The sequence below is a fragment of the Cololabis saira genome, chromosome 3, assembly GCF_033807715.1.
Source record: "Cololabis saira isolate AMF1-May2022 chromosome 3, fColSai1.1, whole genome shotgun sequence".
Taxonomy (NCBI): domain Eukaryota; kingdom Metazoa; phylum Chordata; class Actinopteri; order Beloniformes; family Belonidae; genus Cololabis; species Cololabis saira.
The window spans coordinates 8,213,025-8,285,113 of NC_084589.1; the positions used below are offsets into that span (position 1 = coordinate 8,213,025).

General features: G+C 42.0%; 2 protein-coding genes across 3 annotated transcripts; both read right to left on the reverse strand.

Moving 5' to 3' along the window:
- Nucleotides 1-5,000: 5,000 nt before the first annotated feature.
- On the reverse strand, nucleotides 5,001-37,002 carry LOC133440854 (palmitoyltransferase ZDHHC3-like). Of its 2 annotated transcripts, none has more exons than XM_061718182.1 (7): nucleotides 36,954-37,002; nucleotides 31,574-31,989; nucleotides 31,340-31,464; nucleotides 27,365-27,461; nucleotides 26,521-26,602; nucleotides 23,587-23,717; nucleotides 5,001-5,468 (listed from the first exon to the last, which is right to left on the reverse strand). In XM_061718182.1, exons 2-7 carry the CDS (start codon nucleotides 31,913-31,915, stop codon nucleotides 5,262-5,264), a joined length of 984 nt encoding a protein of 327 aa, XP_061574166.1. In that variant the 5' UTR covers nucleotides 31,916-31,989; nucleotides 36,954-37,002; the 3' UTR covers nucleotides 5,001-5,261. The 2 variants fall into 2 exon arrangements, with proteins under 2 accessions (XP_061574166.1, XP_061574167.1); XM_061718183.1 differs by lacking the exon at nucleotides 5,001-5,468 and adding an exon at nucleotides 18,803-19,477.
- A 14,276-nt stretch (nucleotides 37,003-51,278) lies between these two features.
- On the reverse strand, nucleotides 51,279-53,015 carry LOC133440577 (tripartite motif-containing protein 16-like). The gene has a single exon (XM_061717893.1). It carries the CDS (start codon nucleotides 53,013-53,015, stop codon nucleotides 51,363-51,365), a length of 1,653 nt encoding a protein of 550 aa, XP_061573877.1. The 3' UTR covers nucleotides 51,279-51,362.
- Nucleotides 53,016-72,089: the final 19,074 nt, after the last annotated feature.

Consider the following 72,089-nt stretch of genomic DNA (forward strand, 5'->3'; position numbering starts at 1 on the left):
GCTCCCTTAGAGATGAGTTTCCTCCGCAGGGTGGCTGGACGCTCCCTTAGAGATAGGGTGAGGAGTTCGGTCACCCGGGAGGAGCTCGGAGTCGAGCCGCTACTCCTCCACATTGAGAGGAGTCAGCTGAGGTGGCTTGGGCATCTGTACCGGATGCCTCCTGGACGCCTCCCTAGGGAGGTGTTCCAGGCATGTCCCACCGGGAGGAGACCCCGGGGAAGACCCAGGACACGCTGGAGAGACTATGTCTCTCGGCTGGCCTGGGAACGCCTCGGACTCCCCCCGGAAGAGATGGAGGAAGTGTCTGGGGTGAGGGAAGTCTGGGCATCCCTGCTGAGGCTGCTGCCCCCGCGACCCGGTAACAGATAAAGCGGGAGAAGATGAGTGAGTGAGTGAGTGTTTACTGAAGCGTACTCCTAAATTAAATACTTACCGGCTGTACTCTACTGCCCTTACTTTTTAATAACTTGTGCTTTTTATTATTTTACCTCTTTTCTTATCATTTTATTTGTTATTTAAGCATACTCTTAAATTAAATACTTATGATTTTTGAAAACCGCACAAAGTTACACTAGTGATGGATAAGCCCTGAATGCAGGCATTGTAACGTAGAATTGTCAAATTGGTTTAATTCACCGTACGAATTGTTAATTTACTTTTGTAATACTGTATTTGACCCGGTCTTTGTACGTTTTGACCGTATAGAAACGTAATTCTTGCCATTGTAAGAATGAGATGTACCTGCTGTACTCTACTGCCCTTACTTTTTAACAACTTGTGCTTTTTATTATTTTACCTCTTTTCTTATCATTTTATTTTTTACTTACTCTTTAATTATGTCTTGCCGCTTTTGATGTTGATGTAAAGCACTTTGAATTACCTTGTGTTGAATTGTGCTATAAAAATAAACTTGCCTTAAGGGTTTCTAAGATTTGCAATCATCTATTGTTGTTGATGTTTGACGGGAATCCGGTTTGTATTCATGAAACAAACACAAAAACTATTGCTGTTGTTGAGAAAGAGACTGAAATGACCCACTTCTCAACCCAGGAGAGGGAAAAGCAGCAGTTTCTGGATGCTTGTTTTCTTTGTTAAAAACACCAGCAAACCAATTAGATCACAGGTTACTGATGAAGTGGCGCCGTCATCCATTCCTCATGATACAAAACACCAAGACTACTAAAATAACATTTTATTGTGTAATTTTTCCTTTGTTAAGAACAGTAGTTTAAAAAAAAGTACAGATGGGAAAAAATATATATATAAACGTAAAAATACAAAGAAGAACAGAAGCCAAACAAGGAGGCGGTTTGTTAAACGGTTGGTCCTGCTGCTCCCAGCAGCTCCACCGGTTCAGAGTTAATCACCACCAGGTCCTGCACACGTACACGGTCCCTTGGTACGATGTCATAAAAGTGACTACTTGGTTATGGTCGGGGGAATGAGACATCACAAACTACACTAACGGAGGAGGATAAGGCACTGGGTGAGTTGAAGAGCCAGGTGTTGGTGTCGTCCTGGAGAAAGCTGACGGAACATATGGCACTTTTCCACCAGCACCTACTCAGTCTGACTCGCCTCCACTCGGTTTGGTTCTTTTCCACTAGGGGTCTAACGTGCCGAGTAGATACTTTTTCTGTAACTATTCTGCTGAGGTTCTAAGTGGCTGAGTCGGCTGTATCTGACATCATCACACTACAGGCCACCCATTGGTCGGGGGGTTGGAGTCAGACGTCTGAGTCAGGAGGAGGAAATCAGAGAAAGAGACTCTGACGGCTTCTTGTTCATTCTTTTCGAAGACCAATGGCATTGTTTTAAATTTATATCAAATGCCACAGAAAAAGCTGCAGATATATCAACTCATCCATGTTCTCCGTCTTTAGCGCCTTTACTTCTTCGTTTGTGTCACACAATCAAATACGTCGCAGCAGCTTCGCTCCAACCTCCTACTTCTCATCTGCGTATTGAAAATGAGGGCAAGGCGAGTCGAGTCGGGATGAGTAGGTATTAGTGGAAAAGTGCCAATAGTGGCACTTTTCTACTAGTACCTACTTGGCTCTACTCAACTCTGCCTGGTTTCTTTTCCATAACAATTCAGCACCTGGAGCAGAAGTAGGTTGGAGTGAAGCTGCTGTGACGTATTTTTTATTGTGTGATCCAAACGAGGAAGACAACAACACTAAAGATGTAGAACCTGGAGGAGATGATAGATGTGCTGCTGGGTCTGTAACTTGTGTTTGATATCAAGTTAAAAAATGAGAGTGAGAGAAGCTTCAAGTGGCGACGCTTTTTAATTTTTTTTGTTTGTTTGTCGCTGCGCTGCTGAAAAGTCAGTTGGAGCCGTGAGCAGCTATGAAGAGACAGAGCTCCTGGTAGATCTGGTCGTTCCTTATCGCCCGTCTAGATCCCTTTTTAATTCTCTCCTCAGCACCAGGTTTATGAACAGGGCTGCACATAATTATTTTGGTCTGGTGCTCAGAGGAGCCCCTGGATATGTGACTTGGGCCTCCAAAAACGCGGTGACCCGTCTCGCCGGATCGATAAAAGAGGGATGCAGGAATAAGTTATAGGCAAAACGATATTTATTCACGTATAAAGATGAATTAACAAATTATGGTGCGTGTTAGTCTGTAGAGTCAGTATAAGTAAGTTACAGTTTTTATCGGCCAGATTGGGATGCTCATGGCATATTTTGCACCTAGGGTTGCCAACTTTCAGAAATAGAAATAAAGGACGCCCCGATTTCAGCAACGCAGGAGCCAAAAAAAGCCCCAAAACTTCTAAACTGCATAGAAATGTGTTAATTTTATATGAAAAAACAAAATGCTTTGATTTAAAGTTTAAAGTGCTTTAATAGCATTGAACTTGCATGACTGTACAGACAGCCAACCATATAGCAGCTGAAATAGCCTCCTATGCTCTGTATGTCCACATCAGCCAAGGTGTAGAATATTGCTTCAGGTGAAGAATATGGTGTAAAAGTTAACTTATTTCAATAATTCAACTAGAATATGGTGTAAAAGTTAATTTATTTCAATAATTCAACTAGAATATGGTGTAAAAGTTAACTTATTTCAATAATTCAACTAGAATATGGTGTAAAAGTTAACTTATTTCAATAATTCAACTAGAATATGGTGTAAAAGTTAACTTATTTCAATAATTAATCTAGAATTTGGTGTAAAAGTTAATTTATTTCAATAATTCAACTAGAATATGGTGTAAAAGTTAACTTATTTCAATAATTCAACTAGAATATGGTGTAAAAGTTAACTTATTTCAATAATTCAACTAGAATATGGTGTAAAAGTTAACTTATTTCAATAATTCAACTAGAATATGGTGTAAAAGTTAATTTATTTCAATAATTCAACTAGCATATGGTGTTAAAGTTAATCTATTTCAATAATTCAACTTAAAAGGTGAAACTAATATATTACCTAGTCTTATTACATGCAAAGCAAGATATGTTGAACCTTTATTTGTTATAATTTTGATGATGGAATTGTTTATTGATTTCATAAAATATTCTCTAATGTATTTTTTATTTGGGGTTTTCATAAACTGTGAGCCATAATCAGAGAGCAGCGTCTTGCTGGCGCAGGAAACTGCTGCACGCAGTGACGGACACTGGCTGATTTATGGTTCCGCTTTGCACCAACGCAGAGCTTACGGGGTAGGATACGCGGGAGAGCAAACGTACGGTGCGCGTCGCCGCGTAACATCATGCAGCCACTTCTCGGCGAACACACGTTTTCTGTTCGATTCGGGTAGTGGTTCAGTTTGGCATCTCTTTGTAGTTGGTGGTGGTGGAACGCCAAAATAATTACTTAATGGCGCTTGCTTCTTGGACATTTGGACGAGACGTGTCGGGGTTTGTTCAGTAAAGCTGATCCTTACCTCTCTTCCTCCCCACCCACCGCCGCAACGAGCATGGAGGGGGAGTAAGGACGCGCTGTGATTGGCCAGTACCAACTTTGAGTGGCAGTTCTGGGGAAAAGCTCTCGCAATAGATTTTTTAATATTAGTATTTTGGTCTGGCCACAACCAATAATATGAGCCCCAGCTGTTGGTACGCAAAAGCGCTTCGCAGCACAAGATTGACAGCGCACTGTGGATTTTGACGGCGCATGCGCTCTGGCGGCCCAATTATGTGCAGCCTTGTTTATGACAATTTGCACCTCAGAGTTGGATCATGAAACAGACTTTTGCTGCCATTGCTGGTTGAATAAAATGAACAAGAATCCGTCAGAGTCTCTTTCTCTGATTTCCTCCTCCTGACTCAGACGTCTGACTCCAACCCCCAATCTTTTGGAAAAGAACCAAACCGAGTGGAAGCGAGTCAGGGTGAGTAGGTACTAGTGGAAAAGCGCCACTAGAGCCGCCATGTCATCTGCATTGTTCTGGTTGGGACTTCAGTAGGAGACTGAACAGCTGCCGGGTTCAGAGGCCGACACACGTGTTGTTGCCGTCTGGAAGACAGTGACCTGGACGGCTGCTGAACCAACCCTTCAGGTGGATGGGATCTCCGCTGTGGTGTCTACCCCCATTAACCGGGGTTCAGGGGTCACTGCTCTCCACGCACATTTACATTCCCTCATTGGATGTTCATGAAAACTACAGAAGAGTAATAGGGCCATGCAGGAGAAAAAATATTTGAGAGGGGAAGATTTGCTTTTATTGTGCACTTGGAGAAAAAAGTCGAAATGTCAAGAAAAAAGTCGAAATGTCGAGATTAATGTTGAAATACAATTTCGAGAAAAAAGTCCAAATTTCGTGAATAAAGTCAAAATTTCGTGAGTAAAGTCGAAATTTCGTGAGTAAAGTCGAAATTTCGAGAAAAAAATAGAAATGTCGAGAATAATGTTGAAATACAATTTTGTGAATAATGTTGAAATTTCGTGAATAAAGTCAAAATTTAGTGAATAAATATCATTTGGAAAATAAAGTTGAAATACATTTTGACTTTTTCAAAATTGTACTTCAACATTAATCTCGACATTTTGACTTTTTTCTTGAAGTGCATAATAAAAAAAAAATCTTCCTCCTCTCCAATATTATTTGTATTTTTCTCCTGCCTGGCCCTAATACTCTTCCGTAGAAAACAAAGACACTAAAGTTTGGTTAATATCGGCAGATCCTGTAGACGGAGGAAAGATACCACGAGCTCTTCGGTGGTTTCCGGTCAGTGATCGTGACCTGACGGAGATCCTGAAGGAGACCCGGGTCCGGACCCTGACCCTGGTCCAGACCCGGACCGGTCAGTCCAGCGGGATGGTGATGACGTCCTCCTCCACGATGTCCCCCTGCGGGACGGGGACGTGGTCCGGGGGGCCGCGCCTGCAGCTCAGGCCGGAGAAGGGGCTGCACCAGGACAGGGAGAGGGGCCCGCCGAACGCCGTCCTCATGGCCTCCCAGCAGGGAACCTTCCCCCACTTCCCCGTCTCTCCCTTCAGCCGCTCGATGCCCTGTGGAGGACAGGACAGTCAGGTTCTGAGGGGGACGGAGGGGACGGGGGTCATGCACTAGCTACTGCACCAAAGCAACGTCACGGCACTGATGAGCACCAACACGGCAGCAGCAGGAAGCAGCTTCACCTGGCAGCTACGTCACACTACACACCTCTCTGAAGACACGGAGAAGCCCCAACATGGAACAGGAAGGAGGGGTTGGATGTTTGGATGTTTGGAGCAGCTGTTCACACTGGCCTGAGATAAACTTTAATGATTCTTTTAGTAGCTGGGAGGGAATTCATGAAAACCGTGCACCTGGGGACAAGTTTTTGATATTTGGCATAGTTATGGACATAAGGTTTTCAAAAACCACCGCAAACAAATTGGGAAAATGGTCCCCTAGTGGCCGATTTGCAGAAAAATCAAAATGCATCAATAAGCAATAAGGTGATAGAGGCAGCATTTTAGGTGTTGAGTGAGTTTAAATATGCACAGCTGATGTTTTTTGTGTGTTATTTTAATAAAATCCTATTCTTTCACTGTGACTGTGACTCTTAAACCTGAATGAAGGCCACTGTTCTCACCCAATGAGATTGACACTACAGCGATAGTGACCTGTCCAATACAGAAAATTGCATTCCTTGGGGGTGCAAATATGGGTCTACAGCCCTATACAATATTTTTATGTGACTTAATTCTAGAGATATGGAGGCAAAAAATTACCTTGAAAATTAAATTTGACCTTCAACATGACCTTGAAATCGGAAATGTATCTCAGAATTGAATTCCTAGCACCAAAAAAGTAGAGAAAGTGACAATATACAACAATCTAGGACTAAGAGAAGCTGAGATATGACCTTTGGTTTTTTGGCGGGAGCCATTTTGAATTTTCTGCAAACCGGCCACTAGGGGGACGTCTCAATTTGTTTGCGGTGGTTTTTGAAAACCTTATGTCCATAACTAACACCATGCCAAATATCAAAATCTTGTCACCAAGTGCACAATCTTTATGATTCTTGACATATTCCCTCCCAGCTATAGTAAAAAACTAAATTAGTGAAAAATGTAATTGAGTTTTCCTTCGACTGTCTGGCCCCAGCAGCTGGAGTCTGACGGCTCGGCTGGACTCGGGCTAGTCCCAGGACCGGACCTGGTTGTGGACCAGTCACCTCATGGCCAGTACGGACAGGAGATCGTTGTTTCATCAGTTTAAAACGTTATCAATTTGGGTTTGCAGTAGGGGTGTAACAATATATCGTGCCACGAAATTTGGTGATACAGAAACGTCACGATACGTGTCGTGGAGGTGACAAACTGTAGCTGATATTGGGTTATTAATATTAATCTATTCTGTTTACTAGTAACATCCTATTGGTGCAGCGGGATCGCGTGACGACCTTGACCCGCGGACCAAAATCTGACTACGCTCAGAAGAAACTAGTGCCGTTCTGCGGTCCCGATCACGGGACTCTTGGGGGGTTTTGAGATCCGGACTTTTACTTCTAAGGTGAGCATGAATAAATCTGAACTTTTACTTCTAAGGTGAGCATGAATAAATGTTTTTTATGATGTAAAGATTGTGTCGTCCCCAAAGGTGTGAGGGATGAAATGATAACGGGGTTCACCTTACGGCCTCAGGCTGGAGCAGGTGAAGCTCTTAGCTCTGGCACAAGATCAATAACAGTCATGTTGCATTTGGAGTTTGGGACTTTTCATAGTTTATTTATTTACTTTTATTTATTTATTTAATTTTAGTTGTTAAATTTCTGGAAAAGAAAAAAGTCAAATCATACATGAGAGAAACTATTCAGTTTGTGGCAAAATATTTGTACTTGTATGAAACTGAAGATGCTTAATGCAAACCTGACATTTACTTTTAGTTCAGTTTGTGGAAAATGGTTGGCCTGGCTTTCTCTTTAAAACTTAAACAGTTATAAAGCATTACAAACTGTAACAATAGGGCAAACGCACAGCATTGTTTTGTATTTTGTGTCTTTCAAATAAAAGACAATTTTTTCCTGTCCTCATTCAAGGTTGTTAAAAAAATACTGCTATAATATAATATCGTATCGTTATCGTGACCTCAATATCGTGTATCGTACCGTACCGTGAGATTAGTGTATCGTTACACCCCTAGTTTGCAGTGAAACATTCCATTTATTTATGAACATGAAACTGTGACATGCATTTCAGGTAAAGGGAGGTTGCATGCATGCATGCATGACACTGCACGCAGCTCACTCATCCATTCATTCACAATGTTTGGTTGACTCAGACTTTGGAGCAAAAGAAGTGAGACGCGTCGGGTCTCTGGCTGAAACCTGCATGCTGGGGACGCGTGAAGCCGGACGGGACGGCTAGCGGGGGGCTAGCGGGGGCTAGCGGGGGCTCTGTCGCAGGCTTACCTCTGTCCAGATTACAATGAGTCGCCTGCCTAGGAAAGCTTTTGGCAGAGTGAGTTATCAACCAAAGCAGAATGCATGAGTGTGGAGAGGACACTGCATAGGAAAGAGGCAGATTACAGACAACCAGGAGAATAGAATAGAAGACAAGGATGGAGGGACAGTAGAGGACATGAGGTCATGTGAACAGAGCTGCATTCAGGGAGAGTTCTACACCGTTGACGATCATCAGGCTCGAGTCAGAAGTACGGAAGAGTGTTAGGGCCATGCAGGAGAAAAAATATTTGAGAGATTTTTTTTTTTATTGTGCAAAAAAGTCGAAATGTTGAGAAAAAAAGTCCAAATATGAAGAAAAAAGTTGAAATGTCGAGAATAATGTTGAAGTACAATTTCGAGAAAAAAATCGAGAAAAAAGTCAAAATGTCGACTTTATTCTTGAAATTGTATTTCAACATTAATCTCGACATTTCAACTTTTTTCTCGAAGTGCACTATAAAAAAAAATCTTCCCCTCTTGTCGAAATGTCGAGAAAAAAGTCCAAAATGTCGAGAATAATGTTGAAATACAATTTTGAGAAAAAAGTCGAAATGTCAACATTAATGTTGAAATACAATTTCATGAAAAAAGTCACAATTTCATGAATAACGTTGAAATATTGAGAAAAAAGGCGAAATTTCGACGTAATTCATGAAATTTTGACTTTATTCTTGAAATTGTATTTCAACATTAATCTTGACATTTTGACTTTTTTCTCAAAATTGTATTTCAAATTAATCTCGACATTTTGATTTTTCTCTCGACATTTAGACTTTTTTCTCGAAATTGTACTTCAACATTATTCTCGACATTTCAACTTTTTTCTCCATATTTCGACTTTTTTCTCGACATTTCGACTTTTTTGCACAATAAAAAAATATCTTCTCCTCAAATCTTCTTTCTCCTGCATGGCCCTAATACTCTTCCATACAGAAAGGAGTGAAAGCAGCCCCAGAAAAAAAGGCAACAACAGTTTGGCTTTGCAGCTGAGAAGTTTTTATTCTCTGCATGTGCTGAAATATCTGCTGAACTTTTAAAAAGAATTCAAATTTCTGTAAAAATAAAAAGAAATAAATAACAATACTGAAAAGAAGGTCCACTGTCACGCGCACCAGCAACAACAATAAACCTGCAGCATTTTCACAAACATGGTTAAACCAACTGTGGCCATGCATTCAGAGAACAAAGGATATGTACAATATCATGTAAACAAAGTTAGAAGAACAAAATGCACATTTGGAGCAGAGCAGGTCACACAGAAGAAGTTCTTCAAGAATAAAAATCAAAGTGCAACTTTTCCCTCTTCGTACTTGTGTAAATATGAACGTTGTACGCTTCACTAAATGCTTTGAATTCGTGAGGAAACGTTTCAAACCGAGCTCCCGGCAGGATTTCATATCAAGTAGTCACCGCTGGCCTGATCCTGGCCCGGTCCTAGCCCGCGCTCTCAACGTGACAGCAGCCTCAGGGCTCAGAGCTACGGAAGAGTGTTAGGGCCAGGCAGGACAAAAATGAAATATTTCAGACGAGGAAGATTTCTTTTTCATTATGCACTTCGAGAAAAAAGTCGAAATGTCCAGAAAAAAGTCAAAATGTCGAGACTAATGTTGAAGTAAAATTTTGAGAAAAAAGTCGAAATGTCGAGACTAATGTTGAAGTACAGTTTTGAGAAAAAGGTTGAAATGTCGAAAAAAAGTCGAAATGTCGAAAAAAAGTCGAAATGTCGAGATTAATGTTGAAGTACAATTTCGAGAAAAAAGTCGAAATGTCGAGAAAAAAGTCGAAATGTCGAGACTAATGTTGAAGTACAATTTTGAGAAAAAGGTCGAAATGTCGAAAAAAAAGTAGAAATGTCGGAAAAAAGTCGAAATGTCGAGATTAATGTTGAAGTACAATTTCGAGAAAAAAGTCGAAATGTCGAGAAAAAAGTCGAAATGTCGAGAAAAAGTCGAAATGTCGAGATTAATGTTGAAGTACAATTTCGAGAAAAAAGTTGAAATGTTGAGAAAAAAGTCAAAATTTCGTGAATGTTGAAATGTTGAGAAAAAAGGCGAAACTTTGACTTTATTCACGAAATTTCGACTTTATTCTTGAAATTGTATTGCAACATTAATCTCGAAATTTCGACTTTTTTCTCAACATTTCGACTTTTTTCTCGAAGTGCACAATAAAAATAAATCTTCCTCTCTCCAATATTTTCAGCCGTAATACTCGTTCGTACAGAGCCGACGGGCCGAGGCCTTCCTTCCCGCACTGGAGCGCGGCGTCGCAATGCGCTCCTTCTGCCGCTCACAGGGGCTCAAGTTCACCGATGGCCTTTACTCTCAGCTGAATAATTTAGAAAAAGGTTTATGACGAGCCGGCTGAATCGGTTCTGATGGGAATTTAAATGTTTGTGTTCTCCCAGAGGCGTTGGAGCTGCTGAACAGAGAGGAACGCTCGGACGACACGCAGCCGTCACACTAAAGCAGGGAGTGCTGGTATTAAGGTAGAAATGCCGTAAAATCAAATGCAGATATATAGGAAAAACAACAGGATTCATATCTGCAGTGCAAAGATGAATATATATATATATATATATATATATATATATATATATATATATATATATATATATATATATAAAATGTAATCCAAAATGTACAATTGGAAGGAAAAAGAAGTTGGTGTAAATAAAAGACTTTGACAACCACATGCGGTCAAAGCTCCTCTGAACCAAACTTACGTCTCAACACTTCAAACAAAGTCTCCCAAGAAATACGCAACAGAAATGTTAGGACAGTATGGATTTATAATTAGTTTACAGATTTATTCAAATTATTCATTGCAGAAGGTATAAACCTCAAATTTTGGTGTTTTCTGTCATCCTCTCATGTCGTTAGCCCATGTGCAGTTCAGAAGAAACATGTAAATAAAATCTTTTTTTAAGGAATGAATGTGTATTAAAATACAGGTAATGAAAGATCATTGAGGAAGAGATGAAAACAATCCTGAATCACCTTAATATATAAAATAGTCAGCAAGTAAAAGAAAAGTAAATCCGACACCAAAACAACAAAGGATTTCAAAGCTCTTAAAGATGGTAAAATCAGCACAGAGCAGAAAATTACGTTTGTTGTCACCGGTCAACGTTGTCCAACATTCATAGAAACAAAATAGAAACACAGTAGACCACGGCCGCCGTTGCCATGACAACAGACAGAAACATGAAACGTTACCATGACTCACACCGTCGAAGAAGACAAGGTGACAGTGACTAGTCCTGGGCTACTAGTCCTGGGCTACTAGTCATGGGCTGCTAGTCCTGGGCTGCTAGTCCTGGGCTGCTAGTCATGGGCTGCTAGTCCTGGACTACTAGTCCTGGGCTGCTAGTCCTGGACTACTATTCCTGGGCTACTAGTCCTGGGCTACTAGTCCTGGGCTGCTAGTCCTGGGCTACTAGTCCTGGGCTGCTAGTCCTGGGCTGCTAGTCCTGGGCTACTAGTCCTGGGCTACTAGTCCTGGGCTGCTAGTCCTGGGCTGCTAGTCCTGGGCTACTAGTGCTGGGCTGCTAGTCCTGGACTACTATTCCTGGGCTACTAGTCCTGGGCTGCTAGTCCCGGGCTACTAGTCCCGGACTACTAGTCCCGGACTACTAGTCCTGGGCTACTAGTCATGGGCTGCTAGTCCTGGACTACTAGTCCTGGGCTGCTAGTCCTGGACTACTATTCCTGGGCTACTAGTCCTGGGCTACTAGTCCTGGGCTGCTAGTCCTGGGCTACTAGTCCTGGGCTGCTAGTCCTGGGCTGCTAGTCCTGGGCTACTAGTCCTGGGCTACTAGTCCTGGGCTGCTAGTCCTGGGCTGCTAGTCCTGGGCTACTAGTGCTGGGCTGCTAGTCCTGGACTACTATTCCTGGGCTACTAGTCCTGGGCTGCTAGTCCTGGGCTACTAGTCCTGGACTGCTAGTCCCGGGTTACTAGTCTCGGGCTACTAGTCCTGGGCTACTATTCCTGGGCTGCTAGTCCAGGGCTACTAGTCCTGGGCTACTAGTCCCGGGCTACTAGTCCCGGGCTGCTATTCCAGGGCTACTAGTCCTGGGCTACTAGTCCTGCGCTGCTAGTCCTGGGCTGCTAATCCTGGGCTGCTAGTCCTGGGCTACTAGTCCTGGGCTGGTATTCCTGGGCTGCTAGTCCTGGGCTGGTATTCCTGGGCTGCTAGTCCTGGGCTGCTAGTCCTGCGCTGCTAGTCCTGCGCTGCTAGTCCTGGGCTGCTAATCCTGGGCCGCTAGTCCTGGGCTGCTAGTCCTGAACTACAAGTCCTGGGCTACTAGACCTCCGCTGCTAGTCCTGGGCTGCTAGTCCTGAACTACAAGTCCTGGGCTACTAGACCTCCGCTGCTAGTTCTGGGCTGCTAGTCCTGGGCTACTAGACCTGAACTACAAGTCCTGGGCTACTAGACCTGAACTACAAGTCCTGGGCTACTAAACCTCCGCTGCTAGTTCTGGGGTACTAGTCCTGGGCTACTAGTCCTGGGCTGCTAATCCTGGGCTGCTAGTCCTGGGCTACTAGTCCTGGGCTGGTAGTCCTGGGCTGCTAGTCCTGGGCTGCTAGTCCTGGACTGCTAGTCCTGGACTGCTAGTCCCGGGCTACTAGTTCTGGGCTGCTAGTCCTGGGCTGCTAGTTCTGGACTGCTAGTCCTGGGCTACTAGTCCTGGGCTACTAGTCCTGGGCTGCTAGTCCTGGGCTACTAGTCCTGGGCTGCTAGTCCTGAACTACTAGTCCTGGGCTCCTAGTTCTGGCCTGCTAGTCCTGGGCTACTAGTCCTCGACTGCTAGTCCTGGGCAGCTATACCTGGGGTACTTGTCCTGGGCTGCTAGTCCTGGGCTACTAGTTATGGACTGCTAGTCCTGGGCTACTAGTTATGGACTGCTAGTCCCGGGTTACTAGTCCTGGGCTATTAGTCCTGGGCTACTAGTCCTGGGCTACTAGTCCTGGACTACTAGTCATGGGCTGCTAGTCCTGGGCTACTAGTCCTGGACTGCTATTCCTGGACTGCTAGTCCTGGGCTACTAGTCCTGGGATACTAGTCCTGGACTACTAGTCCTGGGCTACTAGTCCTGGACTACTAGTCCTGGGCTGCTAGTCCTGGACTGCTAGTCCTGGACTGCTAGTCCTGGACTGCTAGTCCTGGACTGCTAGTCTTGGACTGCTAGTCTCGGGCTACTAGTCCCGGGCTACTAGTCCCGGGCTACTAGTCCCGGGCTACTAGTCCCGGGCTACTAGTCCCGGGCTACTAGTCCCGGGCTACTAGTCCCGGGCTACTAGTCCCGGGCTACTAGTCCCGGACTGCTAGTCCCGGGCTGCTAGTCCCGGGCTACTAGTCCCGGACTACTAGTCCCGGGCTGCTAGTCCCGGGCTACTAGTCCCGGGCTACTAGTCCCGGGCTACTAGTCCCGGGCTACTAGTCCCGGACTACTAGTCCCGGACTACTAGTCCTGGACTACTAGTCCTGGACTACTAGTCCCGGGCTACTAGCCCTGGGCTGCTAGTCCTGGGGTACTAGTCCTGGGGTACTAGTCCTGGACTACTAGTCCTGGGGTACTAGTCCCGGGCTACTAGTCCTGGGCTACTAGTCCTGGACTACTTGTCCCGGGCTACTAGTCCTGGACTACTAGTCCTGGGCTACTAGTCCTGGGCTACTAGTCCCGGGCTACTAGTCCTGGACTACTAGTCCTGGGCTGCTAGTCCTGGGGTACTAGTCCCGGGCTACTAGTCCCGGGCTACTAGTCCCGGGCTACTAGTCCTGAACTACTAGTCCTGGGCTGCTAGTCCTGGGCTGCTAGTCCTGGGCTACTAGTCCTGGGCTACTAGTCCTGGACTACTAGTCCTGGGCTGCTAGTCCTGGGCTGCTAGTCCTGGGCTGCTAGTCCTGGGCTGCTAGTCCTGGGCTACTAGTCCTGGGCTGCTAGTCCTGGGCTGCTAGTCCTGGGCTACTAGTCCTGGACTACTAGTCCTGGGCTGCTAGTCCTGGGCTACTAGTCCTGGGCTACTAGTCCTGGGCTGCTAGTCCTGGGCTACTAGTCCTGGGCTACTAGTCCTGGGCTGCTACTCCTGGGCCGAGGGTGGTGTGAGGTTATTTATCAGGTAAAGGACCGGGACAGACGGAGGTTATTTACTCGACAGTAAATGCTCTGACAAAGTTAGCCAGGACTTTGCTTCAGGAAAGACGTCCCAACTCAGGGTTGTAAATGTAAACAAAATGATATTTAATTGGAAACAAAAGTCCTTTGCAACTATTTCACTTTGAGTTTTTTTTATAAATAAACGTGTTTCCTGAACCTGGATCTCTGGGCCTCCACACCAAACCCTCAAAGCCCCGACCACGACCACAGATACTTGAGAATCTAACAATCAGTCTTCCTTAGATCATCATCAGCTCTGACGAAGCAAACATTCAGAAAAATACTAATATAATATGACCGTATGTCTAAATATCATTTTTCTTTCCCGTAGTACCCGAGCCTACCTGAAATCCCTGACGTCATTACTGACGGGTTAAACTTTACCCTCCCACCTTTATTAAGTAACGGGGAACATATTGGGTTTGGGCTGTCATGGAATAAATAAACAAATTAAAGATTTAAGGAGTTTGTGTTGGTTGCAGCTGGATGTCCATACCGTCCCAACTTACCCTCCCTGACCATCTGTTGTCCTTTTCTACTTTTCACATTCCAGTCCGATACAAAGATTTCATGTTGCCAGATATTACAACAGTGTCTACACACTACAACTACCATGATATTGCAGCATAGAGGTCAGAATTAGAAGTTGGTAGAGGGAAATATTTAAAGAATCAGTCAATGGAATTTCAACTAGCAAGAGCGAATGTAAATTTATAAGTACATGATTACATAATTGTATACAGTTTGACATAATATTCATTTGTTTTACCACCATGCGGACCCATGATCACATCCACAGTACATCTCTGAAGATGCAGAAGCATCATCATCATCATCATCATCATCAGACCTGCACCTCATGTTCCCAAATGTTTGACCGTTTCTTACATTGACCCGTCCATCTAAACGTAGCCGGCCTGAAGGAACAAAGCTGGAATAAAAGCCAACCGAGGCCTGATGTCGCATCGCTCCCCCATCTGGTCGCGTGGAGGCGTGCACTTTAATATTTCAACCTCATCCGTGTTTACATTTATTTTAATTAGGGATGCCCCGATACCATTTTTTTCACACCAAGTACGAGTATTTTAATTTGTGTACTTGCCGATACAGAGTACCGATACGATACTTCTAGCACAAAAATAACTAGGCTAAAAATGCAATGAATTGGAAGACAGGTTTTATTTGCAACAGATACATTCAATAAAAATAAAATAAGTAGAATAACTATTTTAAACAAAAAATAATCTTTCTGTGTAAATAAAAAGTCTCCACACTTGCACTGTCTGCTGCTTCCGCCTGCCTGCGGTCCCCACCCCCGGTCATCCCGCTGCTGCTTCCACATGCCTGCTGCGCTGCTGAAGTCCCTGACCCCCCAGTCTGGCATCCGGCAGGAGGGTCCCCCCTTATGAGCCTGGTCCTGCTCAAGGTTTCTTCCCTCCTAAAGGGGAGTTTTGGGCTTAAGTTTGGCTTAAGGCTTTTATCCCACTATGGGAGTTTTTACCTGCCATTGTTTATGTAATAATTGCTCGGGGGTTTATGTTTATGTTTATGTTCTGGATCTCTGGAAAGCGTCTAGAGACATCTGTTGTATTAGACGCTATATAATTGAATTGAACTGTCTTCACATTTAAGAAAATATCAAACATATAACATATCAATGAAACATCATATCGAGGCTCCATTGCGTCGAGAAGACGGTGAAATCCTTCTCTTTTGCAGAACCTGAGCTAATGTTACTGTTGTGGTCTTGCAGTATTATTAGCAAACTCTGTATACTCAGCTTTATGATGCGTTTTGAGATGTTTTATCAAGTTGCTGGTATTAAACGACGTATTCTCCTTCCCTCCTCTTGTCACCTTAGCAGCAGTAGCTTCAGTCTGTCTTGCTTCTGTCGTCGTCTCTTATTCTGAAATATGTCCACACTGCTGACGTCCTGCTGCATTAATTGTTGCTATCTTGCCTGAAACGGCACTGCCAGTCTCACTCATGTATCACTCTCTTCTCATCACCACGCAGACTGCAGCGCAACATCTCCCCCTAGAGTCACTAACCAGTAACTACAACAACAATGAAGTATCGGTGCGTCGTATCGGAGAATTTTTGCGAGTATATGAGAGCAGTATCGGTAACGGTACCAGTATCGGTATCGCGGCATCCCTAATTCTAATGCAATGAATCAATACAAAAAAAATAAATAAATATCAATTCAAGCACATGGCCAGAGAAAAATAAACTTTTAATCTCATGTGACTCGTGATTATTCAACCAAAGGCTTGATGGATACAATATAGGAATATGTACCATCCTGTTACCAAGCCAGAATATTCACGTTAATGTGCAGCGGGCCGAGATTCCCACTGCAATGACGCAGAGAGCGATGTCAACATCGATTTGATGGCTGCCTCACGCTCCACGCCCTCATTTGCATAAAGCACAGCTCAACGTTGTGACGCCCTGCCTTCCCAAGATCCCTAGCGCAGGAAAATGAATGGAATGCATGTCATGCAAGGAGCAATGGACATCTATACTAAGACACAAAACTGAAAGAACTAATCAGCGACAGAGGGGAGACATACGGAAGAGTATTAGGACCAGGCAGGAGAAAAATAAAAATAATATTTTAGAGGAGGAAGATTTTTTTTTCATTATGCACTTCGAGAAAAAAGTCAAAATGTCGAGAAAAAAAAGTCGAAATGTCGAGAAAAAAGTCGAAATGTCGAGATTAATGTTGAAGTACAATTTTGAGAAAAAAGTCAAAATTTCGTGAATAAAGATGAAATGTTGAGAAAAAAGGCGAAATTTCGACTTTATTCACAAAATTTTGACTTTATTCTTGAAATTGTATTTCAACATTAATCTCGACATTTCGACTTTTTTCTCGAAATGCATAATGAAAAAAAAATCTTCCCCTCTCAAATATTTTTTCTCCTGCATGGCCCTGATACTCTTCCGTTCCATCTTCATGCTGAAGAGAAACACTGAGCGTCAAATTTGTTTCCATCGTCTTCAATTTATTCTCAGCAGATTTGGCCTGTCCATGAAACAGTTTGGATGAAACCACCACCGTTGATGCATTGGGCACTGTAGAAAGGGTCGGTTTGAGAATGAACCTCTTTTTCTGAAATATTCCAGCTTCGTCCCACAGTCCTAAAACGTGCATGTTAGCTTGATTGTAGGCATGTGTGTGAGCGTGCATGGTTGTCTGTCTACAAATGTGGCCCTGGAATGAGCTGGGAGAGGCTCCAGCTAGGGTTGCCAACTCCCTGAACAATCAATAAGGGACACCTCATCAACCCGATTGCCTTCAACCTTCCTGGCGTGGTACATTTTTTTAGCCCCTTTTTTTGTGAGTGAAACAATTTTTTAACTATTTGATTCGAACCTGAATTGAATTAGATGCATATTTCTGAATGCCATGAACACATGGAAAACTAATTATTATCCAGCAATTCACTTTAATACAAAATAACAAAATGAACTGAATAAAATAAGTATCTTTCTTAAACATAAACCTGTCCTGCTTAACTTTAAATTGTATAAATTAGCAGCAAGATGGTCAAAATGGACGGCTTTCTTGTTAAGTAAGGGAGTGAGTGGGGATTATGTAACCTACAACATAGGCTTATTGAAGACATGGCAACAACTGTTCTGGTACTGTTTTGTTTGTTATATACCTTCAAAAATCAATAAAAATTTTAAATAAATTTTTTTTTTTTTTATAAATATAAAACAATAGAAAGAAAGCAGAACATCCATTCTGTAATAGTGCACGTTTTTAATGCAATAACAAAAGTGCAAACAGAAAGTATGTAGAAAACTTGTAAACATATTTGTGCCTCAAAGGCCATGACTGTAGCTACAGTTGGAGTAAAACAGAAAATAATAACTTGTGAACTCAACAGCTCAATGCCTTTTTATGACTATGTTTTGACTCTCACAGTAATACGGGACAAAGTGCATCCCTTTTCAGCTCAATACGGGACTTACTTTAGTTTATAAATACGGGACGATTCCGTTTTTCAAGGGACGGTTGGCAACCCTAGCTCCAGCAGACCCTCGTGACCCTGCACAGGACTAATGGATGGATGGATGGATGGATGGATGGATGGATGGATGGATGGATGGATGGATGGATGGATGGATGGATGGATGGATGGATGGATGGATGGATGGATGGATGGATGGATGGATGGATGGATGGATGGATGGATGGATGGATGGATGGATGGATGGATGGATGGATAAGTATGCTATTCCCATGTTTGGCACGTCCATTCACTGATTTAATCCTTTATTCGATTATCCTCCAGCCTGTTGCTCTAAGCTTTCCTCCTTTTCTGCAAATGAGCTGGGATTTCATCATGTTACACTGCAAAAACTCAAAATCTTAACAAGAATATTTGTCTTATTTCTAGTTAAAATGTCTAATTTTTAGTCAAAAAAAAATCTCATTACACTTAAAACAAGACTCATCACTGGAAAAAACAACAATTTTCACCTGTTTCAAGTAGATTTTCACTTAAAATAAGTAGAAAAATCTGCCAGTGGAACAAGATTTTTTTGCTTGTAATGAGAAGATAAATCTTGTTCCACTGGCAGATTTTTCTACTTATTTCAAGTGAAAATTTACTTGAAACAGGTGAAAATTGTCAAATAAGTTATTTTTCTGGTAATGACTTGTTTTAAGTGTAATGAGATTTTTTGGACTGAAAATTAGACATTTTAACTAGAAATAAGACCAATATTCCTGGTAATATTTTGAGTTTTTGCAGAGTAGGGGGCTTTTTCCACTCACTCCGTTATAAATTAACAATATTTTCCAGGCATATACGTTTGTTAATACTACAAAACGAATCGGCATGGCCAGACACCGTCAGGAAAGACAAAGTGATTGTTGTTTTCCTTTTTTTCTTTTTTTTTGGGGGGGGGGCAACCCTTAAATGAATGTAAGCTGAACAATAAAGCAAGAAAGGATAAGAGATTTTGATACAAAAGAAAGAAGATCATATAAAACAGATTCATCACATGGTTGGCAAACAAGACTCAGGCTGACAGTGTTTTCTTTTTCTCTGCAACTCGACTCACTCAAGGCAACACAAAATAAACATATAGCGCACTTAGTTGGCAACACAGAAGAAAAATAAAAGCATGTGAAAAGCGGTCCATGGCTAAAGTCAGATATACAGAGTGAATCCCGTTGAGCAGTGGGAGCAGTGGGAGCAATGGGGCTTCCATAGCTGAGCTGGGTGCGGTTGGACTGGAGACCTCACACCACATACTGGTAGGTCTCAGCCTTCCCGTGGTCGGGGGTGGAGAAGGGGCTAAACCACAACAAGGAGAACGGGTGTCCAAATACTGCCCTCATGTTCATCCACTTAGTTTTTTTAGCCCATCTTCTCTCTTCCTTTTTCAACTGCTCTATGCCCTGAAAATGAGAGACAACCAAACTTCAGTTGGTCTGTTTCTGGAACCTACTGAGTTATTCACAAACCAAATCCAAATGCCCGTTCTTTTTAATAAACACCAAGAAAGAATCTGGGTCGATAGAGGGAATGCATTGACGTCACATTCCTACTGGACCACGCCATCTTACTCTCACTGAGTGGCAAAAATCAGCAAAAATGGCTGCAACTAGTGGAGAAGACGGGATAAATTAAAGGCAGTTGGACTTGACAGTGACCCGTACAGTTACCCTAAGAACTAGTGGTCCATGGACATTAATATTTGGTACAGTTACCAAGAACCAGTGGTCCATGGACATTAATATTTGGTACAGTTACCAAGAACCAGTGGTCCATGGACATTAATATTTGGTACAGTTACCCCAACAACCAGTGGTCCATGGACATTAATATTTGGTACAGTTACCAAGAACCAGTGGTCCATGGACATTAATATTTGGTACAGTTACCCCAAGAACCAGTGGTCCATGGACATTAATATTTGGTACAGTTACCCCAACAACCAGTGGTCCATGGACATTAATATTTGGTACAGTTACCAAGAACCAGTGGTCCATGGACATTAATATTTGGTACAGTTACCAAGAACCAGTGGTCCATGGACATTAATATTTGATACAGTTACCAAGAACCAGTGGTCCATGGACATTAATATTTGATACAGTTACCAAGAACCAGTGGTCCATGGACATTAATATTTGGTACAGTTACCAAGAACCAGTGGTCCATGGACATTAATATTTGGTACAGTTACCAAGAACCAGTGGTCCATGGACATTAATATTTGGTACAGTTACCCCAAGAACCAGTGGTCCATGGACATTAATATTTGGTACAGTTACCAAGAACCAGTGGTCCATGGACATTAATATTTGGCCATGAACCCAGTTTTCTGATATTTATTTGTACTTAATTTCTACGCCGGGGAAATACACGAAGCAAAGCTTGAAGGCTTACAAAAGTCTTGACGCTTGGTCCGACTTCAAGGCAGGATTTGTTGGTGAAATTAAAGTGACGAGGACACCGAACTTTATGATTTGACCGTTTAACGTTAGCTACCCAATAATCCAACATTACCTGATACAAAATGGGAACCACAAATCCACGTTTCGGTGCCTCCAGTTGTTTCTGTGAATTGCAGCGATCCATTTGTCTCTCTTAAGCTTATTTTTCGGCAGCCTGTAAAACGATAACTATAATCTTCTAAATCTATAAGTACAGTCGATCGCACAACAGCTCTTTCCCATTTTAGATGTTTTCCAGTTGCTCAAACTGAAAGTTTACGCTGCCACTCAGTCTTTCTGACACTCAGTCTTTCTGACACTCAGTCTTTCTGAAACTCAGTCTTTCTGACACTCAGTGGGCGTAACCCGCTGTGAAGTCGCATCTGTGACGTCATGTGCATTCCCTCTATAATTCCAACTGTGGGTGTTTTCTGTACAGGGATAATATAGATTTTTGCAGGCCTTAGTTCTCCCCTCCCCCAATGAGATGTACAACTCTGACTTCGTCAAAGTCTAAGTGACACGGTGACAACTTTTCTCTACATCTGACCTAGAGTTGCAGACAAAAAGAAGTTCAAGGCAGAGAAAGGAGTTTGGTTTGGTTGACTTTCAGTTGACAAGCGCACGGACCGGATTGGTCCAAAGGAACACCAAACATCTCAGGACAGGGAGTGTTAGGGCCAGGCAGGAGAAAAATAAAAATAATATTTAAGAGGAGGAAGATTTTTTTGCCATTATGCACTTCGAGAAAAAAGTCGAAATGTCGAGATTAATGTTGAAGTATTATTTCGAGAAAAAAGTCAAAATGTTGAGAAAAAAGTCGAAATGTCGAGAATAAGTCGAAATGTCGAGAATAAGTCGAAATGTCGAAAAAAAAGTCGAAATATCGAGAAAAAAGTAAAAATATCGAGATTAATGTTGAAGTACAATTTTGAGAAAAAAGTCGAAATGTTGAGAAAAAAGTCAAAATTTCATGAATAAAGTCGAAATGTCGAGAAAAAAGGCGAAATTTCGACTTTATTCTTGAAATTGTATTTCAACATTAATCTCGACGTTTTGACTTATTTCTCGACATTTCGACTTTTTTCTCGAAGTGCACAATAATAAAAAATAATCTTCCCCTCTCAAATATCTTTTTTCCTGCCTGGTCCTAATACTCTTCCATAGGTTCCTTCTCCAACTGATTCATTAACAAATGCATCTCTAGATTGAAAACAGATTTATTTCTGCCCTTTAGGAAGAGCAGAAGTTTGTCCTCACACACGACCAACCCTTCTGAAAACAGAAACCTCATGGTTAGGTGTTGGCAGGTTGTCCCTGTTCAGGGCTGACAGCTTCCATAAACGGCTGTATTTACAACATTTAAGATCAGTACCAGCGGGCAGGGGTGTGCACTAGTGGCATCATCAGCACAATAATATGTCACAATCAGAAATATTACCGTCTTCTCTTATCTGTTAAAATGAAGGTATGAAAATGCTCATGCACGACAGATGTGAATCTGTAATTTAAACGAAGCCGTGGTTGCAAACTCTGGATTTTCAAAAGTGTAATCAAGTGTGACATAAATATCCATGAAAGAATGGGTGCAAAGCAGACATCCGAGCAAAGGGTTAGGCTTCAACGGGGGACTAGAATCAGCCACGCTGGCTGGGGTGTGCTCTTCCAGCCTTCTACTCCTTAATTGAACCCTTCATTAGTTGTAAAATGTTTTAATCATTCCAGAATATCCCCATTATTTAGCCAACTGCAAATCTGTGCAAGCAACTGCATCTTATTCTACATTACTATGTCACAACAATAGGAATATTTATGTCATAATTACATAGGCCTGGTTGATAAACCTGGAAATTTACTGTTAGCGACACAAAAATTGATGACCGACAACAATTTTCCCATGTCAGTAAATTTGGTGTTATGATAAAAGAAAAAAAGAAAAGTTTATTGTGCATTTATCGTTATCGATAAAACTGCCTAATTTATCGTGGTATCATTCAGCCCTTTTTAACAACTCGTGCTTTTTAATATTTTACCTCTTTTCTTATCATTTTATTTCATTTTATTTGTTATTTACTGTTTAATTGTGTCTTGCCGCTTTTAATGTTGATGTAAAGCACTTTGAATTACCTGGTGTTGAATTGTGCTATACAAATAAATGGGGATGGGAATTTTTTGAACCATAACCTTTAAACGGAAGAGTATTAGGACCAGGCAGGAGAAAAATAAAAATAATATTTTAGAGGAGGAAGATTTTTTATCATTATGCACTTCGAGAAAAAAGTCGAAATGTAAAAAAAAAAGTCGAAATTAATGTTAAAGTATAATTTCGAGAATAAAGTTGAAATATTGAGAAAAAAGTCAAAATTTCGAGAATAAAGTCAACCTTCTGAGACTATAACAAACAGCGTGTTGTTCTTTATAAGAATGATCTGAATTATTTAACTTTAATTGCAGTTGTTGCACAGATGAACAGAAAGAATTTAATCATGAATTAGAATTGATTACAGTTATTTACAAATTAAAATGTAATAATTGGCTGCTGCACTAAAAAAATGCAGGCAGGAACGTTGCCTTGGCGACAGTGAACACATGAATGCAATTTCACCAGAAAAGCAAAAACAGAGAGATATATAAGAGTCCCATTTGAGGAGGGAAGATGGGGAGAAGGGCTGTTGGAAATGGATGTAAAAGTGCTGATATCAGACCAAACCTCCGTTTAGAAGCAGCGTTTACAGAAGTAAACAGTCACTAACAGAGGATGACAGCATAGCAATCTCTTAAAAACTGCAATCTTCTGCTTCCTGGGTGTGTGTCTGCCAGACTGAAGGTGGTTTGCTTTCTGGCAGTTACACACTTGACACACTGTTTTGAGCAGAAACTTGTGAGCTACTCTTTTCACGCTCCGCTCGTCTGGCTGCAGGAAGCCAGACGTCCGAGGTTGAAGGTTAAAACGGGTTTGAGTGAAATAAAAGTGTATGAGTAGCACAGAGGGAGGTTTGAGCAGAGAAAGGATCTACTCAAAGAGGAGTAGAGGAGCAATGCAAAAGGTCACTAAACGGGTCACTTACAGTCTCATCGGTACAGATGGAGTGGACTTGGGTGCCGAACATCACAGAGGTGAAGATGAGGAAGAGGAGGCCTTCAAAGCACAGGAGTATGAGGAGGATGACTGTTGCTGGAGGAGAGAAGGAACTGCACTCTGGGGGATGGAGGGACATCGAAGTAAAAGGCCACGAAGAAGTTTGAGAAAACTACAGACTACTGGGTTCTAGGAGCAGCACATGTAACAGTGAAGGAGCTCTAGGAGGCAGGGGAGGAAATGTGCACCGCTTCACCTCTGTTGCAGTTAGGCCTGTGTTGAAAAAAATAGATTTTCCCCATTCTAAATCGATTCTCATATTAATTCCAAAAATCGATTTGTATATCTAAAGATCGATTTTTTTTCTCATCATTACAACTTTTGGTATTTTTTTGTTTATACCCAAAAAAGGAATTTTTGTTGGACACGAGAATAACTGGTGCCATGTTTTTACCTTTAAATATGTTTAAAGGTATGAAAACATTAAAGTTTTCAGTTATAATTGCATAAATTGTCTATATTTCATTACTTTATATACGGTCTTGGGGTTACATTTGCATAAAATGCTAAAAGCCAAATTTAAAAAAATTTAAAACCGAAATAGACCAAAAATGGAAAAGAAATTAAACGGCATGTGGGAAAAATAAAAGTAATTTCATCCGTCTCTGTTTCCTCCCTGGATCTGTTTGATAATTCTGCTCCACAAAATGTTTCTGAAAGCAGTTCTATCAGCATTCTGGGAGCTGATTGGTCCTTACAGCATCATTAGCTGCAATACTTGCTGTTGAATCTCAATATAATACTAGTATTAATATGTTGCATAACTACAGTCATATAATTATGCAACAGCTGAAAAAACAGTTTTAATAACACTAACCCAAATCAATATCAGAATCAAATCGGATCTTGATAATCGATTCTGAATCTTAAGAATTGGAATCGAATCGATTCTTGACATTTGAATGGATCCCCAGCCCTAGTTGTAGTGAAGAACGAATGCAACTTAAGAAAAAGAAAACAGCTGTGCAACCACACACTGAGATCAGTCAGTATAACAATCCAAATGATACTGAGATGCTTTTACATGAAAATCAAAAGACGACAATAAACCAAATCAGCAGGACCCTGGAGAGTCTGGATGAGACCGGGGCAGACGTGGGGAAAACCTGTAAGCGCCACACAGAAGGGCCCGACCGTGAAGCCACCACCTGGCCACGCTGGGTAATCCAAATAAAAACTGTAATTCTCCGACCTGAAATGTATTAATTGTATTTTTATAGACCAATCTTCAAAAATCAATTACAGACAACATTTTAAAGGCCACATGCTGAAACAGAGCCGGCCCAAGGCATAAGAGAACTAAGCAGCTGTTTTTTTTTTATGTGTTCATTTTATTCGACCAGCAAAGGCAGCAGAAGTCTGTTTCATGATCCAACTCTGAGGTGCAGATGTTCATAAACCTGGTGCTGAGGAGAGAATTAAAAAGGGATCTAGACGATAAGGAACGACCAGATCTACCAGGAGCTCTGTCTCTTCATAGCTGCTCACGGCTCCAGCTGACTTTTCAGCAGCGCAGAGACAAACTAAAAGAAAAGCGTTGCTGCTTGAAGCTTCTCTCTCTCTCATTTTTTAACTTGATATCAAACACAAGCCACAGATCCAGCAGCACATCTATCATCTCCTCCAGGTTCTACATCTTTAGTGTTGTCTTATTCATTTAGATACACAATCAAATACGTCACAGCAGCTTCACTCCAACCTCCTACTTCTCATCTGGGTGTTGAAAAGAAACGAGGGCGTGTCGAGTCAGGCTGAGTAGGTACTAGTGGAAAAACACCAATAAAGTCTGCCCGACTGCCATGTCTCTTTTGTCCTCTGGAGTCTGAAATGACCCTGCTGGGATTCACTGACACTCATAACATATAACACTTGCAATACTTCAGGTGGGTACGTAACGTGAGATTTAAGAAGAATAACTTTGAAAACTGGAGTTGACTTTGGCCAAAGCTATTGTATAATAAATATGTTTTATCAAATGTACATTTATAAGCAATATTCTTTGTTCAGTATTTCATGTCAGTATCCTGAATTTGATCCCAGAGTCGTCCCCGTTCTGGGATGGTTTGATCCACTCCTGACTGAGACACTGGCACATAACTGCAGCTGTCAATCATTTCTGTGCCTCCCTTTGTTTTTCTCAACTAGGGCCAACAGACCTTGCTTATATAAAAGTAAACTATTTTTTAATAATATAATAAAAAAAAAAATATATATATAGATATATATATATATATATATATATATATATATAGATAAATAAAAAAAAAAATATATATATATATATATATATATATATATATATATATATATAAATATATATATAAAACAAATAATAATAAATTAAGAAAAAATACAAAAAATACATATATATTATATAAAATAAATAATACATAAAAAATAATATATATATATATATAAATAAATTAAATATATATGATATATTAAAAATGCATATATATATATATATATATATCAATCAATTCATATTTATTTCGAGCATGCCTATATGCCTTAGGCTTTTACCAACATGGTATTAACCATTAATATATATGCAGACAAAGTAGGAAGTAGGAAGAAAAAGGAAAAAAAATTAAATTAAAAGAATAAATAAAAGTAAGCTATATTTTTGAGTTGAAACAAGATTTAATTTGGAGTCAGAATGACCCGAAGGACAACACGAGAAATAAATGATGTTGGTGATGAAATGGTGACATTACAAGCTGCTTTCATAAGAGCAAGTAAATTCAAATTTAAATCTCAAAAACGATGGACCAAGACATCTCAAAGGTGGGTCATCACTTCAGATCTGCACTGTTGTTTTCTAGATTAGTCAAACTGAGCACTAAAAATAAGAAATACTCACTGGTCCAATCATCTTCAAAGCAGTAGAGGAAATGGAAGACCACCATGAGCAGAGCATGAAGGGAGACGAGTGCGATGTACATCTGGGTCGAGACAGAGAACAAATTGTGGAACAATTGGCGGCGCAGAACAACAACAACCCGACGTGGATTTAACCAAGCCTTGATACACTCCAGCAGAGGGAGAACATTGATCTCTCAGCTGTTTTAACGTGTTCACTCAGCCCGTATTCGTTTTTAAAGACTCTGGCCACGTTTCCACATAGCCGGGTATTTACAAAAACTGATATTTCCCCCTCTACGTTTGAAAAAGACCATCATTTACACAAACCTGCATAAATATCTGTTAAGGTGCTATGAGCAGCCAAACCTACAGGGGGCAGTGTAACGAGAAGATAAAGTCAAGCTAGCCAATCAGAATCCTGGAAAAGATCATCAACAAATGACACGAGTAACTTCCAGTTACTTCCAAGATGAACGAGTCTTTGGTTTGGAGTGACAGAGAAGTGGAGTTACTTTTAGTGCTACTTTAGAATATAAAACAAGTAAAATACAAGAAAATATTGACGGTGGCCAAACAAATTGTAAACACAGGGCGCACTCATGACGCTGGTGACGTTTCTGTCGCATAATGTGACGTTCTGAAGCCTAAATGTCCGTTTCTCTCTGTTTACAAGCAAACGTGAAGACGGAGGTTTTGCAAATCTCCACTTTGGCCAGAGTTTTCAGAACTGATTTTTTGGTGACTTTGTGCTTCGTTTTCGGGTAAACGAACGGCCAAAACGCATGAAAACACCACCGTTTTTTCTACGTGTAAACGGGGCCTCACTCTCTCAGTGCACGTACCGTGAAAAGCACAAAGTACTTTTGGTTGTTCTCCCCGACGCAGTTGTTGACCCACGGACAGTGGTGGTCCATCTTCCGTATGCACCTTTTGCAGACACTGCAAGGCAAGGCAAGTTTATTTGTACAGCACGATTCAACACAAGGTAATTCAAAGTGCTTTACATCAACATTAAAAGCGGCAAGACACAATTAAACAGTAAATAACAAATACAATGAGCACTTTGTGTTTCATTATTTGTATGAAAAGTGCTATATAAATAAAGTTTGATTTGATTTGATTTGAATCAGTTTAATTTAGAGCGGTTTAGAGCTAAATTTGTGTTCAACGTTGTTTACTCTATGCATATTACTGTTGTTTGTTCATTTTGTGGCGCCGTTTCGCCAGTTATTCACGGTTTAAACACTGTGATCGCCATTTCCCTTATTGCACGTGGTGTGATGAGGGCGCCGCCATCTTTATTGAGCCACGTTGTTTCGAGACACGGATAATCGGAATATTTGCATCACGTGCTTTGTCTTTGATTTCTTTTCCTTTATGTAGTTAACGTTTGATTTTTGATTATTACTTCTCTTTATGGTTAGTGATTTTTATGTTTTTAATGTAGTGCCATCAGGATTTATCCAAGGTGTCGCTTTTCCACCTGCTTGACACCTAAATGTAAATAAATTCTGATTGATTTTAATGAGAGAAGTTGTTTGATGTTGTTTTGCACATATTTTGTCACAATGGCTGATTTGACAAAGCCAGTGCCGAACTCGTACGAGCCTTCAACATTATTCTGCAGAAATAATAGCCTTTACTGTTATTCTGGTAGAATATTCCCTATTTTGAGACTGATTCTGCTGTCAAAGTTATCATTTTCCTGGTTAGAGCCCAGGTGGTTCCCCGTTTGATTAAGTCATTTTGAATAATTCAATTTGATAAATAATCTACTTTATTAATTATTAATAATTGTTGAAGGACAATTATTAATAACTCTTGATAACCGAAACAGCGCCCCCTATCTGCTGTGTGGCAAAACAATGTATTGTTCCTTTTTATGAAGTTAATGTTTTTTTATGTGTAGTTTAGGCATCAGAATTTATCCGAAGTGTCGTCTTGCCAACTTGACACTTATGTAAATAAATTCAGATTAATTTGAATGAGAGAAGTTGTTTGTGTTTATTTTACACATATTTTGTTACAAATGCTGGTTTGCCAGGGCCTGTGTTCGTATTCCTTCCTTCAACTATTATTCTGTAAAATAATTCATCCTGAGACTGATTTTGCTGTAGTTATCATTTTCCTGATTACATCAGGATGTGCCCCGTTTTGATTAATTCATTTTGATAATTCAATTTGATAAATAATCTACTTTATTATCATATTATTATCATTAATATCATTAATAATTGTCGAAGGACAATTATTAATAACTCTTGATAACTGAAACAGCGCCTGCTGTGTGGCACAACATCAGGAACAAAGGACATTAAGTTGTTGTTTTTGTTGACTTTTTCATTTTATTTTATTTCTGACTACATGGCACTTCCATTCATCTGGACGAGGTCGGTCTCCTTGCAGTGTCCTCGCTTGTGTCCTGCTTGTGTCCTGCAGTTATCTGTGTTAATAAATCCTAATGTTCTAAACACTGTGGATGTGGATGATTCAGAAACGCAGTCTCACACAGATCTTGCTTATTTTCCCCTCCAAAATGTTTTTAAATCTTTATTTTAAAACTATTATAACTACAAAAATGTTGAATGTACCTTTTTCCTAAAAGGTTCAGCATTTAGCTGCATCCTAACATTGCGTATTTTTGTGGACTATCAGGCCATAGTACCGCCTTATAGGGTGTAATATCAACGAATGGGTTTGTTTTCATACACAAGGCGGGTTATAAGGACCACGATAAAACATATAAAGTGAAACAAAAAGTCTGGTAAGTTGAACTTTATTCAACTTGAACGATATTCAGTTGTAACTAAAACAGAACAATACTCTCACATTTTAAATCATTCGTCTTCCATGAATCCAGAAATAAAAAGTGGTTGAGGTTAGTGTCGTACTACGTCCTGTTTTCTGATTGGTTCATCGTTGCCAGGGATAGCAGACACCTGAAGTTAGTGTGAGAGTCTGTAGACCTGACGTTGGCTTGACGTTTAATTACAGTAAAGTAACACTGACTAGAATTGGATGATGGTTGGTTGGCAGTGCTACATAATTCATTATCTACCGTTGTCTGACCAAGGACAGACTTTAATGTGTCAGCTGAACCATGAATTACGTGGAGCGGCTTCGTCACTACCAAAGTCGCACAGATTCTCGAGTTCAGTGTACCACGTAAAACTGGTTCAAGGTCAGTAAGCACATTCATACATAAGGTGATGATTATATGGGCGCATTGCCGACTTTTGAGAAAATTAAGCATGTTAAATAATAGTGTGAAAAATACAGTAACTGTTATATTTTTGTGTAAGTTCATCCCTGGGTCCAGTTATCTAATTGGCACCAGCACACTTGGTTAAATGACATTGACTACGTTTACATGCAGTCAAAATTCGGGTTATAGCTAATATTCCGGTTACTGAAACATTCAGAATATTCCGTTTACATGGTGATTAATCATTCGGGATATCTCAATCAAACCAGCGACGCGCAGAGAACGTGATGACGCAATTAGCGTCATTTCCACTTCTTCTTCCTGTATCCAAATTCAAAACAAATGCTCCTTTGGGCAACTTTTCTCTCACCTTCTTGTAAATCTCGCTATCCCAGTACTTTCTACCGTCTACAAATGCCAAAATGTTCATATCCTTCATTACATTTATAAAGTGATTAGTCTCTTCCTCACTCCAAAAGTGTGGCGTGATCTTGCGTTTCCCCATGTTTAAAAGAACTTCCTGGACTCAAAAGACCAGGATTCCTTGTGAACAGAACATGTGCAGAAAACAAATTCCTGTTCCGTTTGATGGGGATATTCTGTTTGGCGTTTACATGACCCAATATTCAGGTTTTAAAAGGAATAACCCAGGGGTCATATTCGGGTTTTTAAAAACCGGAATATGAGCAAATTCGGGTCATTCAAAGGGGTTATTGGTGTTTACATGGCCGTGCAAATTTGGGTTATTGCCAATATTCGGGTTTTAAAAGGGTTATTGATGCATGGAAACACAGTCATAGTCTCAACCTTTCATTTAAATATTCCAACTTATTTAAAGTCAGGAGCTCAGATTAACCCACAATGAGTGCGTTTACATGGGTAATTCCAATTTGATTCAGAATTAAAATTAAATCCGATTTAAAATAAGTAAAAATTACCAGGTAAACACCTAATTCGAATGAAAATGGCCATTCCGAATTAAACTTAATTCCGAAGTAAGTGGCTGGTTTATTCCGATTTGAAATCCGAATAGAATAATTCCAGATCATGTAAACACTCATTCCACTTTAAATTAATTCCAGTCTTTCTTTCTGCTCGTTCCCTCGCCCGTCTGTCTCCATGACGCTTATATTCCGCGCTGGGCTGGTTTTCCAAACAAAGTTTCAAGATGGCAGCACGCAGTAAACGCTGGTGAAGAGCAGAGACCATTTATTTAATAAATAGCTTGGAGGACCTGGAAATAATTAAAAGAACAGATGGAAACAGGAAACATAACAATTGTGAGCTTTTCAAAGTTGTAGCGGCTAATAATACAAAAGGATGCTAATAATGATCTAATAATGTGGTCCTCCATGTTGTTGCTAATCGAGTAAGTTTGTTTTTCTTCCGGTAGACGTAACTTCCGGTCCGCCCCCCTATCCAATCAGAACCTTCCCAACCCCCAGACCTGAAGAGGAATTGGAGAAAGACCATCAAACGTGTAAACCTCAATTCGGAATTACTATTTCCATGTAATCTCGAAGGAAAATAGTTTAATTCTGAATTATTTAATCCGGAATAATTCATTCCGAATTAAAAACCATCATGTAACCGTGGCCAGTGTGTCCCCTACCTGCAGTGGTGCGCTCGGTCAGGCTTGATGCTGCAGCACTTTGGACATTTGTAGACCACCTGTCCTGGTTTCAGTTGAAGGCTTTCTATGTATTCTTTAGTGGCATTCCCCTTTGGCACGGCACCCTAACAGAAAAAAAACAAACAAGGAAAATTAGCATAAAGTTGCTGGGCATTGATCAAAAATAAGAAAATAGTTTTTGACACACAAAAAAAAGAAAAAAGTCTCACTAACAGGGTCAGTACACATGGCCCGGAGGTGTGAGGCGAGGGCGAGAAAGGCCAGCGTGTTGAACAACGTCCCGTTCACGATGCTGTACGTCAGATTCTTGGAGGGGAGCAACATTACGAACAGCACCACGAACTCGGCGTACAACACCAGCATCCACGTGATGACGGCGCACACGATGCCGCAGGTGTCCCTGATGAACCACATTGCCGAGGCGGAGGAGGAAGTGATGACATCTTTGGAGATGGGGATGCGTTGCTCAGCCTGCAGGAAGGTGGACACCGTCCCGGTCCCACTCTGTCCACGTCCGTGCTCCACGTCCCTGCATCTGTGCACCGGGCTCTTCATCCTTCATCTAAGCTGGGCGCCTGCTGCAAGTGCCACCAGACCCCCCACGGTCTTCAGGACTCAGTCATCACATGCTGCAGGGACAGGAATGGACCGCGTTAGCCACAAATCACAGAGAACTGCTGAGATGTTGTCAAAATCTCCCCTTTAAGAGGGAACCATGATCAGGATCATAAGGGGGGGACCCTCCTGCTGAAGACCAGTAATAAATAAACAAAAACAAACAAACAAGCGTAGCTCTATAGCAGCATGTCTAGGATGAAGCTCTCACTGCATCCAAAATGCCATATTAAACAGTATATACTCAAAAGTATACTTAAGTTCGGCACACTTTTGGGTAAATATGAGTAGTATGCATTAATTGCGACGTACTACTCAGAGCCACACAGCACTTCCTGCCGTTGGGAGGGGGAGTTGTTACCATGGTAACAACTCCTGTCACAGCAGCAGTAGCAGCACTGCTCTGCTATTTCCCATTTATCTTGGCCCAAACAAGATGACATTATATACTAATATTATATATGAATATTATAATCTTAATATGATATTAATATTATATTAATAATATTATTATACTTAATATTATACTTATGACATAAGTCATGCGCAGCACTTAGCAACCAAACACCGCTGCATTGCATTGTGGGAAGTTTCTGCTTAGCTAGTGTCTTGTCCATCAATCCGTAGTAATACATTTCTCCGGAATGAGTATGGATAGTACATACTATCGAGTACATACTAATGTTTCGGAGGCACTAAAAAATCTCAAATACTGTTTTTGCTACTCATTAGGGTGGAAGGATGGAATTTCAGACGCAGCTTCTGTTTCAGACCAGCTGCTCTAGTCTGGTCCTGCAGCTGCAGCTACGACTACTAACCCTAACACACTAGAGTTTACACTAACTAGAGGTTTACTAAACACTAACTAGAGGTTTACTAAACACTAACTAGAGGTTTACTAAACACTAACTAGAGGTTTACTAAACACTAACTTGAGGTTTACTAAACACTAACTATAGGCTTTACTAAACAGAAAGGTTTTCAGTTTGGTTTTAAAGGTGGAGGTGGTGTCAGCCTCCTTAACCCAGATTGGAAGTTGTTTCCATAGTAACGGTTCCTGATAGCAGAACGCCCGCCCTCCAAATCTACATTTGGATTCTAGGAACTACGAGTAAACCTGCACTCTGAGAACAGAGAGCTCTGTTAGGAACATAAGGCACTATCAGGTCTTGCAAATAATGCGGAGCTAAGCCGCTTTGGACTTTATACGCAAGTAATACAATTTTAAGTTGGATTCTGAATTTTACGGGTAGCCAATGGAGCGACTCTAACATTGGAGAGACGTGGTCTCTCCTGCTGATTCCTGTCAGCACTCGCTGCTGCTGCATTTTGGATCAGCTGGAGGATATTCAGAGAATTACTTGGACATCCTGCTAATAACACATTACAGTAATCTAGTCTAAAAGATACAAACGCATGAACTAGTTTTTCCGCATCAATCTGTGAGAGGATTTTCCTAATCTTTGTGATATTACGGAGATGGAAAAATGCTGTCTAACAAACTTGATTAATATGTTCACTCCAAGCTTTTGCACAGTTATATTGTGCAAAGCTTGGCGTTATTTATATATAGGTATGTTTCCTGTATAGAAATTATATTGGATTTCAGATGCTTAAATTAGTGCAATTCATGCATGTCGCATATGCACTATAAGCATGTATCACAGGGAAAGTCTTGAAAAATGTGTTTCTGGACTAAAGTAGAAGAAAAATATCAAACATATTTAGAAAAATAATCAAAATTAAAAAAAATTATTTACGAAATGAAATTCAATTAAACAGATCAATTAAAATATTTTTTAATTACCAAATGTAACTTGAAAATTAAAGTAAACAAATTACGATGACAAATTAGAATTATATAATTCAAAAATGAAATTATAATGAGGCTACAACAAAACCTCTTAGAAGCTTATAATAGTGAGAAAGCCAAACTCTTTTCATTGTCAGGAGACATCATAATAAAGCACTTCCTGAGACGTGTGTGGTGGACGTGTTGGTGTGTGGTGAAAGAAATGAGTACAAACTGCACCTAAATAAACACTCACACCAAAACAAAAAACTTAACCCAACAGTTAAAACAGCTTTGCATCAAAGCCTTTAGGGGTTAAAATTAAATTGAAGAAAGCATAACCTATAACAGCACACAGTTGTGTCTCTATTATACAAAATAACAGCAAAATAAATCTTTTGAATCAGAATAAATCATCTTGAATTCCTAACATCACCAGAACAGCATAAGCAACTCTGAACCTCCTACAGGAAACGCTCAACCTACCTGTTCTGCAACTAATCCTGTTGTTGGTGTCTGCACCGAAACTTACTCAACACAAACCAGGATACAAATGTGTTAACATATTACACAGAACTGGAAAACATCCTAATACTCTTATATTCACTGACAGAAAATTGTTATCCTGTCCTTCATGGTGTGTGACCACACCTTCAGTCTGTGGTGATCAGTTCTTACAACCCACTTTAAAATAGCATCAGCAATATATCCTGTTAATGATTTGTTACACAGAAGGTTTTAAATTGGAAGTTGATATTGCATATTGCATATTTTGTTCTTCTGAGGCCGAAACCATTGAACATCTTTTTTTCAATTGCTCTTTTACAAAGTCCTTTTGGTCTGACATTCATATTTGGTTATCTTTAAAAATTGACGAAATTCCTGTTTTTACTTACAATGATGTTATTTATTATACGGATAACTTGGATCCTAAATATTCAAACATCATCAACCTGGTGATTATTTTGGGTAAATATCATATTCACACTTGTAAGTGGAGTGGAAATACTCCCTCCTTTACTATATTTTTTACATTTTTTTTACCAACTACTTTAAATCTATGAAAAAGATTGATAATACGAATAGGGTTTGCCAAGAAACTGTACTCATCCATAACTCAGTCCTTGCTCTTTTGATTTTACCTAACCCTTAACCTCGGGATGCCAACTCCAAATGACTACATTATATTTAAGACAGGGTTAAAATAAACTATACTAGTGAGGACCAGTGGGATAGTATGTGTCAGAATGTCTTTATTTCACTGTCACGCCGCTCCGTCTAAGTAAGATGTTTCCTAACTCATCCCCTAGATGTCATCGCTGCAAAACATGTATAAGGTCAACTATACACATCTTTTGGGAATGCAGAAAATTAAAGCACTTTTGGAAGGCTGTACATGACTTAACTGTCAAGGTTGTAGAGACCCCACTAGACAGTACACCAATACGTTATCGTTTTGGTACAGAACTGGACAAGACACTGGATCCCACACACACGAAGAGGATTGCTATAATATCCTACATAGTGAAGAAATGCATTCTACTCAACTGGAATCAGCACAGACCCCCTACATTTAACCTGTTTAAACAAACTTTGAATGACACTTTGCGTTTGGAACAACGCACGTACACTCTAAAAAATAAGGGGGATGTTTTTCTGAGAATATGGCAACCACTTATGGACCTCTGACATTCATCCAGCATGGCTGGCCATGCCTGGATTCTGTGTACAAAAGAGACATATATGCACTGTGACCATGGCTCATTTGATTTGATTATTTATGTATCGGCACAGATTACTTTCTAACACTGTATTTGACCTGGTCTTTGTACGTTTTGACCGTATAGAAACGTAATTCTCGTCAGTTGTGTGAAATAAGACCTGGAAACAGGCATTGTGGCATAGAATTGTCAAATTGGTTTAATTCACCGTACAAATTGTTACAGATTACTTTTGTAATACTGTATTAGACCCGGTCTTTGTACGTTTTGACCGTATAGAAACGTAATTCTTGCCATTGTAAGAATGAGATGTACCTGCTGTACTCTACTGTCCTTACTTTTTAACAACTTGTGCTTTTCATTATTTTACCTCTTTTCTTAACATTTTATTTCATTTTATTTGTTATTTACTGTTTAGTTGTGTCTTGCTGCTTTTAATGTTGATGTAAAGCACTTTGAATTACCTTGTGTTGAATTCTGCTATACAAATACAGGACTGTCTCAGAAAATTAGAATATTGTGATTTTCTGTAATGCAATTACAAAAACAAAAATGTCATACTTTCTGGATTCATTACAAATCAACTGAAATATTGCAAGCCTTTGATTATTTTAATATTGCTGATCATGGCTTACAGCTTAAGAAAACTCAAATATCCTATCTCAAAAAATGTTAATATTCTGGGAATCTTAATCTTAAACTGTAAGCCATAATCAGCAATATTAAAATAATAAAAGCCTTGCAATATTTCAGTTGATTTGTAATGAATCCAGAATGTATGACATTTTTTTTTTTTTTTTTAATTGCATTACAGAAAATAAAGGACTTTATCACAATATTCTAATTTTCTGAGACAGTCATGTAAACTTACCTTGCCTATTTGGTTTACAAGTTGTTCTTTTTACTTTAAGTAACCACTTCTTCTTTTATTCTTCTTTTGATTTTGCTGTGTTGTTTTTGTCCTGCATGTCTTTAAAATGGTAAAAACAAATAAAAATATAATTGAAAAAAATGAATAAACTATACTTCCATTTGGGATCCATGAGGTTTTTCATCAAAGGTGGGTGGAAACAGGATAAAAACAGTCAAGTTAGGTTGTAACGTCACCGCGTCAATCACGTTTGATTGTTTGATTGTTTATTAGCTATTATTATGAATCAGGAAACCGGACTGACACAACACTGACCTACTAAAGGCTGATTTATGGTTCCGCGTTACACCGACGCAGAGCCTACGGCGTAGGGTAAGCGACGACGCGTCCCCTACGCCGTCGATTAAACGCGGAACCATAAATCAGCCTTGACGCCAGCTCGAGCTAGCTGCTCAGCTAGCATGTGGGAGCATCTGCCCTGAACTGCCGGCCATATTTCTGTCACTTCTGTCCCTCATTCGCCAGGAAAAGCCCCCCTCACTTGGGCCATTGTTATGCTGTATCTCCTGTAGATGTGGTTGTTATTGATCTCACCTGCGAGGTTAGCATCCTCTCCTCTCCCTGCTGCTGTTCTGGCCCCGCCCACAACAACACGTCATCACGTAGGCCGATGGCCCCGCCCACATGCAACCACGTCAGGACGTAGCGCCGAGGGGCGTGGCCTGCGCTCTTCCTCCTTTCATTCTTTCAATGATGACTTTCTTATTAATAATCAGGGCTGGGTAGAGGAGCCAACGATTGTCCTCAAGTAAAAGTACTGTTACTTCAGAATAATATGACTCAAGTAGAAGTAAAAAGTAGTCATCCAAATAATTACTTGAGTAAAAGTAAAAAAGTACTTGGTGAAAAAAACTACTAAAGTACTGAGTAACTGTTGAGCAAAGTCTGAATTATTTTTTAACACAACCATTCAAACAGACAAAAGTACAAAATAATCATCTTCAGGCAAATTAAATCAATAAAATAATAAAATGAATTAGAATTAATAAAAAAAATATCTTAAATTAAAATAATCTTACTTTCTTACTTTAATAAATAATAAAATAAATAAAATAATAACAGAATGAAATAAAAAAAAATTAGGCAGAAGTAGCACAAAATTTCAATCCTTTGTAATTTTCTTTTTTAACCAGGCTCCGCAGGCAGAACTAGAACAAGCCCATGAACTCATAGAAACTCTGTGTGTGTATTTGAGTCTGTGTAAATGTGACAAAAAAAAGTACAAAATTTCCCAAAACTTACTCAAGTAAATGTAACGGAGTAAATGTAACCCGTTACTACCCACCTCTGTTAATAATACTATAATTCTGGGTAAATTCCATATCCACAAGTCCAAGTATATGAAAGTGAAACCTTGATTTTGTGTATTCCGTAACGAATTCCTCCACTTTCCTAAAGCCCTTAAACTCATGACAAAAAGAAATGCAATACAACTTTTGAACATAATTGTTAAACATAATTTATTGGATAAGCCCTAGCCCCTTTAATTATTTTCCTTTTCATTTTATTTATTTTCTTCTCCTTCTGTTTTTCTCTCAAATGCACCTGTTTCTTGAAGCTTTGAATCCTTGTTGTTTGTATATAAAGATATTTTCAATTTAAAAAAAAAGTATTTTTTCATTTTTTCAGTCTGTATGCCACAAAACCTTCAAGTTACAAACTGGACAATATATTTATAGGAAAAGAGGGAATCTCATTCCTGATTTGAGGCCTAGGCTCAAATGTTGTAGTTTTTTTTTTGTTTTTATTTATTTTTGTTTGGAATCACATGTCAGCAATACATACATTTTTACAGCATAGTTACTTGTTTCAACACAGTGCTTCAATTCGTTTTTTTTTTCCATTCACAAAACATGTTATAACAGAATACATGAACAAGGGGCGTTTTATATTAAAGTGATACAAGAAAATAGATACTTAAACAAATCTAGTTTAAAAGAGGTAAAAGAAAAGAAAATTAAACAAAAGCAGGGCGTTTCAGGGAAATATACATTTTCCATTGCTCCCAGATGTCTTTGAGTTTAGATTGCTGCAGCCTCATTGAGAAGGTAATTCTTTCCATCACAAATATATCATAAATTATATTATACCACTCATCTATAGATGGGGTGTCTGGCTTAAGCCATTTCTTTGTTATTGCTTTTCTTGCAGCTAAGCTCAGTATTCCAAATATGTGTTTAGTTTCAGAACTTACAGTGGTTGAACGTACAAGCCCAAGGAAGAGTTCGTCCCAATTAAATGCAACGTCTTCCCCAAATATAATCACTAGTTCTGTGTGAATGTTACGCCTGAAAATGTTTATTTTTGGACCGGCCCAAACCAGGTGGTAATGATTGTCTTCCTGGGAATGACACGTCCTCCAGAAACTGGAGGAACCAGAATAGTGACCATGTTGAGCTGCTGTGATAAAATATCTAATGAGACACTTCTAGCCAAACGATCTCCATATATTTGAGCTTGTGATCCTCCACTGAAATTACCAGGATTTTTCCCAGGTATCTTCTACCAGACAGCTGTTGGTTTCCCTATCCCATTTTTGTTTTATGTATGCAGTATTTGCTGTTTTAATGTCTTAAAGTCCTCTATAAAGTCTGGAGATGATCTTAAACCTGGATTCTGACATGTAGGCACTTATGAACACTTTTAATAGACTGTTTTCAAACGCCTTTTGACTTTTTAACACTTTTTTAACACAAATCAAAATCACAATTAAAATCTACTTTATTTTCAAGGTTTGTTGCAAACAAAAAAAGGAATTTATATTTACAGACATGAAGATGTTCCACATATATTCAAGAATCTGACTACTGAGGGAAGAAACTGTGATGTGCAGTGCTCTGCAGTGCAGACAGAGAAGTTTGAAAAGTTTGTGTCCAATGAATGTGCAAGAGGTCTTCAGAATTGCTGCACCGTCTTGCGAACAGTGTCTATGTGGATGGTCCACTTCAGATCAGAGGAAATTGTGCATCCTAAAAACCTGGGGGAAAAAAAACAACTTAAAAATCTGACATCTGCTCTGCTTCCCATCTGCATGCACCAAAAAACCGTCCTGGATCAGTCTAATGACTGATGAAATTTTCTTCTTCTTTCCTCCGCAAAACGTTACTTCATAGTCATTTGTATGTCTTGGTTTTCAACTCATTGAAGCATTGAACTCCTTCTGAAAAGACATTATATCAAAATCAACAGTTCAGCATTCAAGACAGCTGGCAGTCCTTCCTGGAGGAAGATCATGGTTGTCTCCAAGGTCAGACCATGCAACTTTCAGAGAAATTCTAAGACATCTAAAAATGACATTTCAGACGTGATGAAAATGGAAAAATATGTTAAAAGGTCAAGTCCATGACGACTCAACTAAAGAAGTCTAAACGGGTCTGGTTTCCAGAAGAAAGCTTCTTCTGTCTGAAAAGAACATGCAAGTGCATTCTGAGGTTTGTAAAACTGCTTCTTAATAAATCACAAGACCTTTGGGAAATTGGCCCATTGATAGATGATAGAATCTAATCAAAAGTTTGGATACACCCATTCATTTAGAACGGGTAAATGTCACAGGTCTTTTGTCCTCAAATAAGATAATGATCCGAAATACGCACTAACGGTAAAATAATTCAAGAAAAGGTCATTTAAAAGAAATGCATTATTCTTAAATAGCCATTTATTTGCCCAGATGTAATCCTATCGACTATCTATGGAAAGATCTAAAGCTGCGGTGTGTAAATGAATCAACTAGCTGTTTTTGCTCGGGAAGAATTGGGACTTGGAAAGAGATGAAGGAGGCCTCTATGAGAGCTACAGATGTCCTCTCACAGGATGCTGACAGTGATTTCAGCTTAAGATCGTGCAACAGGATATCAAATTAAAGGCACCATGGTTTTTGTCCATGCCATTTTTATCTGTTGTATCCAAGGTTTTCAGTTGACTTAAAAGCAAATTGTGATATATGTTTAGGCAAGGCAAGTTTATTTGTAGAGCACAATTCAACACAAGGTAATTTAAAGTGCTTTACATCAACATTAAAAGCGGCAAGACACAATTAAACAGTAAATAACAAATAAAATGAAATAAAATGATAAGAAAAGAGGTAAAATTATAAAAAGCACTAAAAAGTAAGGGGAGTAGAGTACAGCAGGTTCACATGTCATTCTTCCAATGGCAATAATTACGTTTCTATACTATATATACTATTCTATACTATATATTCTATATATTGCAAATTTCCCCTCTGTGGGACTATTAAAGGATTTCTTATCTTATTTCTTATCTTATACGGTCAAAACGTACAAAGACCGGGTCAAATACAGTATTACAAAAGTAATCTGTGCCGATTCGTGCGGTGAATTAAACCAATTTTACAATTCTACGTCACAATGCCTGCATTCAGGGCTTATCCATAACTTTGCGCGGTTTTTGAAAATCATGAGTATTTAATTTAAGAGTACGCTTAAATAACAAATAAAATGAAATAAAATGATAAGAAAAGAGGTAAAATAATAAAAAGCACAGGTTGTTAAAAAAAGCCCAAGTTTAAACTTGGGTTTTAAGAGTCAAGACAATAGAAGGGATACAGCGAGGTAGTTCCAGTCCATCAGAGGCCCCAGTATTGATTATTTCTCTTTATTGCTCTACTTCACCAGTAGTTTCTTTAAGGCACTCCCACCTTAAAGCTCGGATTCACACAGCCTCCAGTGAAAAGTTGAAGTTCAGACTTGTCTGGTGTATGAACTCTGGGATGCAGTGATGTGGACTGCAGCCAGGAGTGGCATTAATTATTAATTAATATGGTTGCTGAAACAGTCCTTTGCAGCAGAGGGAACTCTTGGTCTTGCAGCCTTGTGCTGAGGGAGGCAGTTTTAGTGCAGAGTTGGAAAGCGCTCTATGTCAGTATTTTTGAACTTTTCTGAAATTACTCAACTTCAGATCTCCTTTTACTCAACATTTAGAGAACTACTGACATTGTATTGGACCGTTTGTTGTATGGTGTACCAACACCAACATAAGGTAGCTGGTGTGCTGGTGTAGCTAGTGGTCTCTACAAAACGCAAGGGAATGCCAGCAGCTAGACACTTTTTAACTTAAAACAGACCCCACTCCTCCCAGAATTGGCTGACTTATATTAAGGGTGGTTTCACATTTGTCCCGTTTGGAGCAGTTGTTCCGAAACAGGGAACGTTTCCCCCTAAAGATCGGTTCGTTTGGTATATGTGAACACAGCAATCGCGCTGGGATGCGGGACAAAACAAGTGAGCCGAGATCCTAGGAGAGGTGGTTTCGGCTTGCTTCCATTCCAGACCTGGAGTGGTTCGTTTGCAGTGAGAACATAATCCACATAATCCACACAGAAACACACACAACTCCATTCATTGTGTATGTGAATGGAGTTGTGTATGTATATGTGCAAGGAGAAGAGTCGGCTAAGCCTCCACCACCTTATCTCCTATTGGACACAACTTTCTCTCTTCTCCCTTCTCTTCAATTCAATTTTATTTATATAGCGTCTGTAGTACGCTCATGCCACTTGTCTTTATCACAACCTGTTCAAAAGTTATGGCAGAAAGTAGGAACTATCAAATACGGACAAATAAGATGAAGGGGGGGGGCGCGCTTTTTGGCGTCTATCGTCGCCACGGTAACGCTTTTGACTGAGAAAAGTAATGCGGGTTGTCGCAGGGTGGAGACGCACATTTTGATGTACAACACACCTGGGTGCACGTTACGGTTCGAGCCGTATTAACTGCCGAAAGAATGGCATGAATAGTGCCAAAATTACACGATTAATTGAAAATGGCCGACTTCCTGTTCGGTTTCAGCCATGGCAACAAGAGACTTTTCTTTAAGTGCGACATGATACAGGTGTGTACCGATTTTCGTGCATGTACGTCAAACTGTATTGTGGGGCTTGAGGCACAAAGTTTTCTAGGGGTAAAGTGCAAAAGTGTAAAGTGCTTTGGGGCTGTAAGAGTACAGCTGGAAAAGTGCTATATAAGTGTAAGCCATTTACCATTTACTAACTCAGCTGTGGGGCAGAAGGCTGGCAGAGGAGAAAATGTGGCCCACCAGGTGTGATTAATGACCTAAATTAGAGCAGGTGAAGCATCAGTATAAAATGATCTGGTATGACAAAATACTTCAAGCACAAGGCTTTGGTCATTCTTCTATGACTTTTGCAGAACTATTTGTGTTTAGCGTGTTGTTAGTTTGCATTTAAATATGGTGTATCAGTGTGTTTTGAGGTGAGTTTTTAAGTTTGGTATTTGTTTTGGTATTTCAAATGATTGATGTTGTCCATGTGAACAGGACTTCCTGGCTCTGTTTCCTGCTCTTTGGATTTGGAGGCTGTATCCCCACTAAAAAAAGTAGGTAAATACATCCCTGGACCTTATCAGTAGGATGTAACTGGGTGGGCAAATAAGTAATACTGGCAAGTGGATAAGGAATCACATTCTCAGCATTTTAACTGCAATAAGGTCATATTTGATCAGATTCAGGAACACTCTTGTCAGATTTATTTAGCTGGCTACTTGGTGACAGCAGCACACACTAAAGACGTGCTAATAAATCTGTATTCAGGCCAAACTGGTGTGGGATCCGGCTATGGCACAGGATCCAGTCATGGTGAAGGAGCCGGCTTTGGCACTGGCGGCGCGGGATCCGGCTATGGCGCTGGCGGCGCGGGATCCGGCTATGGCGCTGGCGGCGCGGGATCCGGCTATGGCGCTGGCGGCGCGGGATCCGGCTATGGCGCTGGCGGCGCGGGATCCGGCTATGGCGCTGGCGGCGCGGGATCCGGCTTTGGAGCTGGCGGCGCGGGATCCGGCTTTGGTGTAGGAACCAGCTACGGCGTGGGCTCCAGCACAGGATACGGTGTGGGGTCTGGTGCAGGAAGTGGCCTTGTGGGTGACCAGGGTGCAGGGATCTCCAGTTTCATTGAGGAGCTGCTGAGCCTCAGGTCTAACCGTCCCTTCCCAGACTTTGCCTGGACCAGTGACCACGGTCCCTTTGGCATAGTTGAGAAGCGCCCTCTATACCCTTCTTCCCACTCTGTTCACTCCAGCAATGGCTACCAGAGAGCAAGGGACGTCCAGGTTAATTCTAAATATACCACAGATACTTTTGACCACATTCCTATTGACGACCAGAAAGGGTCTGGATCTAAAGGGCACAAGACCTTCTAATGAGGTAACAATCTGAATATTGATGCTATTAGATGCAGTACTGCAAGTGGTTATATTAACTGCTGCCTTTTTCCTCTGCAGGTCTGACCACAACATTGAACACTTGGAGTTTTCAACCTGTTTACCATAATAAACTTGTAATTTTCAGATGAGGCTGTGAAAACTTTCATCTTTAAAGGTTTGACATTCCACCACTGTAGTGGCTGATGCATCTTGGTCATAGTTGCCCTGGTTACTATTTTGACCCTTGACGTGCTTTTAAACTTAAGAGCCCCTAAGGGTAATGGGAGGATGTTGGACCGTTTCCCCCTCCGTCTGGGGGCTCCGGTGGCGCCGGGGGCGCCCGTGGAGGTACGGTGGGGCCCTGGCCCGGCTCGGAGGGCCGGCCCCCGTCTACTGGATGGCCGGTGGGGGGGGGCGCGGGTGTCTTATCAGGGCCGGGTTTGCTGGTCCTGCTTCCTGGCTTCGGCCTCCGCTCCCCCTCCTTCCCCCCTACACGATTCATACGCACATAGGCGGGGGGCCCGGGTCGTGGGGGGCATTGGCCCGGCACTCCCCGACTCACGGTTTTAACAGCAAAATAGACACTGCACATTCAACACTTAATAAAGACATTTGACAGGGACACGTAGTTCGGGAGGGGGGGGGTCGGTGTCAAACCGATACTTGGCCCTCCCCCTCCCTGTTTTTATGGCATTAATCACATGCACTCAACACCAGGGGTGGGAGGGGGTCCCACATCACCCGCGTTCCCTCACCGGCCTGGGATAGGTGGGTCGGGATACCCGGGCCCGGCGGGGCTCGCCGTGCGGCCTGGGGTGCCTTCTGGCGGTGCTGGACCCCCCCCCGGGGGTCAGAATGCGGTATGGAAGGGTCCTGCCATGGAGGATTTGGGCCTCCATTGGCAGGACATCAAAACTTAATAATTTATCTATATTATACAAAGATGGTTATTATTATTATGTATAGTATATCATTATTAGTATAGATATCGGATAGTTGAATGAATGGGATGCCTGGGTTTTGGGCCCTCCGTTGTCGGCCCTGCACGGGTGTCGCCCTGTTGGGGGGTTCCCTCTCTCCGGTCCCCCCCGCTGCCTCTGCGGCGGGGCGCCCCTCTGGTCTTGGAGGGCCACTTTCGTGGGGGGCGGGTGCGCCTGCCCGCGTCGGCGGCCGGGGCGGCTCTGTCTCTCCGGGCAGGCTGGCCCCCTGCCGGGTGGGGGTCGTTGGCCTGAAGGGTGAGGGCCTCCTGGCCGCGTGTCTGGCCCGGACCGGGTGGCCGGGGATTGTCTGGGTCGCGGTCCGCCGCCGCGGGATCCCTGGCTGCTTCTTCCCGCGCCGTGGGGGCCCCGCCCGCGGGCCCTCTCGGCCGCCGCCGGGGGGGGGGGGGGGCTCGCAGGCGGTGGGTTGCCTCCTCCTACTTCTCCCCTCTGTGGGGTTGCCGGTGGCCTGGGTTCCGGGCTCTGGTCTCGCGGGTGGCGGGGTTGCTCCCCCCCCCCCTCCCCCACTATAGATACACTTCAGGTAGAGCTTTGTTTGGTTTATTACACACACACACACACACACAGAGCCACTTAGTCACATGCATATACACAAACATACACAGCCACACAAACATATACATACATACACACACACACACACACGCATGATCATATACATACACACACACATAGACATACACACTGGCTTGTTCACCTGCATGCTGGCTCTCTAGTTTTTGGGGTTAGGTAGCGGTAGCGGTAGCTTAGCTCAGACTGCGATCAGATCTCAAGATTTAGGTCGGTTGTTGTTTTGGTCGGCTCCGTGCCGGTTTCGTGTTTTGTTTGTGGTTTTTTGTTGCAGATTTCCAGTGCTTGACGTGTGTTTCCGTGTGTTCCTGCTTCCTGGATTGGCAGTGGATGTCGTCACACCCCCCCCCTCCCCCCCCACAAAAAAAAATAAAAAAATCACTGGGTTTGTATGTGTATATTTATGTATGCGTATATATATTATAGTAATAATGCACTTATATATGCTTTTGGTTTCTACCGTCATGGTATCAATCATTAATATGTGTGCAGACAAGGGAAAAAAAACAACTTAAGAGCCCCTTTTATGGGGTGTGGCTGCAACTCTACTAGAATTTCAAGACTCTAGAACCAGCAAACTGACAGGTCGTAAAACTTAACTCAAACATGCTTAATAGATCCCATCTTAATGTGTTATCAAACCAACTGATTTAAACATTAAATGGCTGCCTCATAAGGTTGTGACCCTTGGGTTTTGAAGCCTGTTCTTCTCCTTGCGGGGGGCAGCCATGTTGCACAGCAAGCTGCTTGGAACATGCCCACCCCCCCCCAAAACCTCTGCAGAGCTGATGTTGGACACTTGCAGTGGGTGGGATATCTGTTTAACCATGCTGACTCAATGAAAAATATTTGGCAGATGCTAATACAAACAGCTGGTTCTTTGCTAAGGGTGGTGACATGCTGGGATTGGACCGACCTCAAACTTACGAGAATACTTATCAGGCAACCATCAGCAGAAAGTCGTCAGGTCATCTGAGATCTTCATGAGCGGGACCGTAAGGCTTTGAAGGTCGACGGCGCTGGTGCCGAGGGGGGAGTGCAGTCTCAGTTTTCTGTTTGGAGTTGGCTGAGATTTTTATATATGAAACTAATTTGCTTTAAACCTACATGCCTTAGCATCATAAAAGGGCTGTGAATGAGATCAGTATTTGTGTAAAACTGTGATGGGTGTCATCAATCACTAAAAGGGGAAAGAAATCCAGTTTCACAATCTAACGTGAATATGCACGTGAGTGAATCCTCCGTTATGACACTTTTATAAACAGAACTCCCACACACTCACATCCACACACACCCTAGCATACACATCCTAATACTAGCAATCAACAAAAAGAAAAACCCTCCCACCGCAGTGAGTGATCTGCACCATCCCCTCCCCGTTCCCCCCCCTTTATAGGCAAGACTTCACAGCTCTAATGGCTTCTGACCAGGATTTTAAGGTATTTTTCTTTTGCTCCATGAGACCGTGCAACAGAGAGCTCAAGGGTTAAAATATCCAGCAGAAGATGCCACCAGTGATAGATTATGTGGTGGTTTCCACCGTACTACCAATATTTTTTTAGCAGCAGTTAAGCCGGAAAGCCAAATTATTTTTTCATGTATTGACATTAAAAATTGAGAATTATCATTCAGCAAACAAAGTACGGGACAGCATGGAACCTCCTTATTTAAGTTTTTGGAAAAAGATTTGGTGACTTGTAACCAAAACAACTGTACGCATTCCCAAAACATATGTATAAAAGTACCTAAGCAACCTTGTGTACATAATTGGCAGAGGGGAAATGATTCCAGCTTCATTGAATGTCTATGTCTGGGAGTAAAGTAAGCTCTATGAACAATATTTAAGTGTATAGTTTGATGGTTAGGATTTTTTGAAGCTTGAATGATATTATTCCACACTACTTTCCATGTTATTTCGGAAGTAATAGAATTAAATTCACTTTGCCAATATGTTTGATTTTTAAATTCACTTTGCCAATATGTTTGATTTGACATTCGTTTATAAGATGCAGTATTTGTACATACAGAACTGATACTGTTCCCCTGATATTGGTGGTATTGTACAGTTGTTTTGCCAGTTCATGTTTGGGAAGAAATGAGATTTTGTTTAATGAATGACAAAGTATGCACTTTTGAATTTCATCAGGTGGAAGTCAAAGAGGTAGAAAGGCTTCTCTGTGCTCTCCCTGACAGTAAACTTGCCGGTGTAGATAATCTGGATAGTAAATTGTTAAGGATCACTGCCAGTTGTATTGCATCTCCAGTGACTTATATCATTAATAGATGTTTATGTGTATGCAAAACTCCTATGTTGTGGAAGACAGCTAAAGTTGTCCCTATACCCAAAGATAAAAAATCTGTTTTTAATGAGAGCAACTCCAGACCGATTAGCAGTATTCCTGTTCTGAGCAAAATCATGGAAAAGGTTGTATGTGAGTCATTCTATAATTAGGGGTACATGTCATGTCCATGGGCTGTATTTATCAATTTTACTAAATATTTACTTAAAGCAATGATCAACTTTATATCAGGGCACATTTCTCTTTCATTTAATACAAAAATGTCAACAGATTCCATCATTTATTTAAAAAAAAAATGCTTATTCCATACTGGATTTTGTTGTTTTTGTGCTGTCCGATTTGCTAAATGTCAGGTTTGGCTCTTCAGATTAACACTAAAATAAATTTTTTTGTATTTAATTTCCATAATTATTTGTTCAAAATAATCATTAAAATATGAGAAAAGTGTTTTAAAAACTATTTGGTTCATGCATGTACATTAAATCATCCACTTTGTGTGTGTCCGAGAAATCTCTGTCAACTGTGTTACCCATTGAAAAAACCCCTATAAATCAGCAATGGTTTGCTCCAAAGTCACATGTCCAAAATTATATGATGTCCCTTCCTTCAGGGAGGGAGATTTGAAGACAGTGTGGTAAATTTCTAGTCCTCCTCTTCAATATTTCATCAATATTATTGTGTGCACATAGAGTGGGTTAATTGATCGTCAACTGTGTTATCAACATGTTCTTGTGAACTTGCTTTACATGTTATTTTTACAAAAATACAGAGAAACTGTATAAAAACATGAGTTGATCAAGGCCATGTAGTGACAGGTCCAAGGTCTGCAGTTAGCACAAGGCCCTAAAATGGCCGAAATGTCAACTGTGTTACCTGTCAACTGTGTTACCCACCTGTGTTACCCAACTGTAACACAGTTGACAGGGGATTAACACGGTTGACAATGTTGGCAGTTTATTGTAATTTTTTATGTTTATATTGAGTGTTGTTGATAAAAAAACATTCATGAACTATTGTTATAACACAGACATTACATAGTAATTACATAGGAGTTGCCTAATTACATAGTAATTTTTGCCTGTCAACTGTGTTATGAATGGTTTTTGTGTCATATATCTTTTAAATATTGACTAAACTGTAACAAAAAAGATGGGGGATATCTGTAGAGAGGGAGGTCTTACATAAGATTGGTGAATAACTCTAAATTCAGTGTAATATGCATTTATTTTGAAAAAAATATGAATCCCTCTTGATAACATCCCATAGAATGTCCATTATGAAGCTCAAAATTCATATTTTTAAATCAGTTAGACAGGCGACCTTAAAACCCCTGGTGAATAGACTCAAAACCTTTCAAACAAATGTATTATCAAATGTGTAGTACCTAGTTCTTGTTGTATATGACACGACATTTGTCCGTAACACGGTTGACAAAATAATGAGTCCAATGTTTATTTTCATTAAAATATTTAATATGTAATTAGAGTTTAAGCTTGGCAATTAATGAATTTAGCACATTTAGGGGGTATATTATGGAAACAACTAGATTTTTTATCAAAAAAGAAAAGTGATTTTGTCACTTTTGGTTGATATGAAATGTACCCCTAATTATAGAATGACTCATATATGCAGATTCATGATTATTTATTTACGAATAATTTGATAACTATGTCTCAGCATGCCTATAGAACTAGCCATTCCACGTCTACTGCTTTGATAAAAATGACTGATGACTGGTTTAGAGCTATTGACAATTCTTTGATGGTGGGGGCTGTGTTGTTAGATTTAACTGCTGCCTTTGATTTGCTTGATCACTCTCTCTTGGTAAAGAAACTTGAATGTTATGGTTTTGGACCACTGGCATTAATGTGGATCCATAATTATTTGTCTTCTCGATCACAACAGGTGCATTTGAATGGTGGCATATCGAACAGTAGGGATCTATAGTGTGGTGTGCCTCAGGGCAGTTGCCTCGGACCGTTACTGTTCACTGTGTTTATTAATAATCTAGCTTGGGCTACTGAAAGTGCAAAAATTGTGTTTTATGCGGATGATTCAACCTTGTATTATGCTGCGCCCTCATGCAGCGAATTAAATTATGTTCTTAATAAGGAACTGCAAGTTCTACATGATTGGATTTCTTGTAATAAGTCAGTCCTCAATATCCCTAAAACAAAAAGCATTTTATTAGGTTCTAGACATAAGTTATCTTGTATCCCAAAGCTAGATTTAAAGTTATATAATGTGACTGTTGAACAAGTGGAGAGTTTCAAACTTCTTGGTGTTATGTTGGATTCCAGACTTTCTTTTAGTAATCATATTAGTCAAATCATCTTAAAGATGGGAAGAGCTTTTGGTATCTCTAGGAAATGTGCTTCCTTTGTTGCTCGACCCCTCTTGTGTCAGATTGTGCAGAGTTTAGTATTATGTCACCTTGAGTATTGTTCTGTGGTCTGGGGATCTGCCGCTAAAGGTGAGCTCAGAAAGCTGCAGATTGCCCAAAATAAGGCTGCACGCCTGGTATTGGGTTGCTCTACCCAATCAAATATTAACCGCATGCATGCTCTCTCAGGGTTGACAGTAGTAAACAGGTTAGCTTTAAACACAGCTGTAATGTTTAAGACACCTGACACACCTGACAGACTTTTTATTCAAACATATTGTTTTTTGAAGTACTGTGCATGACCATGACACTAGAGGTCAAAGGTCAGCTGGAGCTGCCTCACCCAAGAACAAATGCCTTATCACCATCTTTTATCTATAGAGCAGTAACCCTGTGGAATAATCTGCCTCACTATCTCTGTTGTATAAAAAGTAAAAATGTATTTAAAAAGAAACTTAAATCTTATTTTAGATTATGTTGACTTGGCTGTATGTCGAATGGTTCCGTTTTGTGTTTAGTGCAAATTAATTTTAGGTTCATAAAAATTATTAAATGTTTGTCTAAAGTGTTTTAACATCAGATATTTTATAATTGTATTTTTAAATGTATGATATATTGTGGATGATGTGATTGACTGTTTTATATTTTTGTTGTTGTTCTTTGTGGACCCCAGGAAGACTAGTTGGTTACTACGGTACCAGCTAATGGGGATTCTTAATAAACTAAACTAAACTCTCCTGCAAGACTTCTTTACAAAACAACCAAAAAGAAAATCTCAATGTTTTTTTAGAACATCAGAAGTTTTATTTCTCTAAATATCCAGATTGTTAAACACGAAACATCGTCAGCAGATTTGGACATCAACAACATGTGATCTGCAGATCTAGTCTGGTCCTGCAGCTGCAGCGACTACCGGCCCCAACACACTTACACCAACTACAGGCTTCACTCAACTGTTTGCTGCGTTGCTGCTGCTGACTAACATTTCTGGAATCATTTACTTTGTTCTCATTTCTGGAAAATATTTGTATCTTTAGAAAACAGGAACCTTTGGTTTGCTAATGAAGGAGGAAACGAGTCTGAATGCAAACATATCAGACGAGTTCATCACAATCACAATCACAATCAGAATCAGAAAGAAGTTCATTTCCAAGTAGTTTAACACACACAAGGAATTTTTTGTGGTGATTGGTGCAATACAAAAGAACAAAAAATAAAGAAGTGGAAGAAGAAGAGAGAAATACAACATAAAAAACACATCAAAACTATCAGTTAACAATTACAACACAGGCTTATTTCTATGTTTTTATAATGAAATAGAAGATGTTAATATTATTAATAATTCCCAGGTAAAACTACAAAAGAACGACTTTCACCTCCAAAAGAGGAAATAACAACAAAACATCAACTTATAGAACAAAAACGTCCCTCCATCCATCAGAGTTTGGGATGATCATCTTTGAGAAGAAAAGAAAATCAATAAAAACATGAAGAGGAAACACGTTTATCTTCATGACTTATTTGAGTTTACAGAACTCAGCTGATCCTCCAAAAACGTCGTTAATCCAGACTCCAGCGTGGAGCGGCTGAGTGAAGGAGGTCTGGACTCTGTGAAGGAGGAAGGTCATGGTTCCAGAGACTCTGTAGAAGGACAGAACACCTGCTCTGTGATCCAGGTAAACTCCTATTCTGGAGGTCCGAGGACCTGAGATGGAGGTTTTGATGCTGTTGTACGTGAATACATATCTGTCTGAGGAACAATCTAGTGACCAAGATTTGTCATTACATCCAAATTCACTTTCCCTCCCTGATCTGCTGATATTCTTGTATGAAACTGCTACATCAACTATATCTGCTTTCATCTTCACCTCCCAGTAATGACGTCCAGTCAGACTCTCTCTACTCAGGACCTGAGAATAACCAGTGAATCTGTCTGGATGATCAGAATAAGACTGACGTTGGTCCATCCAAGTCACCTTTCTGTTCTCCTCTGACAGTAACAGCCGTGTGTGTACTGTGTTTGGGTCCAGAGTGATTTCACATGAATACTTCAAGAATCCAGCTCTGCTGTCTGGTTCTGGTTGTGACAGTAAAACATCCACCTCAGTGACGGCCAGTGAGACGTTTGTCCACGTGTCTCCCAGGATGTCCTGTAGTTGACCTCTGACCTCTGACACAGCTGCGGCCACATCCTGAAAATACCTGAGAGGACGGATGCTGATGCTGGTGGAGTGTGTGGACTCACTGAGTGGTGACAGTGAGGGGTAGTTGTGGAGAAACTGGTTGTGGTCCTCGATGTCTCTGAGCTGCTTCATCTCAGCATCTCTCCTCTTCAGGTCACTGATCTCCTGCTGCAGCTTCTCCTCCAGCTCTCCGACTCTCCTCACTTCAGTTTCCTGCTGGGATCTGATCTGCTGCTTCACCTCAGAGCTTCTCTTCTGGAGGAGAGAGATCAGCTCAGTGAAGATCTCCTCACTGTCCTCCACTGTTTTATCAGCAGACTGATTGATGGCCTCCACCTCCTGCTGAAGCAGCTTCACATCTTCCTCTCTTTCCTGGATCTCCTGCTGGATTTGTCGTCGACTCACCTCCATCTCTCTCTGCCTCTCAGTCCTTTCTGCTGCAGCTGAGACCGTGTCGTGGCCTTTATGTTCATCCACAGAGCAGAGATAACAGATACACTTCTGATCAGTACGACAGAAAATCTTCCTCACCTCAGCGTGACGGGGGCAGATGTTGTCCTGCAGGTTCTTGGAGGGAGTCACCAGCATGTGTTTCTTTAATGGAACCACATCATGATGATGTTGAAGGTGTTTCTGGCAGTAAGAGGCCAGACAGACCAAACAGGACTTGACAGCTTTCAGTTTCCTCCCAGAGCAGAAATCACAGGCCACATCTTCAGGTCCAGCATAGCAGTGATCAGCAGGAGCAGCTTGGAGTCCAGTCTTCTTCATGTCCTCCATTAAATCCGCTAACATGGTGCTTTTCAGCAACTCAGGCCTCGGAATGAATGTCCGTCGACACTGAGGACAGCTGGGGAGTTTCTTTTCTCCTTCATCCCAAAAGTTCTTAATACAGTTCATACAGTAACTGTGTCCACAGGAAATAGTCACCGGATCCCTTAAAAGATCCAAACAGATGGAACAAGAGAATTTTTCTTGCTGCGCCATCGTCCTCGTCGTAGCAACTGTCAGACAGTTTTACTTCCCCTGAACAGAAACTCTGATCTCCCACTCAGGGGTGGGACTTCCTGTGCTTGTTGTTTTGTATGTGTCAACTGAAGCTGCAGAGAAACAGAAGCAGCAGTTTCACACCACCACAGAGAAATGTGGGGGTAGCGCACATCCTCTTACAAACCATTTTAAGTCATCTTTGAAAATGTATTTCTTTTCATTAGCGTTTTGTGTACGGTGAATAGTGGCCTACATGTGGTTACTGTGAGAAGTTATTGTGCACTTTGTGTGTCTGTTTGTTTGTTGTCTATTTTTATTACTCTTTTAATGATCACCCTAGTACATTAGCGATTTTATTGTTCCTGTACTTGATATTGTATTTTTTTTGGTATTGTTTCATTTTAATGTATACTGTACAGCACTTTGGTCGACCTTGGTTGTTTATAAATGTGCTATATAAATAAAATTGACATTGACATTAGTGTGTGTGTGTGTGTGTGTGTGTGTGTGTGTGTGTGTGTGTGTGTGTGTGTGTGTGTGTGTGTGTGTGTGTGTGTGTGTGTGTGTGTGTGTGTGTGTGTGTGTGTGAACGTGTTCTTTCAAGCAGGAAGGCAACGGCCAGATGCCAGAGTTAGTGTTCCCCCTGAACAGAAATTCTGAGGTCTGCAGGATTGCTTCACTCAGGGGCGGGGCTGAACTCGATGACCCCAGGCTCCATTCAGAATGTGTGTTTGGTGGAGAGTTGCAGTCAGTGAGAGTTTCAGATTCAGAAAAATGTTTATTTATCCCCGAGGGGCAATTGCAAAAACAACTAAGCAGCATGCCCTTGTACCGAATAAAATAATATAATAAAATGAAAGCAGATAAATAAGGCATGTATCTTATGTACAAACAAAGAATATATAAAATATAAAAATTGTGGTATAAAAAAAAAGTGACTGTAGTGGTATAAATATAAAGTGTTGACAGTGAATGTAAACAATGTAACAGGAGTGTAGATTAGTCTGGGGGGGGGGTCTGTGGATGTGGGGATGGTGTTTAGCAGCTGGAGTTATAAAGCAGAGTAGCTTTAGGGACAAAGGTGTCTCTCCTCCTCTCAGTCCTGCAGGAGGTGTCTCTCCTCCTCTCAGTCCTGCAGGAGGTGTCTCTCCTCCTCTCAGTCCTGCAGGAGGTGTCTCTCCTCCTCTCAGTCCTGCAGGCTCTCCTCCTCTCAGTCCTGCAGGTGTCTCTCCTCCTCTCAGTCCTGCAGGTGTCTCTCCTCATCTCAGTCCTGCAGGAGGTGTCTCTCCTCCTCTCAGTCCCGCAGGCTCTCCTCCTCTCAGTCCTGCAGGAGGTGTATCTCCTCCTCTCAGTCCTGCAGGAGGTGTCTCTCCTCCTCTCAGTCCTGCAGGAGGTGTCTCTCCTCCTCTCAGTCCTGCAGGCTCTCCTCCTCTCAGTCCTGCAGTGTAGAGAAAATCCTTTTTGGGATCTCCACAATAATCCTAAGTTTTCCATTATTCCAAATCGTCTAAGTTTTTCCTTCATCCGTGGACTTGAAGAAAACACAGGAGTCAAAGTTTCGGCTGGCATTCGTCCAACAAATACTGTGGAGGTCCTTTATTCCAAAAAAAGTACAAGACGTCCACAGGAGAGCATCGCATGTTCCGCGGTCCAAGGAAAACTCTGAAATTTTTATCTCCGAAACCACGCCTTTTATAGGCAGATAAGAGACATATGACAATAAATGCATTATTTTCACCATCAATGATCCTACACATCTGTTCATCTGTGCTACTTTGAAGTTCTTGTTTATGTTCCCTTTATCATTGCTAGATAACTGCCACATAGGAACCTGAGGCTTTGGTGCTCATTTACAATCATCTTCATTATTTCGCCTCTCACCTGCTTTGCTTGCAGTTTAGTCAAGGCCATGGGTTTGCAAGTGCAGCGGACTTCCCCCTCCCTTACCCGTGTGTGTGTGTCCGGCCAGTGTTTTTTTCCACTCTCTCTGTCTCTCTCTCCACTCTCAATATTAGTCTTAGTTAAATGCTTTACTTAGGTGTTAGATGATTATAAAATATTCACATAATTATATAAAAATATCCTCAACAATCCCCCCTATGATACTAAAAAGTATCATCTCCAACCCACATAACTCGACACATAGTCCTCCCCATAAGGATTCATTAGTACAACACACAAACTTTTTAGGGTAAAAGCGTCACCATCATGAGTACATCAGTAATTTCAGCTCACAGTGAGAATCACCATACGAGACACTGCCCCAGCCGCCAAAATGGCAGCAGGACCACGACTCGAACCACCCCGGGACTAACCCATCCCAATGGTGTAGCGATCAGTCACTGTGGGCCTTTTCATTATCCGACCCTTGCAGACATGGCCAGGGAAACTTCCCCTCAACACCACAGTGATGAGTGGTAAAACCCTCGCCAGGTGGCAACGTCAGCATTACACATTTCAACAGTTTACGAGTAATATACAATTCATAACATTATACGTGAGCATGCAATCAGATACATTGGTGAATACTAAAATTATAACAGCACACATCAAACCATGCCTATTCTGTTTACACAGCTAGGTACTGTTGGTTTGTCCTAGGGAAGATTCCCTGGCACACTAATGAGGAGTAATCTTCTTAATTCTTCTTTCTTCGGGGTGTCAGTAATTCTTCTTTCTTCGGGTGTCAGGGGTGTAGACTATTCTGACACCTGTTTGACCTACCCAGGGGATTATTGTGCCCCTTTGTCGAGGGCTTAGGTCTGATGTCCGCCGCTGCGCCAGATCCAGCCGGATCTGGGGTACCGATCTTTGAGGTTGGTCGGTTGGGGCCCACTGCGACCAGTGACACCACGTGTCTCTTTTCCCGTGGAGTCGAACGGTGTGAGTGGTCCGTTCTGGGTCCCGCCCGCCTCAGCTCCGAGCACTTGCTTCTGATGACTCTCAAGGGAACCCACTCCGCCTGTGGTGCTGGCATCTCCCCGCTCTGGAGTCTCTGACCTGTTTGGAGTAAGAAGCACCCAAACTCTGCGGTTCGGAGAAGTAAACTTTCGTTCCTAAAGTTGCTGTTGAACGCCTAGCGGGAGAATTACCTTCCCATCTGGTGTTTACCAAACGCCCTCATGATCTTTCCTACTCCATGCAACTTAACTCCAAATGATTTAATACATTAGTTACTAGTGTATAATGATAAGCTTGCTAATTTCTTTCCTCTTGGGTATTGGGTGTACACACCTGAACAATCAGACCTGCAAATTGCCCTATTAACTTATTTGAGGCGGTCAGGGGGTACTTAAAATTATCTACAGTGAATAATGTTTTCTTCATGGAAAAATGGCGTTTCTAAACAAAAAATAAAATGTATTAGCTCCCACGAAACATTAGCCCCAAACTACTGGCCGATGATCAAATTAATTGTTACAATAAATGAAAAACATCAAATTAAGATTCCTTGTTAAGCTCATCAATCATTTAGTTCCAGTAAAAAATGAATAAATACGGAAAATATTTTGCCTTTCAGATCAAAAAATACAAAATGATGAGAAAATAGAAAGTAAACTCTACAAATTTCGTTGGGGTCCTCATTGATAATTGTCTAAACTTTAAATGTCATATTGATCATCTTGTGCAAAAACTAAATAATAAAAAATAAAAATAAAAATAAAATCTGAATATATCGGTCTGTTTTTCAAACCGAGACACCTGCTTCCACGTTCTGCCCTTCTTATTCTTTATTAGGATTAGTATTAGCTAATATTATAATTTCCCCCCTTGTCAATCCATACAGGATTAACAACAACATGCAGTTAGTCTTAATCGGAGGAAACCCAATCACGCCCCAGCGTGGGCGGAAAAACAAATGCCGGCGGGCCAAACGAACCCGGCGTTTCCTCCTGTGTAGTCTGGATTGGCTAGAGCGGGGGCAGTCCGGAAACCTCCCTTCTTAGCAGCTGGAGAGCCCCCGTTCTGCCCGTCAGTCCACTGCAACCGGGCTGACTGTCATCCTTGTCCACCTGCTCGGATTAAAACTCTCAATGGGACTGTTTTGGTAGCACAATCACACACCCAGGGTCTGCTGTAGCCTGCCAAGGAAAGACAATCAAAATACCGTCCACGTACATTAACCGTTGATTGTATACCTAAATGACTAAGATCATCCGCAAGCGCGTGATCAAAGATTGAGGGAGAGTGTACGATTGTAGGCCTTTACAAGTAAAAGCAAACAAATGCTGAGAATTAAGATGAACTGGTCTGCTGAAAAATGCTGAGCACAGAGCAAACACAGTGTGGGGATCAGGTAATACTGGCATTTCCTCAAATCATGCACTAGTCTATATTCGTTACCACCTGGTCGGTTGATGGGAAAGATTGAGGTATTGCATACACTATCTGTTCTCATCAGGGCCCCCCTTTCCACTGGCCCTGCTATAGCCTCTATAGCATCTTCTTCTACATAGGGACCCTACTTGTGACGGGATCTGTTCTATTAGCACCATGTGTTCGTTGGCCATAACCAATCGTTTGTCTTTTCATCTAGATACTATAACCCTCTCTACGTCTTCTTACGACTTAGTCCACCAGTGTGAGTGCAATTCTGAAAAACAGTTAATCTGAAACAATACTCCCATGAGGTGTCGAGTTGGATTTGATATCCACTTCTGCAAACTCAAAGTCCTCATGAACTTGGTCTCTTTCAAAGGCATAGCACAAAGGAGAGGTGGCGTTGGTTTTCTAGCCGTGTCACCACCAGTGGTCTCCATGCTTCCCACTCATGATGAAGGAAGGAGTCCGGTGTTGTTAGCTTCATCCAGTGTACTTGTGCCTCCAGGTCACTCGTCGGTACCTGTGGAGATTCTGCAGGAATCGTTAGTGGCATCATGGGAACAGTCATATTGTCAGGTTGGTCTTATACCATCTCAAAATATACACCATCCGGATTTTTGCATTGGGCTGACACAACGCATCTCTTCCCAAACGATTAACTGGCGTGTTGTCCGAATCTTTGAGGCAGCACGGGGAAGGTTGGCTCCATCTTCTCCTATTGCAGGAGTAAGCTGCCCCCGTGTCCCCCCTCCAGGGTTTGGAGGTCCTGACCCAGGATTTTGGGGCCCTGTCCCCGGAATGATCGGACAGTCCATCTGTATGTGGGACACATTTGTCTACCTCCCCAGTACTGTAATCTTGAGTATTACTGAGGCATTGTCGAAGCTGCTCGTGGTGTTGCAGGAGCTGCTTGCAGTATTGGCAGATGCGGTCCCCTACCGCCTGTAGGCCCCCAGGAATCACCCCCTTGGTTGAGATAAACCTGGATTGGGGGAACCAGCAGAGTCCGGGCCTGACCTGTATAGGGTGCTATAGGATAAGCATTAAGCACAACAGGTATTTGTTGAACAGGAGGGAGTGATATTGTGGGTGTGCCTGTGTCACCCCTCCGTAAGATGGTCCCGCCTCTGGCTCTGTCAATCAGCGATGTTCTCTGATGTGGAGCTGATCGCATTCGTACTCACTTCTGTTCCGGCGTGGAGTCCGATGACTCCGGCTGACCCGTCCCTCTCCATGCTCTGAGTCATCCGGATCTTTGCTTCTCGTTATTGAACCTGCTTCTGGTACATCTGGACAGTCAATTAACCATTCATCCTCTGTTCTACAGCACTCTTCTTCTGATTCGTCAGTAGTACTGTCAGACGAATGTCCTGACTGGTCTGCTCCCTCCTTCTGTTAACTTATGGCACTTGACCGAGATGGGATTCACTTTGCATGCTATCTTTCTAAAGTCGCTCAATTTATTATAACTGTTTTCTTTCCATCCTCAGTTATCCTGTCTTTGACACTTTTACGTGTCATTTTGTCATATATTTCCTATCTAGTTTTCAGCTTTGATATTAAAATACTACAATATATTGTGTTGCTCAGCATTTTCCTGCCTTTTAGAATGACAAATTACAACATACTCTTTTTTTTGTATTTCGTTCCAACCCTCCGTCAACCCCATCACAGCACCCAGGATCAAAGCAGCCGTCGAGAGGCCAGTGTTTTCGTCCAGATGACATTTTTTGTCATCTTCTCATACCCCTTTAAAAACTTTTGTTTGTTAGACGGATGGGTAACCACTATTACCTTCTGCCAGTGTTGTCTTCTTCGCCTGTTTTACTTTCACCGGTACCCATGGTATTTGGCAGTTCACAGCGATCCTCACGGCCCGTGGTTGCTTAGTTAATTCTTTTAATCTTGTCCCCCTGTTTTTTCCTTTTTTCCAATCTGCCTCGCTCTCAATCAATGCAGACTCATAATAATCCTTTTGGTCATTTTTATGCTTAATGTTCTGTTTCAAAGATTATTTAGTGTATCTGTATTCTATTTTACCTTATACCAATATACTGTGCATCTTTTTTATTCTTTAACACAGTTTATTTGTTGGGTCCAACTCCCTTGCCATTTAAGCAAGATCAGCTTGTACAGAACTGACTATACGCCTTTGCAGACATCCCTATCATGCCCATGTTTTAACAGGCAAAACTTTCAAACTCCGGGGTTAATTCCCCTGCTACTCCAACAGTCATACTGTTATATAACAATACACTAATTCACTGTGCTTATGCACTAGTGAATACATCACAGGGCCAGACACCTAGTCTGGTCCTTTTCATAACCTTTTAATCATTATTTATAGGTAATTATCAGTTATTCGTTATTCATTCCTTAATTGTCCCATTAATATTCGTCTATGTTCTACCCTTTCAATTCATTCCATTATATATAATTCCATGTATTCACACAGATCCTCTGTGCTAATATTTATATTTCTATTATTTAGTTATCTAATCACACTATCTATAGCAGGATTCCACAGTCTTTCCGTCCAATCCTAGTTATGTTCCTTCAAACGTATTATACATTATTATATGCCATCAGCGGTTTTCACAGATTTCTCCGGCCGGTGAGAAATATGTGAAACTATATAAAAAATCTTCAAACGCTCCTCAACTCTCCGCACCACGGAGAGAGAAGGAAAAAAATAAAACCACTTTTCAAACACTAAATAGCAACTCTTTTAAATCATAATCTTCTTCACAACTTCAAATACCAAAAACTTTTCCCAACACTAAAACAAAAACTCATCTCTTCACAACTTCAAATACCAAAACTTTGTCCAACACTAAAACAAAAACTCTTTTAAATCATAATCTTTTTCATAACTTCAAATCCCAAAAACTTAAATCATAATTTTTATAACTTCAAATCCCAAAAACTTTGAACTTCAAATCCCAAAAACTTAAATCATAATTTTTTATAACTTCTAATCCCAAAAACTTAAATCATAATTTTTTATAACTTCAAATCCCAAAAACTTTGTACTTCAAATCCCAAAAACTTTTTCAAACACTTAAACAGCAACTTCCGTATAAACACATTAAATCAACCACTATTGTTTAAATCATAATCTGTTGTATACATTCTCACTGGTACTTTTTTCCACAGACCCAAACCTCATAGAGCAGGTACTACTTATTTCCACAGACTCGGAACTGATTCTGGGCAGGTACTTCTTTCCCGTTCTGTTAGAAGTATACACACAGCCGATAACTAAAATTAAAAATCCGTGCCACACCAAGAAAAGAAAAAAAAACAAATAAACTCGAAAACTTTTTTATAACTTCAAATCCCAAAAACTTTGAACATCAAATCCCAAAAACGTAAATCATAATTTGTATAACTTCAAATCCAAAAAACTTTGTACTCCGAATCCCAAAAACTTAAATCATAATTTTATAGCTTCAAATGCCAAAAACTTTGTATTCCGAATCCCAAAAACTTAAATCATAATTTTATAACTTCAAATCCCAAAAACTTTGTATTCCGAATCCCAAAAACTTAAATCATAATTTTATAGCTTCAAATGCCAAAAACTTTGTATTCCGAATCCCAAAAACTTAAATCATAATTTTATAACTTCAAATCCCAAAAACTTTGCATTCTGAATCCCAAAAACTTAAATCATAATTTTATAACTTCAAATCCCAAAAACTTTGTATTCCGAATCCCAAAAACTTAAATCATAATTTTATAACTTCAAATCCCAAAAACTTTGCATTCCGAATCCCAAAAACTTAAATCATAATTTTATAACTTCAAATCCCAAAAACTTTGCATTCCGAATCCCAAAAACTTAAATCATAATTTTATAGCTTCAAATGCCAAAAACTTTGTATTCCGAATCCCAAAAACTTAAATCATAATTTTATAACTTCAAATCCCAAAAACTTTGCATTCCGAATCCCAAAAACTTAAATCATAATTTTATAGCTTCAAATCCCAAAAACTTTGTACTTCGAATCCCAAAAACTTAAATCGTAATTTTTATAACTTCCAATCCCAAAAACTTTGTCCAACACTAAAACAAAAACTCTTTTAAATCATAATCTTCAAATCCCAAAAACTTAAATCATAATTTTTATAACTTCCAATCCCAAAAACTTTGTACTTCGAATCCCAAAAACTTAAATCATAATTTTTATAACTTCCAATCCCAAAAACTTTGTACTTCGAATCCCAAAAACTTAAATCATAATTTTTATAACTTCCAATCCCAAAAACTTTGTACTTCGAATCCCAAAAACTTAAATCATAATTTTTTATAACTTCAAATCCCAAAAACTTTGTCCAACACTAAAACAAAAACTCTTTTAAATCATAATCTTCAAATCCCAAAAACTTAAATCATAATTTTTATAACTTCCAATCCCAAAAACTTTGTACTTCGAATCCCAAAAACTTAAATCATAATTTTTTTTATAACTTCAAATCCCAAAAACCTTTTCCAACACTAAAACAAAAACTCATCATAACTTCAAATACAAAAATCTTTTTCCAGAAATTCTACCCAGTTAAATACGCTTCTTTTTCATCCCATTGGCCACATTCATTCATCCACACATTCTGAATTTTGTGCCGAATACCAGCCGATACCGTCCATACATTAAAAAAATTGTTAATTCTAGGTTTTTTAGAAAGTTTATACCAGCATTTTCTGACCATTGGAGCCGGCCGGAGGGAGGATATTAGGGGTGCAGCGGTTCAGGCAGCCCACGGTTCGGTTTCGGTTTGTGTTAACAGTCCTCGCTTCGACACTTACCCTCATAAAAGGATCAGTACCAACAGCATGGACCCGGCAACTGCACACGACTCAGCGGTAAGTAACGTTAATCTTTATGTTATTTATATTTGTCTACAAGTATGATCTTTTGCATGGGCCAAGTATTTAGATTAGCACTGGTGTGACTCCGTGTTACGGAGCTCTATTAGTATCGTAATAAATTTTTCCTGTTTATGTTTTCAGATTTTTCAAGCAATGCACCTGAAAATTATCAACGACATCTCCCAAAGACGCAGGGTCCTTCATTGAGCCAGCAATAGTGCATAAATGTTCTTTATCCTCCTGGGACCCTAGGGTCATATATGGGGACCTACTTCCCTGACTTCCCCAAAACCAAAGAAAGTTATTGAGCTTTTACCCTGAGACTTCCAGTCCTCAGGGGAGGACTGGTATATCCATCTAGTAGTGAATAATCATCCCAAACTACTCATGCTGCACTCTGTTTAGAAGCGCAGTGGTGATGATTTATGGGCCTAAGTTGAGATCTCTGTCCAAAGGATGGGGACCAAGATGCAGTAAATAGCATGGCAGCCAGAACAGTGAACGAGGACAGAGTAAACCCTCTTTATCAGCCCACATGAGGCCCCTGTGCCCTCCCCTCCAACACGTCATTCCAGCAGCCAATCAGCACAGAGCCTTATCATAGTCACTCCCCTTGGAATCAACCAGCCAATCAGATCATAGTCACGCCCCTTGAAATCCACCAGCCAATCAGCACAGAGCCTCATTACCATAGTCACGCCCCTTGAAATCCACCAGCCAATCAGATCATAGTCACGCCCCTTGGAATCAACCAGCCAATCAGCACAGAGCCTCATTACCATAGTCACGCCCCTTGAAATCCACCAGCTACCCATTCCCTCAGAGAGACATGTCGGGGAGACATGTCCCACAGGCTGAATTTCTGACCCATGCAGAAACAAACAGCCCCAGATTGTTTCTAAGACATTCAAGGCCCGTTTAAAATATACATTAAATACCGTAATAAATCTCCCTTATCCTGAATCACAGTCCCGTGTCAGACCAACGCTGAGCCCGCAGCGCGGGGGCGCGCACCCCGCGTCCGCAAAGCCCAGCACCGGCCCTTATCACGGAACCACAACCAAGCTTTAATTTTTCATTGCTGATTTAAACTGTTTTATGCTGATCAATGCAATGTGTGCATGTGCTGAGCCTACTCTGAAACTTCTATGGAAACAGCATTCCCGTATCCCTACCGGGGAAGAGATAAGATAAGAGACTTATCCCCCCACTTTGAAAAAGCAATAAAACTTCTCTCACACACAGCAGCCTCTTTAATCTTAAAAACTCAGTCGTAGGTATACACTGATGGATGCCGCGGGGGCGCGAACCGCCCCGACGCTAAGCGGGTGAAAGTCCTCCCGCTTCCGCGAAACTTATCGTAAATAATTACAATTATTATTATTTATAATACCCACAATAGTACAAAGTATCCTGATATAGAGCGAAACTAGATAGAGCGAAACTACCGGAGTCAAATTCCTTGTTGGACAATGTTCGAATCATAGTCCCGCGTCAGACCGAGGCAGAGCCCGCAGCGCGGGGGTGCACCACCCCGCGCCCGGGGGCCCCGCAGCGGTCATGATCACGGAACCACAACCGAGTCTAATATGGGAGACTTAAAATAAAAAATGGGTGAGATCCGCCTCAATTCTCTCGTGTCATACCGAAGATTTAAAGCCGTGAACCTATTTTCTCAAACTCCCCCCGCCACAGGCACGATCATGACCCTGAGTTAAAAGAGTTAAAAGGCGGCGTGTCTAATTTAATTGTTAGGGGAGTTTGCTCGAGACTAGGATTCTGCCTTTATTTATTTGCCACAGCAAAACTAAATTTATTTATTTATTTATTTATTTATTTTTATTCCCGACCATAATCGGCCAGCGGAAACCCAGCCCCCGAGCCGCTCGGCAGGCTGTCCTCCCCCGAGCGGGAGGCTCCGATCGTCCCACCGCTCTCAAACACTAATTTCAAACAGGAAAAACTCTGTTCAACTATTTTTCACTCCCTGATCTAACCCCGAAGATTTAACGCGGTTCTTATCTTCAGACCCTCTGTTTTAAACTCCCTCCGCTCCGCTCCGTGTGAGAGGAAGCAGGCCGGGCAGAGCGCCGCTACCGCTCCGCTAACGGCAGCGCAAACACTCAGATTTTAAAACATAAATTTAATGACAAAACCGAAAATCCGTAGCACACAAGGGCAAATTTAACCGCAGAGGGCGAACTAAACTGTTTTTAATTTTACATCGAGAACCGCTGCAACCTCTTTTCTCCTTTTCCTCTCTTTTTTCTTTTTTTTTTTTTCTTTAAAAAAAAGAAAAAAGATTTATCTCCTACCTCCCACCGGGATCCGTAAGTCCTGAAATCCGGTAACTTTCTCCTGAAGCTCGGCTCGCCAAATGTAGAGAAAATCCTTTTTGGGATCTCCACAATAATCCTAAATTTTCCATTATTCCAAATCGTCTAAGTTTTTCCTTCATCCGTGGACTTGAAGAAAACACAGGAGTCAAAGTTTCGGCTGGCATTCGTCCAACAAATACTGTGGAGGTCCTTTATTCCAAAAAAAGTACAAGACGTCCACAGGAGAGCATCGCATGTTCCGCGGTCCAAGGAAAACTCTGAAATTTTTATCTCCGAAACCACGCCTTTTATAGGCAGATAAGAGACATATGACAATAAATGCATTATTTTCACCATCAATGATCCTACACATCTGTTCATCTGTGCTACTTTGAAGTTCTTGTTTATGTTCCCTTTATCATTGCTAGATAACTGCCACATAGGAACCTGAGGCTTTGGTGCTCATTTACAATCATCTTCATTATTTCGCCTCTCACCTGCTTTGCTTGCAGTTTAGTCAAGGCCATGGGTTTGCAAGTGCAGCGGACTTCCCCCTCCCTTACCCGTGTGTGTGTGTCCGGCCAGTGTTTTTTTCCACTCTCTCTGTCTCTCTCTCCACTCTCAATATTAGTCTTAGTTAAATGCTTTACTTAGGTGTTAGATGATTATAAAATATTCACATAATTATATAAAAATATCCTCAACAGCAGGAGGTGTATCTCCTCCTCTCAGTCCTGCAGGCTCTCCTCCTCTCAGTCCTCCAGGTGTCTCTCTCCTCCTCTCAGTCCTGCAGGAGGTGTCTCTCCTCCTCTCAGTCCCGCAGGCTCTCCTCCTCTCAGTCCTGCAGGAGGTGTATCTCCTCCTCTCAGTCCTGCAGGAGGTGTCTCTCCTCCTCTCAGTCCTGCAGGAGGTGTCTCTCCTCCTCTCAGTCCCACAGGCTCTCCTCCTCTCAGTCCTGCAGGAGGTGTCTCTCCTCCTCTCAGTCCTGCAGGCTCTCCTCCTCTCAGTCCTCCAGGTGTCTCTCTCCTCCTCTCAGTCCTGCAGGAGGTGTCTCTCCTCCTCTCAGTCCTGCAGGAGGTGTGTCTCTTCCTCTCAGTCCTGCAGGCGGTGCAGCGGAGGCGCCGCCACTGAAATGCGGGGTGAAGTATGTGGGAGGGGTCATTAATGATTTTGGCTGCCTGGCCTGTTGGTTAAAAACCTGTGACAGAGTTCTGACCGGCAGGCCGATGATTTTGGAGCATAATGATGCAGTTCTCTGCAGTCTGTTCCTGTTCTGGGTGCTGAGGGAGTGGAACCAGCAGGTCATGGAGAAGGTCATGATGCTTTCCAGGAAGGCATAGTAAAAAGTCATCATGATGTGTGTGCTGACTCTAAAGGAGTTGAGTTTCCTGAGGAGGTACAGCCGTTGGTGACACTTCCTGAGAATCTCCTCTGTGTTGGCGGAGAATTTCAGGAGGTTGTCAAAGATGGTGCCCAGGTATTTGTACTCCACGACTGTCCACTGGCTTCCCGTGGATGGTGGTGGTGACTGCAGCAGCCAGATCCCTCTGTCTGCTGGAGAAGGTCACCACCATCTCTTTGGTTTTGCTGGTGTTTAGTTCCAGTTTGGAGCTATCACACCACTCTAGGAACTCGTGTAGAACAGGTCCATGGTGTTGTGAGGGGCCTGACAGCAGCGACAGGAGAAGTGTGTCGTCAGCGTACTTAACCAGATGGCAGTTGGGCTGTGTGGCTCTGCAGTCATCGGTGTAGAGGATGAAGAGCAGGGGGGAGAGCACACAGCCCTGGGGGGAGCCAGTGGAAGTGGAGCAGAGGTCAGAGAGAGAGTTGTTGACCCGAACCCTCTGAGTCCTGTTGGTCAGAAAGTCCAGGATCCACAGGATTAACTGATCATCCACGTGAAAGTGGGAGGAAAGTTTAGTGGCCAGGATGTGGGGCTGCAGGGTGTTGAATGATGATGAGAAGTCAGCGAACAGTAGTCTGGCGGATGAGTTAGGGAGCTCCAGGTGTTTGTGAATGGAGTCCATGATGAAGGTTTTGGCATCATCAACGCTTCTGCCTGCGCGATATGCAAACTGGAGTGGGTCCATTAGGGAGTCAGTTGCTCTGATGATGTGCTGTTTTATGATCTTCTCCATGGCCTTCATCACCAGGGAGGTGAGGGCCATGGGACAGAGATCATTCAGAGTCTTTGGCTTATTTTTTGGGGGGATAGGGATGACTGTGGAGTGTTTCCACAACTGTGGAACGGTGTGACTGTCGAGGGAGTGTTGAAAAAGAGTCCGGAACACACTCCCTAGTTGCCCTGCACAGTGCCTCAGGAGTCGGCCGCTGATGTTATCGGGACCGGGTGAGCTCCTCTCACTGGTCCTCCTGAGGGCACTCACCACGTCCACAGTCCTGAAGGTGAGTGCAGAGCTACCAGGTTTGAGTGAGGATCTGGACTCCTCCAGCTGGGTGGTGTTGTCCGACTCAAACCTGGAGTAGAAGGCATTGAGGTCGTCGGGGAGGGAGGAGGGGGTGCTGCACTCCACCTGGATGGTTCTAGGGGAGGTGGAAGCAGTGTTCACAGAAGCCATGGTCTTGAGGCCCTGACAGGCTGAGCGGAGGTCCCCTGTGATTAATTTTTCCTCCACTTTGTTTTTATAATCCAGCTTGGCAGTTTTAATGGCCCTCTTGACCTCTCTTTTGACCTCCTTTTTTTCCATAGCGGAGCCAGTGAAGAAAATCCTCTTCTTTTTGTTGAGGATTTTCTTGAGTTCCTTGGTAATCCAGGGTTTATTGTTGGGGTAGATGGTGACTGTTTTTGAGGGAATAATAGTGTCTGTGCAGAAGGAGATGTATGATGTCACTGTGTCGACCTGTTCGTTGATGTCATCGGAGGGAGAGAGGAGGCTGTCCCAGTTAGTGGCTTCGAAACACCGCTGTCCACTGCTTGATTTTTTTGGTGGCTTTCTTAATCCTCCTGATGACTGGAGTGTAAGCAGGGGCCAGCAGGATGGTGTGGTGGTCTGCTGAGCCGAGGGGGGGGGGGCTTTGAATGCATCTGGTACAGTGCCATAGCATTTATCCAGAGTCTTCCCCTGTCGAGTGTTGCATGTGATATATTGTTCAAAGCCTTTAAGTGACTTGTCGGGGGAACAGTGGTTGAAGTCACCTAGGATGAATTTGGGAGAGTCCGGTGATAAGTGATCCAGGTTGTGTAGAGTGCTGGTGAGATGCTCTGTAGCTTTAGCTGCATTAGCTCTGGGGTGGATATAAACCAGGATGATGAAGAGCTGAGGGAATTCTCTGGGGAGGTAGTAGGGGCGCAGGGAAACAGCCAGAAGCTCAATGTCTGCGGTGCACGGCTTCTCTCTCACAGTGACTGTAGAGCACCAGTTGTTTACAAACAGACACACGCCGCCACCATGTTGTTTCCCGGTGCATTCACTGTCTCTGTCCAGATGAACGGGTGCTGAAAAGCCGTCTATGTGCAGCATGACGTCGTGGTCGCTGTTATTTAACCACGATTCAGTGAATGCCAGAACAGAAGCAGTTCTGAACTCGTGCAGGTGGTTGACACAAGCCTGTAGCTCGTCAAGTTTGTTGCGGAGAGACCGCACGTTGGCCAGGACAATGGACGGGAGGCAGGGGACATTGAGTCCGAGTGGACCATGTTCTCTGCCTCCATTGTCGACGCGGCGGTTCGAAGTTGTGGACGGAAGGTCTCCGGTGCCTGTCGTGGCGGCAATCCTAGAACCCGGTGGTGGACACCGGAAGTACAGGATGCCGTCAGACTGAAGGAGTCCTACCGGGCTATGTTGGCAGTCCTGGAAGCAAAAACCCGGGTCTGGGAGGAGTTCGGGGAGGCCATGGAGGAAGACTTTCGGTCGGCCTCGAGGAAATTCTGGAGGACCGTTCGGCGCCTCAGAAGGGGGAAGCAGTACTCTGCCGGCACCGTTTACGGTGTGGGTGGGGAGCTGTTGACCTCGACTGGGGACATTGTCGGACGGTGGAAGGAATACTTCGAGGATCTCCTCAACCCGACTGACATGCCTTCCACTGAGGAAGCAGAGAGTGGGGACTCTGGGGTGTGCTCATCCATCACCCAAGCCGAGGTCACTGAGGTAGTTCGTAAGCTCCTCAGTGGCAGGGCACCAGGGGTGGATGAGATTCGTCCCGAGTACCTCAAGTCTCTGGATGTCGTAGGGCTGTCTTGGTTGACACGCCTCTGCGACATTGCATGGAGGAAGGGGACAGTACCGCTGGAGTGGCAAACCGGGGTGGTGGTCCCTCTGTTGAAAAAGGGGGACCGGAGAGTGTGTTCCAACTATAGGGGGATCACACTTCTCAGCCTCCCCGGGAAAGTCTACGCCAGGGTAGTGGAGAGGAGATTACGGCCGATAGTTGAACCTCGGATTCAGGAGGAACAATGCGGTTTTCGTCCCGGTCCTGGAACACTGGACCAGCTTTATACCCTCCGCAGGGTGCTCGAGGGTTCATGGGAATTTGCCCAACCAGTCTACATGTGTTTTGTGGATTTGGAGAAGGCATTTGACCGTGTCCCTCGTGCCATTCTGTGGGGGGTGCTGAGTGAGTATGGAGTCCGGGGCCCTCTACTAAGGGCTGTCCGGTCTCTGTATGATCGAAGCAGGAGTTTGGTTCGCATTGCCGGCAGTAGATCAGAATTGTTCCCGGTGCATGTTGGACTCCGGCAGGGCTGCCCTTTGTCACCGGTCCCGTTCATAATTTTTATGGACAGGATTTCTAGGCGCAGCCAGGGGCCGGAGGGGATCCGGTTTGGGAACCACAGGATTCCATCTCTGCTTTTTGCAGATGATGTCCTGTTGGCTTCATCAGACCGGGACCTCCAGCATGTGCTGGGGTGGTTTGAGGCCGAGTGCGACGCGGCAGGGATGAGAATCAGCACCTCCAAATCCGAGGCCATGGTTCTCCATCGGAAAAGGGTGGCATGCCTTCTCCGGGTGGGTGGAGAAGTCCTGCCTCAGGTGGAGGAGTTCAAGTATCTCGGGATCTTGTTCACGAGTGAGGGGACGATGGAGTGTGAGATTGACAGACGGATCGGTGCAGCATCCGCAGTTATGCGGTCGATGTACCGGACCGTCGTGGTGAAGAGGGAGCTGAGTCGAAAGGCGAAGCTCTCGATTTACCGGTCAATCTACGCACCTACCCTCACCTATGGTCATGAAATTTGGGTAGTGACCGAAAGGACAAGATCGCGGATACAAGCGGCCGAGATGAGTTTCCTCCGCAGGGTGGCTGGACGCTCCCTTAGAGATAGGGTGAGGAGTTCGGTTACCCGGGAGGAGCCACTGCTCCTTCACATTGAGAGGAGTCAGCTGAGGTGGCTTGGACATCTGTATCGGATGCTTCCCGGACACCTCCCTAGGGAAGTGTTCCGGGCATGTCCCACCAGGAGGAGACCCCGGGGAAGCCCCTTGACACGCTGGAGAGATATGTCTCTCGGCTGGCCTGGGAACGCCTCAGACTCGCCCCGGAAGAGCTGGAGGAAGTGTCTGGGGTGAAGGAAGTCTGGGCATCCCTGCTGAGGCTGCTGCCCCCGCGACCCGGGAACGGATAAAGCGGAAGATGAGTGAGATCGAGTGTTATTAAAACTGTTTGAGCTGTTGCATGAATGACTGTAGTTATGCAACATATTAATACTAGTATTATATTGAGATTCAACAGCAAGTATTGGCAGCTAATGATGCTGTAAGGACCAATCACCTCCCAGAATGCTGATAGAACTGCTTTCAGAAACATCGTGTGGGTCAGAATTAAACAGATCCAGGGCAGCAAACGGACGAATCGAATATTTGTTTTGTCTATTTCAGTTTTTGAGAATTTGGCTTTTAGCATTTTATACAAATGTAACCAAGACAGTACATAAAGTAATGAAATATAGAAAATTTATGCAATTATAACTGAAAACTTTAATGTTTTCATACCTCTAAACATAAGTGCTACAACTTTCTGATGGTTGCCTGATAAGTATTCTCGTAAGTTTGAGGTCGGTCCAATCCCAGCATGTCACCACCCTTAGCAAAGGGGGGGCGCATGTTCCAAGCAGCTTGCTGAGCAACATGGCTGCAAGGAGAAGAACAGGCTTCAAAACCCAATGGTCACAACCTTATGAGGCAGCCATTTAATGTTTAAATCGGTTGGTTTGATAACACGTTAAGATGGGATTAAGCAATACTAGGGTCATGTTTGAGTTATGCTTTACCACCATTCAGTTTGCTGGTTCTAGAGTCTTGAAATTCTAGTAGAGTTGCAGCCACACGCCATAAAAGGGGCTCTTAAGTTTAAAAGCACCTCAAGGGTCAAAACAGTAACCAGGGCAACTATGACCAAGATGCATCAGCAATTACAGTGGAGGAATGTCAAACCTTTAAAGATGAAAGTTATCACAGCCTCATCTGAAAATTACAAGTTTATTATGGCAAACAGGTTGACAACGCCAAGGGTTCAATGTTGTGGTCAGACCTGCAGAGGAAAAAGGCAGCAGTTAATATAACCACTTGCAGTACTGCATCCAATAGCATCAATGTTCAGATTGTTACCTCATTAGAAGGTCTTGTGCCCTTTAGATCCAGACCCTTTCTGGTCATCAATAGGAATGTGGTCAAAAGTATCTGTGGTATATTTAGAATTAACCTGGACGTCCCTTGCTCTCTGGTAGCCATTGCTGGAGTGAACAGAGTGGGAAGAAGGGTATAGAGGGCGCTTCTCAACGATGCCAAAGGGACCGTGGTCACTGGTCCAGGCAAAGTCTGGGAAGGGACGGTTAGGCCTGAGGCTCAGCAGCTCCTCAATGAGACTGGAGATCCCTGCATCCTGGTCACCCACAAGTCCACTTCCTGCACCGGACCCCACACCGTATCCTGTGCTGGATCCCACACCATAGCTGGTTCCTACGCCAGCGCCAAAGCCGGATCCCGCGCCGCCAGCGCCAAAGCCGGATCCCGTGCCGCCAGCACCGGATCCCGTGCCGCCAGCACCGGATCCCGTGCCGCCAGCGCCGGATCCCGTGCCGCCAGCGCCAAAGCCAGCTCCTTCACCATGACCGGATCCTGTGCCATAGCCGGATCCCACACCAGTTTGGCCTGAATACAGATTTTTTAGCACGTCTTTAGTGTGTGCTGCTGTCACCATGTAGCCAGGTAAATACATCTGACAAGAGTGTTCCTGAATCTGATCAAATATGACCTTATATACGTTCGGCCGGAGAATCCTCATCCTGTCTGGTGAAAAGAAGCGGTCCATCACTCCTCAGGATAAGAAGGAGACCTGAGCTCAGTGTAGGGCCCTCCTTGGGTTGGCAGAGGGGAACAATGCCAAGGACTGTCTAGGTATGAGCACTGGGTGATGAAATGGGTAAAAAAAAAAATCGGGGATAAAAAAAAAAATAAAAAAAAAAAAAATAAAAAAAATATATGACCTTATTGCAGTTAAAATGCTGAGAACGTGATCCTTTATCCACTTGCTAGTATTACTTATTTGCCCACCCAATTACATCCTACTGATGAGGTCCATGGACGTATTTACCTACTT

What these genes read in the sequence shown, in the direction of transcription:
- LOC133440854 (XM_061718182.1), bottom strand. Translation starts at nt 31,915, where the DNA reads ATGAAGAGCCCGGTGCACAGATGCAGGGACGTGGAGCACGGACGTGGA. An exon ending in GGGCCATGTGTACTGACCCT is followed by an intron (nt 31,465 to 31,573) that starts GTTAGTGAGACT and finishes TTTTTCTGTTAG; the next exon opens with GGTGCCGTGCCAAAGGGGAA. An exon ending in CCATCTGTACCGATGAGACT is followed by an intron (nt 5,469 to 23,586) that starts GTAAGTGACCCG and finishes TGTCCTCCACAG; the next exon opens with GGCATCGAGCGGCTGAAGGG.
- LOC133440577 (XM_061717893.1), bottom strand. Translation starts at nt 53,015, where the DNA reads ATGGCGCAGCAAGAAAAATTCTCTTGTTCCATCTGTTTGGATCTTTTA.